Source organism: Siniperca chuatsi, linkage group LG9, assembly GCF_020085105.1.
Source record: "Siniperca chuatsi isolate FFG_IHB_CAS linkage group LG9, ASM2008510v1, whole genome shotgun sequence".
In the NCBI taxonomy this organism is placed as follows: Eukaryota; Metazoa; Chordata; class Actinopteri; order Centrarchiformes; family Sinipercidae; genus Siniperca; species Siniperca chuatsi.
The window spans coordinates 9,095,456-9,167,544 of record NC_058050.1 but is presented as its reverse complement, the minus strand read 5'-3'; the positions used below and the strand labels follow the sequence as shown (position 1 = coordinate 9,167,544).

General features: G+C 39.9%; 4 protein-coding genes across 9 annotated transcripts in view; 2 read left to right on the top strand and 2 right to left on the bottom strand.

The window, feature by feature from the left end:
• The window catches only part of stk40 (serine/threonine kinase 40), an 18,626-nt gene extending 7,488 nt beyond the window's left edge, over positions 1–11,138 (top strand). For both annotated transcript variants that reach the window (XM_044208461.1, XM_044208462.1), the window contains exons 6-11: positions 437–489; positions 4,665–4,780; positions 6,193–6,337; positions 6,772–6,891; positions 7,189–7,273; positions 7,532–11,138. In XM_044208461.1, coding sequence (XP_044064396.1) covers positions 437–489; positions 4,665–4,780; positions 6,193–6,337; positions 6,772–6,891; positions 7,189–7,273; positions 7,532–7,750 — 738 coding nt within the window. In that variant the 3' untranslated portion in view covers positions 7,751–11,138. The remainder of the gene's footprint in view (positions 1–436; positions 490–4,664; positions 4,781–6,192; positions 6,338–6,771; positions 6,892–7,188; positions 7,274–7,531) is intronic.
• A 25,927-nt stretch (positions 11,139–37,065) lies between these two features.
• On the top strand, positions 37,066–50,480 carry eva1ba (eva-1 homolog Ba (C. elegans)). Its single transcript, XM_044208460.1, has 4 exons — positions 37,066–37,362; positions 47,409–47,538; positions 49,107–49,201; positions 49,323–50,480. Exons 3-4 carry the CDS (start codon positions 49,135–49,137, stop codon positions 49,745–49,747), a joined length of 492 nt encoding a protein of 163 aa, XP_044064395.1. The 5' UTR covers positions 37,066–37,362; positions 47,409–47,538; positions 49,107–49,134; the 3' UTR covers positions 49,748–50,480.
• Positions 50,481–54,668: 4,188 nt separating this feature from the next.
• Positions 54,669–67,956, bottom strand: sh3d21 (SH3 domain containing 21). The gene is made up of 17 exons (XM_044208459.1): positions 67,759–67,956; positions 66,941–67,098; positions 66,770–66,827; positions 65,595–65,704; positions 64,955–65,045; positions 64,783–64,844; positions 64,660–64,699; positions 64,120–64,214; positions 63,629–63,730; positions 63,173–63,224; positions 60,783–60,833; positions 60,565–60,679; positions 59,451–59,610; positions 58,565–58,645; positions 58,148–58,344; positions 56,087–56,150; positions 54,669–55,943 (listed from the first exon to the last, which is right to left on the bottom strand). The coding sequence occupies exons 1-17, from the start codon at positions 67,760–67,762 to the stop codon at positions 55,911–55,913; spliced, it is 1,473 nt and encodes a 490-aa protein (XP_044064394.1). The 5' UTR covers positions 67,763–67,956; the 3' UTR covers positions 54,669–55,910.
• A 1,658-nt stretch (positions 67,957–69,614) lies between these two features.
• thrap3a (thyroid hormone receptor associated protein 3a) overlaps positions 69,615–72,089 on the bottom strand; it is a 16,427-nt gene continuing 13,952 nt past the window's right edge. For 3 of the 5 annotated variants that reach the window (XM_044208453.1, XM_044208454.1, XM_044208458.1), the window contains 4 exons: positions 72,040–72,089; positions 71,728–71,908; positions 71,433–71,579; positions 69,615–71,318 (listed from right to left, as the gene is read on the bottom strand). The exon at positions 72,040–72,089 is cut by the window's right edge and continues 132 nt beyond it. In XM_044208453.1, coding sequence (XP_044064388.1) covers positions 71,049–71,318; positions 71,433–71,579; positions 71,728–71,908; positions 72,040–72,089 — 648 coding nt within the window. In that variant the 3' untranslated portion in view covers positions 69,615–71,048. The remainder of the gene's footprint in view (positions 71,319–71,432; positions 71,580–71,727; positions 71,909–72,039) is intronic. The other 2 variants (XM_044208455.1, XM_044208456.1) reach the window with 1 other exon arrangement.

Here is a 72,089-nt window from a genome sequence, read left to right as displayed (position 1 = left end):
CGCTTGCATGTAAAAATTTATTTCTTCTAAACGCCACTGCTTTTAATGCAGAAACAAATTACTAAAATGTGCAACAAATAACTTGAATATGACGATGTGGTCATCTGCCATATCGCTCATTATATATATATTCATTGATACTCGAATATATCAGTTATTATTTATACTACAGACAGTGTGCATAAAAGAGAATATGAATGCACAGTTTTCTATTTTCATCAATGAAGAAAACTTGGATTCTACAATGTTTTTGTCAACTGTAGGGGAAAGCGCTTTGTTATTGTTAGCTAGTTGCACATCCTTTCCGATTACTCATCTCTCATGCTCGTTTGCCACTCTCAAAAACAAACTGATTGATTGCTTTGATACCAATGATTCACTAAGCACGATTTGACCACGTGTTTTTTCTTCTCTTATCCTTGTTTCCTGCATGCAGAAAAACATTGTGCACAGAGACCTCAAGCTGGGAAACATGGTGCTGAACAAACGGTAAGACGAAACTCATTTACTAATTCGGCATTGTCAATCAGTTAGCTGGCCAAAAACCTCTCCCATTATACCAGGTCAGTCATTTTAGCCTGCCAGTAAGTCATTCTGTCTCAGCTCACGTGTGTGAGAGGCCTCAGCTGGCCCCAGCAACCTGTATCCAATGTGCATTTGGCTTTAAACCCAAGCAGGGGTCACATTCTCAGACTAAGAGTGAGATCAGTTGTAGGAACGTAAAGCCTTGCTCTCTTGTGCCTGACTCTGGGTCCGTGTCTGTGTGTTGAGTAAAGGCTGATGATTCATTCCCCATGGTTGGATTTTTGGAAGCGGAGGGTGAACCGGACTCTGGTGCAAAACAGAGCAAAGAATATGCCACTGCTTTGTTCTCGGTGGGAGAGGGTTTTGGGTGGGTAGGGTGTGAGCAATGTTAAATAGCACACAGGACCCTGGTGAGTGCACCTTAGGTCACAGAGTGCTACAGTTCAGATAGGCCCTGCAGAAAACTACTCAACTGTAAAGCCCTCTCCAAATACCATACGTAAAGAGTGTATGAGAGATTGTGTGTGTGTGTGTGTGTGTGTGTGTGTGTGTGTGTGTGTGTGTGTGTGTGTATTCAGGGGGTGAAAGTCACTCTCACAGTGTGAATACTGCTATTTTAGCTGCTACTTGCTTTTTAATATGAATTTGTCCAAGTTTAGGTTGCCTCTGAACAGCAGAGATCCGCATGCACATTCTTGGAGACTGATAATCATCAAACATGACTAACACCGACACACACAAACACTCTCTGTTCCTACACTTGGCTTTCATACACCTTCACATCCAAACATCAAGCATGCTTGCATCATGCACAAGTGCAATCATAGAGTTGTTTCACACTCTACTCAGTCATTTCTCATACATGATCTGCATGTCTGAGTATGTGCATTGAGATGTCATGTTCCTGGCTTATCTTTTTACCACATACTGCGTCTCAGGCATTAGAGCCCGTTGCCCCCAGCAGCAGCAGCAGCAGCAGCAGCAGCAGTAATGGTGGTGATGAAACAGGAGAGTGTTTTGGCCAGGGGAGGAGGGTGGTGGGGCGAGGAGCAGACGAGCGGAACACTCCGTCCCAGCTGGAGACAAAGGAGAGGCCTGCCAAAGGCCCCATAGTTCAGAGCTGACTCACACCGCAACGCACATCATACACACACACATATACATACACATACACATGCACACGCACACATAGTCATCATCATTTATTTACCATCTACTCTCCTCCCCAATCCCTTTCCTGCATTCATTGTCTTTCTGTTTTATCCCCTTTGTCATATCCCTTTTTTTCACTTTTCCTGTCTCTTTTATGCATCATACATTGCTTGCTTGCATGTTTCCTCTTTCACTCCACCCTGGATGTATATGACTGTATAGTCTGTATGGGAAGGACTTTAGATGCAGACCGATCCCAAAATCCCCTTTCCTACCGTGCTGCTTGTCGTCACTCTGGGAAATGCACCAAAGCCATCAACAAGCTCAGCAGTTTATGCAAGAATGATGTGATTTCCTCTTGCAGAGCCAGCTGTTATGAAAGCAGGATGTCATAAATCAATCTGCAGGATTTATGATGTATGTCAGAGCTGTTTTTGACTTCCTAAACTTTTGTTGTATTTTATAAGGGGGCATTCATAGACATAGACACACCACAGCAAGGTGTGTTTCTGTTTTTGTTTTGTTTTTATTTCTACCAAATAGGTCCTGTTAGTTATTGTCTCAGGGATGAAGCCCTTATGACTAAACTAGAAGATTGGTGTTTGTTTGTTTTAGCTGTCTGGCACAAATTTACCCTAGAATTATCTTTGAAATTTGTTATTACATATTAAGATAGTAGATTACAAATTAGAATAAAAACATTTGCTACAGTAAAGCTTGGGTCCTAGTATAACCCTCCAACCTAACCTGTTCCTAACAGTTCTGAGAAATGAAATTTGCTGGTCTCTGTAGAAGTTGCCCTGCGTTTAACCTCCTTTCTTGTCAGATGGTGTATTTTCAGCAAAATGTTGTGGGGGAGAAATCATGGGGGCTGTTGAGGTTTCTGGTTTCCTCACTTACCCAGGGTCACATGACCAGGAAGCTGAGATGGTATGGTCTCTCTTCAGACCTCAGGGACCCTTGCCTCATGAGGCAAACATGCAATTTCATTTACCCAATCTCCGGTGCAGGAATAGAAGTCTGGGTCGTGATGCACACAGACAAAAGAACAGACTGCTCTATAAAGGAAGCTTTTATGTCGAGGGTCCCTTGAAGCATTGCACTCTGTTCCTCTGGCCTATCCTTGTGCAGATCACAAGGCCACTGTATGGTAGTCTTGGATCACAAAAGCTGTTGAATGGTTGGATCACATAAGTAGCTAGAAATGATGTGAACTGAATGTTCCAAGGGAAGATTGGTGCATTTGGTTGAAAATTGAGGGTTTGACGGGAATTGGCTCCAGACGCTGTAATGGGAGCAATGAGTTTGTGTGATGGAGCAGGGTGTGAAAGTGAGAGAGAATAGGGGAAGCTGTTGACCTCAGGCTTTTTAGAAAGCGGATGTGGGTAAGGAGCGTGATCCATAGAGGACCCAGGCTCTAGACCGTGGCTGCTTTTGTATGTGCTCATGTGCTTTTTGAGTGCATTTATGTGCGCGTGCGTGTGTATGTGGGTTCACCATGATTGTGTGAGGGCACTTGAAGTTGCGTGTTTGTGTACATATTTTAAATCTTTGTGAGCTTTATATATTCATTTGCCAACCCATCACCATACAGGCTTAGTCATCAAGACAATTATCCTAAGCCACAGGGTGACTCATATGTTTGTCAAAGTGCGACTTTTTTATTTTCATTTTCTGTGCTAAAAGAACGCAGAGATATAGAACAGTCCATAGCTTCTTGGCTTTAATACTGTTAGGTTTCACTCTACCTTGATGACTCAGGGAAAAATCTTATAGTGCCATATTGTTTCCACAGAAACCAAATTAATCAAGCATCGCTTGTAACAGCAGTGGGTCTTCTCAGATTTTGAAGTGCCAGTGTGTCTGGACTCTGGAGTGGGCTTGTTCTCAAAATGTCTCAGGCCTGATAGGAAGTAGGAAGGAAGATGGCCGTCGGCTAAAACAGTGATGTCAATGATAATAAACATACTTTATGTAGATAGAGCATTAGAGTTTACTTAAAGCTTAAAAGGAATTTACAAAAACAAGGACAAGATAAGAACATGAAGCACATGTAAGAGAAAATTTCACATTAGAGACAATTATCTACAATAAACCTCTAATGCAGGGCACTTTAGAGTTTAGACGCCCTCATGGCAAAAAACAGTCTGTAGTTGAAACTAATGGACAGTTAGAAGGACTCTGCCCACAGATGTCAGGCTGCATGAAAAGTCTATGCTTAAAGAACAATCATTCTAAAATCAGTTCTATACTTGTCATAGTATATACATATACAAAGTATGTAGGATATGTTCCAGATGACAAGTTGCAACCAGTTTTGCACAATCTACTTTATGGTTGTCTTAAAGTTTTAAAAATTCTCTCACATGTGCTTTTCCTTATCATGATCTTTTCATTTGGTATAGATTTCACTATACTTAATAATAATAAAATATAAAGACATTTTATAAGAAATTGTCAGAACATCATGTGGACAGGGATATCAACTGACACTTTAAGATCCTGGTCAGAATGTGAGATGAAGAATGTCGTGTTGAATTATTTAAGAATAAAACATCTAAACTGCAAGTACAACATAAGGACATGCGAGAGTTTCTTCTAATATGACTGGGTGTGTATACTCTGTTTTGCATCTGGCAGTCGTCAGATACTGATGTATTTTTAAGGCCCAGTGAACCGTGAGATTATTAGAACAACAAGGCATGCTACCAAGTTCTCCCTGTCTCTGTCAGCCTGTGTTTACTTCTTTATTTTGCTATGGGTGTGCAGTGTTTCCCATTCTAAACTTATATTTGTTATGATGAATAAGACTGTTTTTGCTATTAGTTTGCTAGTAAGTATTTTCCATGGTTTGAAGTTGATTATACTGGGGGGTGTTCATTAACAGTGGGAATATTTGGATCCTATTTCTGATTCAAAATGTATTCCTGATTAAAAAATCTGAAGTATAAAAGGTATTTATCAGGTGTGTTTGTGTGTGCTTACAGGACTCACAGAATCACCATCACCAACTTCTGCCTGGGAAAGCACCTGGTGAGTGAGGACGACCTGCTGAAAGACCAGAGAGGAAGTCCGGCCTACATCAGCCCTGATGTATTAAGTGGTGAGTGGAAAAACGGATATGTTGCATGCATGGTATTTTTAAAAGGACGATATGTACATCAAACATGGTTCTTTTCAGACAGTCAGAATCCCCCATGACATGGGGTCATGGGGGGTCAGCATCACCCAGTTTTTGTCACTTTTTAAAAAACGGACAATCCAACTGTTGCACCTGCTTTTGCAGCGACTGATCATGTGTGCACAGGTGTGAAAACCTTCTTCACTGCCTTAGATTTGCTGCTATACACTTTAACTTTAAGATGTGAAGTAGGGTTGTATTAACTGCAAGACCACAGGAGTGACCCTTGTTGATCCGTTTCCAGATGTGATCCTGGGATTCTTTTAAAGAGCATTGCATAACGTTAAGCAGTCAGTCTTGTGTTTGATTTTCCGGTTATTAGGCAACAATAAAGAGGTTATGTTGCAATCTCGGACTCGCAAAAGCTAGGAATAGCTTTTTTTTTTTTTTTTTTTTTTTTCTCTGTCTTTGTGTAATCACAATGATGTTGCATCTTCTCATGGTATGTGTCTGCAGAGGAAGCCACTTTCCTCTTTGTGTGAAACATTTTCTTTGTCTGAAAAAAGCAGAAATCCATTGTTATTGTTTAGCTTCACAATGCTCATTTGTCAAAGACCTGAGCACCACACACCAATCAGGTCGATGCTTGAGCATGCACTTCATGGTCGACCCAATTCCATCCATTTAAACATTGATTTCCAGAACATCGTCCTAGACAGTGTGCAAGATAGACAGACAGAAATCACTTACCTCCAACCACTCAAAAACTGTAGATAAAACCCGGGCGTGTATATCAGCATAACGTGACAGGCACACAATTAAACAGAGCTTCGGTGACTCACGCACTGATGACTCACTGGAGGGAAACTACTCCCATCTACCCCCATCCCCCGTGTGTGTGTTGTATGTGTGTCAGGCTTTAACATAATTGCCTGCTGCTGTTGCTACTGCCTGCCTGGCTGTAACAACACTGCCTATGGTTATGCACAGCCATGACGCTCCACCCTGTCCAGCTCCAGTTTATTCGTCGCCAATCCACAGCTGATTTTAATGGCTCAAGGTCGATTATAAAAACAGTTCTCCTATTTATTTTTTTTAAAGTCAACAGTGTGCTGGAAATTTCTAGGAAATATAATGGATATGGAGTCATTGCTTGTGTTTGTTTGCATCTCATTAATCATTATACCTGGTGACTTGACAGGAATTGAACTTGTTAAAGGGTTGATAACCCCTAAGTCATAGGGCAAAAACTGTCATTGCACTAAACAAATGTTGATTTCAACCTCTATGGCTCATCTGATTTTGGAGTATAGCAAAGCACTTTGATATCAACAAATGTGGCTCTTGAAATGGTGACAGCAAACACCGATCCTGATCCCCTCTCCTGTCTCCAGGTCGGCCGTACCGTGGTAAACCCAGTGACATGTGGGCTCTTGGTGTGGTCCTGTTCACCATGCTGTATGGCCAGTTCCCCTTTTATGACAGCATACCTCAAGAGCTCTTCCGTAAGATCAAGGCTGCCGAGTACTCCATCCCAGAGTGAGTACTTGTACTTGAGTGCTAGTACTTGTCCATGTGACATTTGGTCGAGATTTATTCAAAGCCATGGAATCGAACTGCTCTGACAACACTCACAGCAAGCACATAGTTGTGTAGTGTTTTTTCTCTATTTATTCTTTCAAAATTCTGCAACACAGAATTAAATTAACTGTAACTGTGGTTATATGGACAGCAGTTTTGCCCCTCAAACAAAATCATTGTTTATATGTTTTTACCAAATATTTTTGAATACTCCAGCCTGGATTAAGGTTTTTTTATGCAGAACATTTGCTGAGAATTTACCACACTTTCATATTCAGTTTGGGCCTGACGAAATTGCAGTATAATCTTTAAATAGTGCCTTTGTAGACTTGTGACTTATGGTCATAGTTTGCTAATAAAACTGTCCCTTCCTGTTCTCCACCTCGTCACAGGGATGGTCGTGTGTCTGAGAACACGGTGTGCCTGATCCGAAAGCTGCTGGTGTTGGACCCTCAGCAGAGGCTTACTGCAGGAGAGGTGCTGGAGTCTCTCAGTGCCATCATTGCCTCTTGGTAATAGCTCCCTCTGCTGGATGTTTGGAAAAAATGCATCAAATGTGTTGATTCTCAAGTAATGATTTATTGTTGAAGAGCAATAATTGAAATGAATTTGTGTAAAATGTCTACTACTAGCTGTGTAGTGAGTTTTTAAAGATTTGCACTGGTTGGCTTCACATTTGATTTATTCAGAATTGTTTGTAGTATCCTGCTGTTACACAGTATTACATACAGTCATTCCGCATAGGTCAATTCAAATTGACGACCCTACTGTTGTTAATCATCATCCTCATTGTGTTTTGCTAATCACAGGCAGTCTGTGTCATCCTTGAGTGGCCCTCTGCAGGTGGTGCCGGATATTGACGATCAGGTCCATCACCCAGAACATCTGCAAGAGGTAAATTATTGGCGATTATTGGATTATCACATATCTGAATATGGAGCCTGTTGGATGAATCCAGAGTAGCTAAAATAGAGCTACTTAAGTTAGCGAATGTACTGGATGCAATTATGTGCAACAGTGGAAATAGGTTGACTATAGTTCACCTTTTCCTGTGGTTTTGGCTCATGTTTGTTATTCCTCAGATACACTTCGGTAATATTTATCAGCTCAGATGCTGAAGCACATTGAACAGAGTACATTTTCTTCCCTCAGGCCAAGGTGATAGAAGAGTCTTCACAGTACGAGTTTGAGAACTACATGCGCCAGCAGCTGCTGTTGGCTGAAGAGAAGAACACTATCCATGAGGCCAAGAGCTTTCTCACCAAGCGCCAGTTTGGCAGCATCCCACCTGTAAGGCGCCTGGGCCACGACGCCCAGCCTGTCAGCCCGCTAGATGCTGCCATCTTGGCACAACGTTTCCTCCGGAAGTAGTCCCCAACCATCCATCTCAGCCTCTTTGACCTCCCCAGAGACCAGTGGAATCCAGAGAGGACTGAGGAGGATAAGCCCCAAAACTGAAATTGCAAACAGGAGGCCCATCCCGAACCAGGGTACAGATGGCCCCATTTGCAGGTGGGCTTTGGGCAAGCTAGGAGGAGCAGGTGTGAAGAGGGCACCAGAACAAACTGCCAGTTTAGAACTTCATGTCTGGAATCCTCCAGTGAAAACATGGAAAGCCTTGGAGGAAGATCTGAACCAAAGGTTCCTTGCCCTCAGGTCACCCACAGTCAGATCTCACTGTGCAACCAACCTGATAGTACAGTCACACATGGGCTAACACAAGGCTCTGCCTGGAGTGTTGAAGAGATGATTAACCCCATATTCCTCCCCCTCCTTTGAGATCTCCCTACTGTAACACTTTCCCCAACAACTCTGGATCCCCTGAGCAATACAGGACCAGAATCATGTAGCAACCCCTTCTCTTCCTCGTGGTTAATGGTATTGCCTCAAGTCAGATCACCTGATCACAGATGTCACTTCTCGATACCCCCATTCCACCCTCATCCTCTCACTCCTTCCTCTGTTTCCACTGTTTTCCTGTATCGAAAATGATCCAGACTGGTCCTGTCTGTAACTCTGACTTCAAATCAATCTACCTCTCTGTCTCTCTTCTCTGTTGGTAAACCATGCTCACTGTTCTGAGACTAGGGATTGTAACAATGGAGTCTTGATGCCACCAGTGACATAAAGCATTAATGTTTTCTGTCAGAGTGATAATGCTTTGAAACCTTTTCAGCGGTTTCAAAAAATCTGAATAAGCTTTTTCTCATATTTACCTTAATAAGTAGCATTTTATCCCTACCTTTGGATTGAAGATACTGAATATCAAAGTATGTCTACATGACTGCTTTGATATTTGCTGAATGCATTGTCGCTTTTACTCATCCCTGTGGAAATCTATTTTTAGCGTCTAGGCAGCTAGAGTGAGGTACCTGGAAGTCACAATGCCAAGAACTGAATAGGGGAAAAACTGTTGGATCCTCCCCTGCCAAGGCATATTAATGGTAACGCTTCCTCAGTGCCATTATAGTGAAGATCAGGCACTGTCATGTTTCTATTGCCAAAAATCATGTCTTAAAATTACTCTTAGCCAAGGAAACTGGTATCCACAGCCTCATTCAGAATCAAATGGCTTCCAGGTATTCCAACTTCCCTGTTTCTCTTCAGATCAGATCACTGATCAGCTCACGGGACAAGTGTTTTTCAGTATGAATGTGAACTGTCATTCTACGCTTTGATAACGTCTGCAGTATCCATGATTATGTACGTGTGTGTTTTGGGCCAGGCGGAATAAGAGTCGGCAGATCTGTCGAGCTGTTAACCTCTGACAGTCACAGACCCTTTAAGCTATCCTCCAATCATTGTGTTCTGTTATCTGGCCTGCCTCAGTGGCAGACACTGTGAAAACCAGAGCAGGCTTTGCTAAGACGGGGCTTGACTGAATGTTTTAGCAATTGCCATGAAAGCTGTCTTAAGATTGGAAAATATCACACATCTATTGCCATTCTCAAGCCCTCTCTCTAGCTCAACTTGTACATGCTTGTATTATCTCACCATGGAGGCTCTCTATACAGAGGGACTAGCTGGTGGCGGGTAATTGATACTGTAATATTTTATAGAGAAATGAAAATACAGACTCAGATTTTAAGTTTAGTTGCTGGGTTTTGGCTATTGATGCATTCTTCTCTTTTATCAAAGGGTTTCTTCTAACCATGGCAAAGCTACTAACCAGTGACTGTTAGGCATCTGTACACTGCAACTTGCCTTTGCACATTGGTACCTGCTTTAGGCTAACTAGACTTCTTCCTATTTATATTCAAACTGATTGCATGAACATAGGCTCTGGAATATTTTCAAATGTCTTTACTTCTTTTTTCCTTGTAATTTCATGTTGATTTATTTATTCACCCCCCCCCCCCCAAAAAAAGAAAACACTGGGGCTTGTATCACAGACATTGATCATAGTTCGTCAGAAAATGTCCTTTTGAATGGAAATATCTTCTAAGACTCGGTGCAACTTATGCCAGTGAAACAGGCCCCAAATCTCTTTGCTCTCTCAGCTTTAAGAAGCGTTGTTAATTCCAACAGTGGTCCTTTTGATCCTTTTCAGCCACATTCATTCAAGAGTAGCATCTGTTTTGTGTTGTCCTTTTGGATTCCTAAATCATTTTCTTGCCATTTTACCACAAAGTCTGTGGTCAACTTAAGCTACACTAATAACGAGACTGACTTTTGCGTAGTTATATTTTTTACAGCAAACAAAATAATACTCGCACATTATCATGATTTACGGGAGGGTTTTTTGTAATTTTTTTTTTGTTTGTTTTTGTTTTGTTTTTTTTTGTTCTATCATTAACCCCAAAAAGTCCCCACACAAGGCTGCACTCTCTGGTCAGTATGTAAATATGTACCATCGTGACTGCGCCAGTCATATTGTATGTAGTTCCACCCAGTGAGATACCAACTCTGTTTCAACACATGCCGATTGACGTGCATTATAGGCCACGTTGGCCATCAACCACCACATCCGGAGGCTAAAATAAGATGTAAAGAGAGCTGTTGGCTTTCTCCCACCTCAATGTGAATTCCATGGGTATACAGCAGTATTGTAGTAGTCTAGGTTGTTCATCAGAAAAGGGTGTTTCATGAACACTGTAGCCATTGCTGAATGCTGACATTAAGTGATCTTCTGTGGAAAGTGTCTTAAGCCATCTTCCATGATGCCCAACTACAGATTAGTAACTACAGGTTCAATAGACCGTTGATGTTATTTTCTGCTGCCCCTCCCATCAAAAAGTGTTTCACTTTCTAGCTAGTGGATTGTACCACATTCAATGTTTGTTTTACAGAGTTGTATTGGAAAACATGTGACTGTTGCATGATTTTAAACTAGCAAGGTGTGCTAGAGCAACTGATAGAGAATTTGAAGATAACTTACTCCTTCGCGTCCTATAGGAAACTATAAAGCAAAATAGATATACCCCTTAATTGGATGAGTAGTAAATTGTTATTGTTTATTTTGAAAAGTCCAATTTTTATGATGATTTTTGACCCTGCTTCTAAAGTTGTAGGTCTTCAGTATATAACCAATATAGTGTTGACTGTTTCAACTGGAAACTTGGTGTAAGATATGAGATGTGGTGTAGTTCAAACCCAATGGGATACTGTGTTGTAAGCTGCTTGGTCGGACATGGGCATCTAGATACAGAAAACTGCGTAATTGTACAGATGAAAAACACGTTTGTATAAAAAAACATATTTTTCTACTTCATCAGATCTCTACATGCATGTCAGCAATAAACTTTGATATGGAAGCATTCAACTTTGTCATGTCTTTGAATTCTGACACTTCCTTTTTATTGCCAGTAGGTGGAGCACTTTATTAAAAAATTAAAGTAAAGCCAGCAGTAGGAGCAGTATATTTAATGTTGGCACTTGTAGGATATTAAACTGAATATTCTTCAGTGTTGGCTTCCACATATTTCTCTATCAGATGTGGACAATACAATCTACTTCCAATGTTCAGTTGTACTGTGCCTGCTGTGTGCTTTTACATGATGTTGTCTCAGTCCTTTGGGGATGAGACCTGTATGAAGCATGAACAGAATATAGAATAATTGAGTCTTTGTGCGTCTATACCGCCTCAGTCTTACGATGAGTTGGGTTTTGGACCAGACCAAGGTAGACATGCTCAAACAGGAAGCCTCCTGCTGATTCTGACAGCACAGCAGGACCCTGTGGGCTGCTCTGCCGATCCCCCACCTCACCTCAGGCCTTTGAACGCACACACACTCTCTTTAGCAGGGCACTAATTCCATTAGAAATCATGTCATGCCTGCCAAAAAATACACACAGACACACATGGAAATCTCATCATACACAGGCCTGACAGACATATTGGATTAAATCGGTGATAATGGCATGTGCAAATGTTGCATGAACAGTCACTATGAAACACTGTAGAATCCCTGTTTTGGTCCTTCTTTTATACCCCACTAATAAACACCTACATGTATACTGTGACTCCACATTTTACCAGGAAGATTTTAGAGCACAAAAGTGGATCCCACTGAAGGGAATTAAATCTTAAACCCACAATCACTATGACATTGAAGGACAAATTAGGGGATCAGACCTGTGACTTGCTCATAAATCAGTTTCAGTCAATAAGTAGTTAGCAAAAGCAAAACTGCTGTGCTGACTCACTCAAAAGAAAAATAACACAGTTCTGAGTAACCTTTCCCACCCTTCTGAGATCCTCACAACAGAGTGTGTCTCAATTGGGTCTCTTTTCTGGATTATTACACCCCTCTCCCAACATGTCAAGCTGGGTGGAAAAGTCTCAAGGGTCAAAGTTCCACAGATGCTTTGTCCCCATAAACTACAACCAGCTGGCCTTGAGGAGGTCCATCCTGGATTCATGTGTGTCTCAAACAAACAATTGTTTCATTAAAGACTACGTCAGACATCTGCGATACTCTTGCTTAATTACCTTAGAGAGCATTACATATTCAGTTTCACCGGACAAGAGCAGGCTTTATCCAGCTGGACATGGATGACAAAGGATAAATGGGGATCCACATTTCCAGATGTGTGTATGTAGCAGCTTTCTCACAGCTTTGTGTGTGTGTACTTTATAGGTAGCAGTGTATTTAATTGTTAAAAATGTTTTAGAAATAATTGATTTAAGTGCACAGCTGCATCTGCTTAGTAGTTATTGCCCCTACGTGTTTATGTCTGTCAGAGTGTTTGAATGTGTTTACAGCTGTGTCCAGCATGCCGAGGCTTTATGGCTTCTCCTGACAAGACACTCCAGAAAGTACGCAAAACCCAAATTTATGGTGTATTTGAGGGGGAAAAAAGTGACTATTTATAACATTGAGTAACAGATATAATGTTCTCACGACTGCCTAAGAAGAAGCCCCATGAAATCAGAAATTAAGCCTCAAAGGGTTAAACATCAGATTTCATGCATTTGAGTGGTTAGTGGCTGGTGGAAGTTCAGCCTCTGGACATGTGCCTCTACTGGATAATGATCATACAGTGTCGAGCCTTGTCCAGTCTCTAGTGTGTATATTTTTCTTACTGCCTCAATCAAGAAAATAAGCAAAGGCAAGAGAAATGCTCTCAATGACAAAATAATTTCATTTATAAAGGCTCTTAGGGGTTGAAATGAACATTAAACCCTGTAAAATGAAAATGAAAACTGGATGTGACAAACAAAGTAGTGATACTTTATTTATTTATTAATTTTAGAGCGTTATCAAAAGTGCAGTTAATGTTTCGTCATAATCTAAATAGTTTATCCCCTAGAGAGCCTGAATTTGTTTAGAAAGTCTCATGACAGTATCGCTGTTCGATTATGAAATATCGACATTTTGGTCTGAGAGTAGTGCTAGAATGAAACTGGTTTTCCAAAGTAGAAAGAGTTGAACCTCAGAGGAGCATGAATGTACACAGTAAACAGCAATCTATCCTTTAGATTGAGATATTTCTTCTGTAAAAGTAAACATTTTGGCTGGATGGAGGATTACAGAAAAGGTTTGGGGGTCATCAAAAACTTTATGATTTATCCTTTGGGAACAATGAATATTAAGAATAAATTATATGTCAATCTGGTCAAGATATCCTGGAGTGTTGGACAGATTTGAAGAGGCAGAGCACTGAACAAGCATTTGTTTCCAGTTGATACCTTTTAAGACTCAAAAGGAGAAGAGAAGATGAGATTAGCAGCATTATGATTTGTACTTACAGACATGCTGAACTAAGTTCATTTTTGTTGGCAAGCTGTCATGGCCACAAAACAGGCCTCAAAACAGAATGCGCATATGGTCCCCATATGGGCAGCAAGGAGGGAAAACATCTGCTAAAGGTCTTATTTTAAGTTGCTTTGTCTTTAGTCTTGCTCCTCATATTTGAGTGTTGTTAAAAGAGATGATAAAACAGAAGATCTGAAAATGACAAATGCAATTACAGTATCATCAACAACACAGTAAACAATTAGTGTCACCACAAAAACATATAAATCGTCTGAAGTGTCCATGTCCTTGTTTTATCCTTGTTTTCATTTACTTTGCAGTTCAGTTGATCCCAGTCACATGTTGCCATGTTCTCTTAAACTAATACTGAGTGACTTTGAAATCAGTGCTCATGTTCCATTATACCAGTGAAGGTCTCCTAACATATACCTTCATTTAAGACAGGAAAACAAACGAGGTAACAAAACCACTAGTCCTCATATTCTTCCCACATTAAAGAGTACAGTCTAATTCAGTAACAGACAACAGAAGCAAAGACTTTGTTGTGGCACTATACACATGGTGTGCCCTATAGCAATGATCAGAGAACTGCACAGCACACTGACCACATCTAATACAGATAATAATTGTTTTCCTGTGATTAAATGGCTATTTCTCTGAGCACGTAGCTCTATAAATTATTATTTTTTTAAACTGCAAAAATATGATGCAAAATGTATCAAATTTTGAGTGAATACCATTTCATAGACCTCAATAATAACTTTAATTGCAATCGCAAAGTTTGACTTAAATTACTTAATTAGTTCAACATTTTGGTAAATATACATTTTTTAAATTTATGTTTGTGTAAGGATTAAATAAACAAGATACAATGTGTTAATTAGTGAACTGTAGTAACAGTTTTGTTAGGTGTATTTTTTAAATTCTGGACAGAGCCAGGTTTCCCCTGCTTCCAGTCCACTGCGCTCATGTGTTATTCCACGATAGTTACCCCCACTGCTAGTCTTGTAGTCACAGCATCAAACAGTGTATAGCTCCTTTTTAAATGAATAGTTCAACATTTTGGAAAATACACTTATTCACTTTCTTGCCAAGACTTAGCAGATCAACACCTGGTTGGATGTCACATTTGGACAGAGCCAGGCTAGCTTCCCCCTGTTAAGTCTTTGTGCAAAGCTAAGATAACCACCCGGTCGCGGTAGCATCATATTTATCACACAGACACGAGTGGTATCAATCTTCTCGACATGAAAGGAAATAAGTGTACTTCCCAAAATGTCAAACTATTTATTTAAATTAGCTGAACTGATTGCATTAGTGTTAATATTGGATTTTATTTAGATGTAACTTCGTTTTTTGTTTTTTTTTCAAATTTGCAGTTCTTTTCACCAAATGAGAGATATTATAGCTGCCATAAATTCCCGACATCTCCGATTTGGAATTACAACTTGGAGGCTGATGTGAACAGTTTTTCGTGGCTACTCATAATTATGGTCTGAGCAATATGATGTGAAAGCGGCCTAAGCTAAGCTAATCACCTCCTGGCTCCAGCTCTATACTTAACGCACAGGCGTCTTCTCATCTAACTCTTGGAAAAGAAAGCAAATAAGTGTATTTCCCTAAATGTAATATCACTATTGTATTGTTGTGTTCCTGACTATAGACTGAAAATGATTCTATTTTAATTATTAAATTCTGATATATAATGGACCCAGGGAATAACCCCTCTTACTCATAATCATCTGAAATCCATCAGTGTAGCAAATGATTGTTTACAGCTGCTCTGTGTCTCCTTGTGACCTTGTCCTGTTTCTGTGAGAGAATGAAACACCTCTGTTTCTTGTCTCTTTTAGGATGACATCTTGGAACATTCGTACATTGTGTAATCAGTCTTCAGTGTGTTTGCATTTGATGTTATGTATAAGGGTTGATGGTCTGTCCAGTCGTTACATGTTTCGCCTACACATGGTTTTATTCGGTGTTGAGAAATAGCATGCTCTTGCATAAATCTCAAGATGAAGACATTGAGAAGAGCCCGGCCAGCTGATGTTGGAGTATTAGGGAGTAAGAAGTGTAGTTTGCTCAAAGACTTTTTTGTCCTTCTTATAATATTTATGAACTATTGTCTTCTTCCACCACATATTCAGAAAACTTACATCTGACTGAATTCCCTCTTCTCCTTCCACTGTACCTTCCTTCGCCTCCTCAACTCATCAGGAGCAAAATGGGAAATCCAAAATGGTGCAAGAATGAGTGTGTCATTTTCAAACTGCCCACTAACTCTGAACATCTGGTCCTACAGGGAGGAGGGCGACCCTGTCAATGGGAGCCCTTGTCTCCCCTGTCAACACCATGAGAACAGCCTGCCACAAGGTGAACAAGGAGGCGTGTGTGTGTGTTTTGAATATGTGTGTATGGACCAACACTGTTCATACTGGAATGATGTTTAACAGGCATCATTAAGACTCACAAATTTGTGGAACGAGCTACTGTTTATTTGTGTATCATAGATGTTCTTTTAGATATCCACTATAAAAAACTTTGTTTATCGCTTGCAGAATATATATGCAAAAATGCTCTCATCCCTTGATAGGACTTCAAAACAGGCAAAGGCAACTGAAAATATAAAATTATTGAATGCACACTGATGTCTCAGCCCTTCTTTGGCATGCTTAATGTCAGACCACACACAGGTGGCAGCAATAAAAAGGCACTGAATTAATTAATCAACAGGGCACATCTGGTGCAATAACCAACAACAAGATCAGGGCATACATAGAAAGAAGAGTGATAGTATTCAGGGACTATAAGATAATTAATGGTGGTGGGTGGTGAGGGGGTCTGAACCTTATATTTAATTTTGTAAAAAAGCAAAACCCTCCCCAGGGTTATTAATGTTTTCTTTGAGACTGCAACAGCCTCCACACAACATGTCAAAATAATATATTGATGTTTAATTGGTACAACTTGTTTAATGGTGTACCACAATTTAGACCTTGATACCTTAATGGAACCTCTGATGTGTGCCACCATGCATTAATAATCCTCAATACAAAAAACAGAACTCTGCATATGGCAAAGTGTGATTAATTCTATCACATATTCAATCACATATTCATTTTTTGGCTACCCTATTACACGTTGGATACTGACAGACAAATAGTTGTCAATGGTTTGTTTTAAATCACCCCAAATCATGTGCAGCATGATTTAAAAGATAAACTGTACTGTGTGTGCGTCACACCTCAATTTCTTCTTCTTTGTGACTGTTAGATGTGGAGTTCGTAAAGGAAATATTTTCTTTAGCAGTCCGCTGCTGTTATAATGGTTTAAAATCTTAGATATATCACTCCCAGTGCTGCAAGATTTCCTGCTAGAGAGCAACATGAGATGATGTGATTAGTAAAACTTTGGGTCACCATTATATGAAATGGTACACTCCTCCTCCGATCTAGGCTGATGAGATAATGTATTCTTCTACATTAAAAAAACAAGAGTCAATAAATGTAAAATCAAGTGAGAATAAGAGATCCAGTCTTATATGGACTGAAGCTGTTTGGTTTTATCCAAATTCCAAAAGTTGAAATATGACAGAATCAGGTCTTGGACTCTAGGACCTTCTTGGGAAAAAAAGGAAAATTGTATTGTGCCATACAGCTTGACATCTTTGTTTGCTTCCGAATGAAAAAGACTGAACAGAAAGTGAATGTGCATAATCCCAAATACACTCACACTCACGCCAATCCCACACTGACCAGTTGTGGGTAGAGGGAGTGTTAGCTTGGGAAAAGAGCTGCTTGTCCATCGATGGTGATTACGACTCTTGCAGCTGTCCCCACTCACAGCACAGCACAGTCAGCAGAGAGAAAACTGCAGGAGCTTTACTAATGTATGGTGTGGAAAAACTCAGGAAAACTCAGCTGTGTGTCTGCACCTCTCTGTGTCTAATGATGTTTGGGCTCACACCACATTCTCTCTCAGACACAGAGACATAAACAGTAGAGACACATTACTAAATCAGATACTGTACTTGCCTGATGGCAGCTGCTGCAAGTGCAGAGAAGTTTGAGAGTGATGTTTCTATTTGGTTTGGATAGACATGAAGACTATATTAGGGAAATAAAGGTTCCATTTGACTGGAATAATTTACAGTTGCACATACAACCCATAATCTCTTTGGATTATTAAAAGATATATTTTTTTATATTGAAATCAAGTTTCTCTTGCCTCTGATGTGAATTTTTGCCGTGGCTCTAGCAATAGCAGTCTGACAGTCGGTTGGTCCTCCATGCTGGTCCAGACTAAAATAGCTCAACGACTACTGGATGGATTGCCATGAAATTTGGTACATACATTCACATTTCCCTTGGGATGAATTGTGATAACTCTTTATATATAGTGCCATCATCTGGTCAAGGGCTTAATTTGTCCAATATGTATGCAATACCTGAAAAACTAATGACATTCCCATCAGCCTCAGCTGTACTTTTTGTTTAGTGCTAATTAGCAAATGGATGCTAACACTCCCAACTAAAATGGTTAACATGGTATACATTATACCTGCATGTTAGCATTGTCATTGTGAGCATGTTAGCATGCTGATGTTAGCATTTAGCTTAAAGCACTGCTGTGTTTAAGTGCAACCTCACAGCTGCTAGCATGACTATAAACTCTTGGTCTCATACTGTCTGTGCTTTTTTTGTAGCAAATACTTGTCCTTGTGTTTTTGTTCATGCACCATCTGCAGTATAGAATCAATTGTGAAGTGTATGTCATGTTAGGACCTTCTTGAAAAGACATCTCTAGAGGCCTTTCCTGCAAAAAACAGCTGACTGCACTTTAAAAAAAAATCATTTACAGATATAGACACAGACAGCTGCTGACCAGAACATAGAGGAGCTTTCATTCTTAAAAAAAACAGTAGGTCTGTTTTTGCCTCAGGGTTTGTAGTTTGACTTTTATCCACTACTTTCATCACCTTAAAAAAGTGTAGAACAACTCTTTTCACTTCAACATCACAACGTTAGTCAGCTGAACATATTCAGGAGGCAATGAGTTTTGGCAGCAGTCGTGTGGGCGTTCAACAGCTGAATCATTTACAGAAATTAAGTGATTTTACTTGACATATGAGAATGTGGAGGAAAATAAAGCCCACCAACACTGTGCTAAGAAACCACAAGGCTTTTCGCTCATCATTGTGCCAGTAAAGATATCAGATTTACCAAAATGTTGAACAAATTCTGACTCTCACATCCTCCTCCTCTTCTTCTCGGGTACCTTCATCCTGTATCTGTTGGTGGCAAACAGCCACCAACTCGCTGCCCCTTCAAAAGCAAGCTTTGGTGTGGGCGGTTGAGACACGTCTCTTGTTTGTGCTGTAAATATTTTCTTCAATCACAGAGTCCAACTTCAGAGCTCCGTCTAATCTCTAAGACACATATCAAAGCACAGGATGAAGCAGATGGGTGAAGTGAGAGAGAGAGTGCACGTCTCTTCCATTTAGGGTTGTGTTTGTAGTAAGGACTTTATGATTTAATTCATGCAATTCACAGATAAACAAATATGGATTACACCATATTGCATAACATTTCTGTACATGTACACAATGCCTTAAAGTGAGACTGTGACTTTTGAAAGATGAAATAGCACAGCTTTTACAAATGAACAGCTAAATTCATAAGCAACCTTTCCACTTTTGGTTTTACCACTACACCATTACTTTTGGCAGGTCATCGGTTTGCCTAATGGCGATGTCTTTAAAGCAGAGAACCTTAGGAAATGAAGGGAAATACAATGTGCCATTATCCTGTAATTACCACTTGGGACCACAGTGGCCTCTGTTCAGCAAAAGTTAACAGATCCTACAGGTGATTCTTCATGTTTCAGCCCATTTACTTCATACATACATACACACACACATAAATGTACTGGATTTAACTGTAAATCACAACTGCAATCAAATTCCATGTATGTGTCAATATAGCTGTTTCAGGAAATTACTTAGACATTTAAAAAAAATTAAACTATGTATTTGTAACATGTTTAGATTTTCACCTTCAGTAGGAATGAATGGACTTGGGGCTGAGTGCCACACACACGATGGCAAAATCTAAAAGTATTTCAGAGACAGACAAACAATTGTTTTTGTCTAATTGCAACTTTATTTTTATTTTCCCGATATTCCAGGCACCTGGGACATCAATCTGCACTTACTAACATTAACTACATTATCACTCAATATCAAAATATCATTGACAAAAAATGTAAGCACTCTTGAATGAATTACATATCTGCAGCAAATTTCAAGAGTCTGCTGACTGATTATCCCACAGGAAATGTGGCTAGCAAAGAATACTTTCAAAAATCTAAAACTCTAATTTGAAAAATGGCCAGCAGTAATCGAAAGTATAGATGTATTGTTTTTAAGAAGATAAAATATGGTATAGTCCTTTAATTTAATCTTTGCAAGTGTGTCGATCTTTGATTTAGGCAACTATTTTATCCTTTGTTTGGTACTTTTATTTTCAGCTGTTGGATTACAAACTAGTGCATTTTGACCATGTGCACTGACAACTGCACCACACATTCTTTGACTTTGTTGCATGAGAAAAAAAAAAATTTGAAATTCAGGAACAGAAAACAAAAACCCACTTACAACAGTCATATAGATCTTTTTTTTTTACCTACTGTTTCTGTTTCTCTCTGAGCCATCACTCTTCCCACAGAAAGCCAAATAGAGCCAAAGGTAGTCATTAAAGGCTTCCCAGGGTAATGCTTGACTGACTGCTCAAGTCTATTCTCGCTCAGTCAGGGTGAAGTGGGTACACAGTGGTTCTTATAGTAGACACTGGGTGACAAACATTCATATAGGGTGTAATTCTTGTGGTTGTGTCTTCAATCCCAATGAGGCATGGGTGGAGTGCCACTTACTAAAACCAAACCAGGATTTCCCAAGTGGTGCCAGGCACCCACGGAGAAGAAACAAGTCTGGACCAAACTCTGGCTACATGCTGGCTCAGATGTGAATTCCCCAGGGGTTTGGTTTGGGATCAATCCCATCCTGGCTGTTGGTTTTCTTTGCAGTTCCGTATTTTTTGTGCAGGGCTGTAACAGTGGTGAGATATAACAGGACTGAGGTCTCCAGAGGTCAGCACAGATTATGTATGTTTGGAGCCACACTGTGTCTACTACCTGGTTGTTCCTACTCAGCAGACTGTTTGGGTTTTTGGGTCATGAGGTTGCTGTCAGTCATTTTGGAGGTTTGGTTAGTTAGGGATCATTCTAGCAGGTCATTTAGTCTCCAAGCAGTTAGCAGTTTATCAGTGCTGGAAGAAATATTCAGATCCCTTACTTATTTATTAATACACCAATGTAAAAACACTCCATTACAAGTAAAAGTCCTGCATTTAAAATCTAACTTAAGTAAAAGTATCATTGGCAAAATGCACTTAAAGTATTAAAAGTAAAAGTACTCTTTCTGCAGAAAAATTGCCCTTGACTGGCATATTACTATACTATATTACATAATAGATTGTTAATATGGATTCATCAATGTATAAGCATTAATTTACTGCTGTAGCTCAAGGTGGAGCTAGTTTAAACTACTACACCCAGTAAGGTAGTAAAGTCCAGTGGTTCCCAATCTAGGGGTCAGGCCTCCTCCGATGGGTCACAACATAAATCTGAGGGGTCATGAGATGATTAACGGGGCAGTAAAGAAGAAAAAACAAAGTTCTGCTACAAACCTCAGTAGTTATTATTGGGACATTTCATTAATCTGTGTGTTTTGTGAATATTGAATATTTATACCTCTCTGTGCCTCTAACAGTGATTTAAGTGAAATCATCTGAGATGTTTAGAGGGGAAATGTGTGTTTGGTAGGACTGCTAACAACTCATAGACATCTGAAATATGACAGATATGACTGTGTGGGGCCCCAACCACACAGTTTTCTGGTAAGAGATCACTAGCCAAAAAGTTTGAAAACCACTGGTTTAATCTTCAACAATGTGTTGTATTTTAAAAGCTTATAATATATGTTTTATGTAAAATATGAATCTGAAAAATAACTAGTAACTAAAGCTGTCAAATAAATGTAGTGGAGTAAAAAGTACAATATTTCCCTCCGAATTGTAGTGGAGTAGAAGTATAGAAGTACCTCGAAATTGTACTCAAGTACCATACTTGAGTAAATGTAGTTACTTTCCACCACTGGTGTTTATGTTCTGTTTGTGTTCTGCAGCTGCTTATCTGAAGATGTAATATGTCACAGTTATGTTAACACTTCCTTTACATGCATCAAGCTGTGTTACATGTATTATTCATCAGAGGCACGCACTGTCTCTGACGTTTAAAATGATTTAGCATTTTGACAGAAATAGATTATAGCAGGAATTTCAGCTCACACAGGGTGTGTATACTTTGGCTCTGTTTAGATTTAGATAATTAAGACCTGCTCTTTTTGTGCCTTTTAAAAAATGGGCTCTGCCTTTTACACATGCACAGTCTTTTTAAAGGCAGCAGTGGCTGAAATTCCTGACAGGCTATCATTTCCCCTGAGAAAATGAGTGTATGTGAAAAATGTGGCAGCAAAGCTATACCATTAAATTTTTTGTGGAAGTGACGCACAGTGTTCTGTGTGAAGTACACTGAAATAACATGGATAGGAACAGTTTCAGAAGCCTGAATATTACACAGATAACATCTCTTCCTGTGTTCATTGAATTCAGATACCAAAAGAGCCATTTCAACTCTGGGAACACTTTAAACTCTGCAGTGCCCTTTTTTGTGTGTTTGATTTGGATGCAAACACTTTTATGTTATAATTATTAATTAGACATCACCACGTGACTATAGTCCTATATGAACAAATCAGTAATTAGATGTCCACAATTTCCTCCAGTTATATTAAGATAAAACAGAAATAATTGTTTGTGGAATCAAAGAAGAACAATTAAAAGTCAGAGCTCCACCTCACTTTGCTTCCAAGCTATACATCTCGGTGTAGTCATGGAGTCAGACCTTAACCTCCACATTAAAACAATTACAAAATCATCTTAAGAATATATCAGTAATTAAAGGGCTTATGTCTCAGCAGTTGGCTTTACTACTGTAAATGTGTCTTTACAGGCCTCTCTAAAAAGCATCAGACGCTGCTGCTAGAGTTCTCACTATGAACAAGAAAGTGGATCACGTCTGTCCAGTTCCCAGTTTACACTGACTTCCTGTGTGTCAAAGTACTTTTAAACTGTTGTTTCCTAAAGCACTGAATAGTTCATGGCCAAAATTCATTTCTGATCTGCTCCTACATTATGGACTGTACAGACCTCTCAGGTCGTCTATGACAGGTCTGCTTACTGTCCTCTGAGTCAAAATTGAGCATAGAGACGCATTCAGTTTCTATGCACCACACATCTGGCACAAATCGGCCAGAAGACTTAAGGTCTGCTCAAACTCTCAGTTCTTTTAAATCAAGGCTTTTCAAAAACTTTTCCATTTGCATTGTAATTTCTATTTTCATTCAGTTTTAGCTTGTTTATAGCTTATATTCTGTTTTGCTTAAAATTTTATTTAGGTGTGTCTTCGCCTTGGTCTTCTTTTATATCTTGCCTTAATGCAATTCTTATGTAAAGCACTTTGAATGACTTGTTGAAAGGTACTGTTCTATACAAATAAACTTGCCTTTCCTTGCTTTGATTGGTTAAGAATTGAAAGGCAGTAATGAAACAGAAACTGAAATGTCTGAAGTCACTCCATACAGTCACAATGAAACTTGGACCCCCATTTTGACCACAACAGTAACTTCTCTTCCATCTGTGGAAATACTTTGCACCAAAGCCCAGATTACATTTTTGCTGCAGGGTTCTTGTTGTAAATGATCCCCTGTACTGTAAAATAGGCTTTAAGAGGGCCTGACTTTTTACTGTGACTATTTAGGCTTCCATCAATCCTACTCCTCCATCGTCTCTACACTCACCACCTCAGCAGCAGCAGGTTAAGAGGCCTTTATTCCAAACACCTGGACCATCAGGAGGAGCAGCAGGGATTCAGACAGCAGACGGGACCAGGAGAGATTAATATCCAGGGAAAGTGGTGAAGGTTCAGTTACAGAGAGAGGAGAAAAGGAATGACTCAAATGGCAAGTGTGAACCAGCAGCATCTCCAGCCTCTTTCTGAAGATCAGATGAATAGGTTTTGTATTGGTGTACAAATTTAGGCATACAAATTTGCACGATAACATTGTATTTTATCTGCTTAACTGGTGCTTCCCTTAATCAGCATGTTTCTATTCACAGAGTGAATGGTGTGCTGGCAAATTAGTAGATTTTTTTTTCAACTTTGACAAGGTGTCAGCTCTGTTTATGCTCCAATATGTATTAAAACTGGCATAACAGCCTGTGGTTTAGAGTTCAAGGCTTCAAGCTGTGTTTATTGTCCCCACTACACACTTGCATGCATCATCTCTCGCACACACGCACACACACACACACACACACACACAGACACACACACACACAAAAACTGCCCTATTGCTCCCAGTGAATACTTTGTGAGCCTGTAATAGTTTATTTTCTCCACTCATACGTCCTGGGATGAACTCAGCAGTCGAGCTCTTCAGATTGCACGTCTGGCATCGCTGAGCCTCCAGGCTAAACATTACCGCCTGTACTGTACTGTCCAACCGAACAGAGTCATTAATTCTATTTGTGGATGCTGAAAATGACGCGATGATGAGTCAACCTGAGCTAAGAATGCTGAAAATACTAACTGGTGTTGACCAAGAACACCCCTTTGATTTTAAGTTTGTGTAAGAAATATGTTTTGAGCCCATAAGGAGAATATTTGGAAGCTGAAAAGGCAACTGGAGTTTGAACAAATTCTAGCTGTGTTAAATGAAAGGTCTTTTTTTATGTAATTAACATTTAATGCAGAAACCTAATCAGAGGAAACTGTTTGGTTTGGAATCCATATAGAGGCATGTTCAAGGTATAGTCATTATTCTTGGACGCTGAAGGCACATTTCACTCCATCCATTTAATTTCCTGTTAATAGACCGGCTTCATCCTCATATTACAGCTAATGCTGCAGCTCCACCGATTGGATCCAGGAGAAGTCTGGTCTGAAAGCAAGCGGAGTAGACTACGTGCTGTGAGAGAGGTGAACTTGCTTGCTTTGTAGTCGGACGCCACAGCTGCAGCGCTGGAATTTCATTCTCTCAGAGGAGATGTTTATTACGTTTCAACCAATAAAGCAAAAAACGAGATATACTTGGATTAAGTTTGGACTCTAAACATTAACATACTAACAAATAGATAACATTTGGAGGCTCACCAGCTTATTCCTATCTACAAACATCCGGAAGATGCAACAGCACTTTAAAGAACCAGTGAAATGAGTAGCTTTTGCATGTGGGCAAAGCATTTTGGCTGTTTCCCAGATTGCAGGTCAATGACAAGCATCGTACGATGCTGTAGCTGCATAAACTCTGGGGGCTTGAACAGGAAACTGATTTATGAAGTTTTGTTTTCTTCCAAGCATGCAGCCTCAATGTAAACACCCTGACACCACAAAAGCTGACTAAAAGTGAGGCAGATGGTTTCCACTCCAAGGGAGTCATGTTTTTGCATTCCCCTGTCATGGGAGAGCTGAAAAATGCAATGCAGAACACACGCATGCACACGCAGTGCATTCACAAGTATGTAAGCACACATATATTCGCACACACACACACGCTTTCATACAGGCAGGGTTCACTTACTACACTCCATGAACTCTCAGGTGTTGATATATTCAATGGGCTTGGGGGGAGTCTCTATCATAAAATAATGGCTGTGAAAAGCATTCAGCAGAGATTGTCAGGGTGGATTTTTTGGCTGTTGGTGCAGTGCTGCTTCTGCAGAGATTGGAATCCCCAGAGCTTTACCCTGAAAAAATTGCAGATTTCAAATATCACTGAGGTTCAAATTTGAGCCTTGAAGATGAGTCTCTACATTGAATACCCCCATAAATATATCATATTTTACTCTGACCTTTCTGTGCTATATACAAGCTACCGTGCTAAGAACAAATTCAGGTTCATGAACTCAGTAGCTTTACATTTTGAATGACAGTCATATATTCTCGGCTGCGCCTGAAGGACACGATGGCTTACAGTAAGAGGGTGCTTTGATATGGCCTGACTGTGCACAAAAAGATGAGATTTGTCCTGTACATGTCAGCTCTTGCTCCAGCTCCTCATAGGGAGGAGCAAATCGTTAAGTACTAGATGCTAACTCGAAAGGTGTGAATGCATGCACCGAAGATCAAGACTAGATGCTGACAGATGAACATTTTTGAGAGCTCCTTCGCTCTGACATGCAGCCAATGGCTTGCAACCAAACAAATGTCCTGCTGTTCTTTTTTATGTGTTCAAAGAAAGGAAGGTCACACTTATCTGCAGGCTAAAGAAACTCCTGAGAGCAGAGCATGGAAGGACATCTGCTTCCCAAAACCCTCGGGTCTTGAAAACAGAACTTGTGACAAAACTTGTTCTGGCACAATTACAAGCTGCTCATTCACTTTTTGACACCATTTTGCTCCACCGACTGTGTGATGGTGTCAAAGTGCTTGTTTTCCAATGAAAAGCTGTTCAACTTGTTATCACAAGTGTCAGTGTGTGTTGACTATAACTGCAGGGGTGTGTTCTGGTATGGAGGTAAATGACCAGCAGGCCACAGCGGTGACCACAATCCAGATGGATGCCTCTAACCCGAAACTGTTTAGTCAACCATGAGTCAACAGTTCCCCGCAGAGGGGGATGGCAGGATGGAGGGACAGAGGAAAGGAAGTGCAATGGTGTTGAACGATTACATGGGGCTTAAGCTTCTGGGGTGGGGGCAAACAGGAAGCGGATGCCAGAGTGATTCAGAGGCCAAAAAGTGAGCGGTGTGTACTAACTGATGTGGGTGTGGACTGCTGTAATTATGATGTTGGTGGGTGTTTGTGTGCGTCTGCAAGATTGTGATGTTGATGTGAATGAGTGCATGTGCACATAAGCCTGCTCCTTCCAATTTACACTAAAAGGAATATTCAAAATGTTGAGTGTCAAATATGTAGCCTGTAGGCTTGAAAGGTGACTCATTTATAGCTTGCTCTTTGGTAATGGACAGCAGCTGTCACTGTAAAGTTTCTTAAGGTCAGTTAAATTAATTTGGTGATTTTCACATTAGAACAACTAATGAACAAACGGAACAAAATATTTAGATAACTTTAAATTTTACGATAGTCTGATCACTCATAATTTTATGTTGTACCAGCTCAATATGTTTTACAGCATAATCATCTTCCATTGAAACTTCTTAAACGCCTTCTGCAGCATAATCCACTTCTCCGCTGTTGACCGAAATGTTCAGTAGCTTCCAAATAAGCCTTTGCATCGCCGATTAATTGAGCTCTGAATCTATGAAGAGGTGATTGTGTGACACCGAAGTAGTGTATTTAGCTATATTGTGTTAGAACATAATGGAAGATATGGATGAATGGCAGAGAAGAGGCACCACTTCATCCTCCTTTCACATCTACTCTCTCTCTCCTGTCTCCTCGCCTGTTGGGTCCAGTCTACAAAATGTGCTGTAAAGTGAACCTGCACTCTGACTTTCAGCAGTGTTGACTTCCAACCTGGCTGTGCAGTCCCCATCAGCAGCTGTGTGTGCAACCGTGTTATTATCTCAATTACACTCCTCCTGCACACTCCTCCAGGCTCCACCTTAATGAGAGGGAGAGAAAAAAAGACAGCATCTAATGGCTCTGGCCTGCATCATTGGACACACACTGTACATACGCATTCAAGCACACACACACACACACACACACATATATATATACTGTATATGTAAATGGTATACACTAGCCACGCTAAAGGGTTGCTGAAATACTCTCCACACACAAACACACACTCATATTTGTCTTTTTTTACCCATCTTCATTTTGCAAAGCTTATGTGAACTGTACAGCCCAGTGGCTTGTGGTATCTTCATATTCATAGCAGCCCAGTCAATGTTAGACCCTTCACCGTGGGAAAAGCATGGATGAATGGAAACAGATTGTTTGTTGGCACATTATTAATGCCAGTTTCTATGTCGTTATGTGCAGGCCAGTGATGACTCCTGAGGCTGTACAATTGCTTGTGGTTTACAGCAAAAAAAGCTGGCCTACCTCACATTTCTGCTTGATGCTTCACTTCAACTTGTTCTCAGCAGTCATAAATACCAGTGAGGGCTTATATTTTTAGTTCATGTCTGTGGGATAGTTCAAGCTCAATTCTTAAAAGTCTATCTATCACTGTGTGTGTGTGTGTGTGTGTGTGTGTGTGTGTGTGTGTGTGTGAACATACAAGGGTAGGAGTGGCTGTTTTTTTAAAGGGGAGGCTGGGCATCCTTTGGGAAACTTGTGGTTCCTGGATGTATATTATGTAGGCTCAGGCTTACAGGGGAAGGGGCTGAGTGGATTTATTTGGCACCTGATTGGCAAGTTGAGTCCCAGGAGGGTGACTACTGGCCAGAGAGAGAGACTGGCAGGGTGAATGAGGGTAGAAATATTGTCTGTTTTCATAGGCAGACATTTTAAAATCTCACTGTCATCATTTTTTTTCCTTCTGTGATAGTTTGCTTCAAAATGAACTGATTGACCTCTTTATGCACATAGCTATGCAAAAGAAAGAAAATCAATGTCCCTCTCTTTCTGCAAGAAAAACAGAATCATTCATTAGAAATCTGTGCCATTAGCTCTGCATCATCATGAGACCTTCACAACTAAAAAGACTTTTGCCAGAATGAATTGATAACACGCTTACATGATTTTAGGCTAGAGCCGCGAGGAGAGTCATTGCGCTTAAACAAGTGACTCTTTAATTGTGACAAGTATTAGTAATATTAACAAGTATTATTTTCTTTTTCAGAGAACTTGTTAACTGGGAGGCACTGCTCTTCCAATGGGCACTGGTTCCATCGTGAAAGTCAGGATGACAGCACAAGATCTGATGTAGCTGAATGAGTTTAATGAGTGAATAAACAAGTTAAATGAAATAATGTTCCTCACAAAAACACCTTTCTATACATCATATTATATGTACTAAAAAGCTACATGAGTTTTATACTGTATAATATTGTATCATATTATAGGACAATATGATACTGTAGTGTAGCAGTGACTGGCCTCATGTTGCAAATGTTTACTGCTAATTTGGTTGGGTCTAATTAATGGGAACTGAACAAGAAGTTTTGTTTTATCTACCTAATACTGTCAAAGAAGTACTTATCTATGAAGCATACTGTCAGTAATACTAAAACAACAGGTAAATAATGCAGTCAATAAATTTGAATTTTAAGTGGTTTAGAGATGTTTATATTATGTACAGTATGAGGTTATTTGCAGACTTATGTTGCAAAATGTACAACTACAATCCATTAAAAAATATCATAAAGACAAGTTATAAATGGATAAGAAAACCGTTTTATTGGTGCAACATGCAGCTGCAACCTTTGGATTAGCTGCTTTATTGGTACAAATGTTTAGCAGATGTGTAACAAATGTGTTAACACCTCATTTATAATAAATTGGTGAAACATGTGTAGGGCGCTCCAATGCAATAGTTTAACATTCATAAACGATTTTTGAAGCATTTAAGTATTATGTGCTACCATCAACAAATCATTTCCATATTCATAAAGACACAAGAGGCTTATGCTCTGACTCATTTTTTCTTCTTTTATTTTTCAAAAGTGTTACCAGTCTCCTTGTCCATTGTGGACCAGAAACAGATAAGTATTCGAAACAGGCTGCAATTGAAGTCTTGTAAGTTAGCCCAAATTGTTTATGTGTAAACCAAATTGGTACCTCTGAAAAGCCCTGCGGCACCTACACTGCAGTTTAGAGCTTCTACTCGCAACATGTGTGGTATTCAAAAGTGTGCTGGTGCCTGGACATCAGTGGGGACAGGAGGGTGAGGGGCTTGTAGAAAGTGAAAATGTAATATTTTGTGTAAAGCTGTATCTAAAATCTATAGTAGATTCTGATGTCTCAGATGTCTTGATTTTCCATGTGGGAGAGTTGGGGTCACCTCACTGACCTGAGAATTCAGTCAACAATGTTGACATATTGTTAATGTTACACTTAGAAGGAGAATTTGCATGTGTGTCAGGCTAATGATGAACTCCCTGTGTGAGCTGATGTGACATGAAGTTATTTAATTTAAGACAGAGAGATATCTGAGCTTGTCCATTTTTCTTTTTGTCCCTGTTTATCTTGCCTGGCCAATTGTTACACCGTTAGATTTGTCATTGTGGTTCTGTTTTTCTAAAGAATCCATCCGTCAAAGTGTTTGGAAAGTGTCTGTTTTGTAATGCTGGAGCTAACAAAGGCAATCCAGGACTGGAGGCCAGGTCATGGGTGGTGGCAGGGTTACGGATGGTAGGCTGGGGCCAAAGAAGCAGAATATTCTGAATATGGTGACCAAACAATGACACTGTCATTTTGACATCAACAGCTGCTCTCTCTTTTCCTCTATATCACTGTGTCTCTATGTATCGCTGTATGTGTGTGTGTGTATGTGTGTGTGTGTGTGTCTGCAGGAGAGACAAGCAAACTGGCTCCAGCTTGCTCTGGGACTGATGCCTTTATCAAACCATAATCACTACTCTTGCTGTTTTTAGTGTCAGCCTCAAATTTGATACTGTGTAAGTGTTAGTGGCCGTGGTTATGCCCCAAAATTTTCTCTGCCGTTCTGTAAAAACAGCTTTAATCTTCGAAACATACTGGCTGCAACTTTTCATTTCAGTGACCTCCGAAAGAGCCAAAAGTTAGAGAAGTCAGAGGTCGCTAGAGAAGTATTTTATACCATTACCTCTAGTAATTTTCTAAGCCATTATAAGGGGGACATACGTCAACCTGGATGACCACTAGACATACACAAAAACTCTCCTTTTGAAATAATGGTCCATTGTTATAATGTGTATACAATGTTTTATATTTGTGATGTTTTTTATTTATAATTGGAAAAGTATAACTAATGGAATTTGAACAACTCCAGTGTTTTTGCTCGACATCAGAAACTAGTTTCAGTGACCGAGCGTCACCAATCGAGATTCAGAAATTTCATGAAGGAAGCCATAAACACAGTGCAGCATTGTTCATGCTTATTTTGGGGTATATACTTAGTATCTTTTACAGTTCCCTGTAAAAGAAAGCCCGTCATTATGCCTCATGTGTAAACAGAAAGGGATTTTTGTTGTTGCTAGGAGTGGTGCTGCTGGCAGAAGTGGCCAGAGGTGGAAATAATTATTCATTATCTCAAACTACAGCTGACTGTTTTTCTCTCCGCTGGATGGGACTGTGTTCTAGGCAGACTGACAGTGAATTAATGTGACTGGCTGCTAATAAACCTATATGGGACTTAATCCGAGTTTATAGAGGAATCCACTGCAGGGCTTTACCATTATATCCTCTATATCCAACACTTCAAGGCTGGCGGGGGGAAGTTGGTCAGTCACATAGTTTCCATGTACGTACTTGCATGCACACAAAGAACTATTCTTAAATATGCGAAGGAAGACAGGTTTGTAAAAGAGCTGTTTCAGATGTGGTCTTCTGCACGGCCTTTGTAATGTTGTTCAGATGTGCACAGCTTCAGCAATAGAAACATGATTTAAGTGGAACGCTAGTCCTCTTTTGAATCAACATATGCACTTATGTTTTCAAGTTGCATATATGCTTCACTACATTTAACAAGACTAAGCCGTAAGTCAGACCAACAACAGCCGTGTGTCAAAATAGTGCAAAGAGCTGTGTTGGTGGGGGCATGTACCGGCAAGACAATGAAATATGATCCAGGAAGTCCAGTTTGAGTAACAGATTTTGCTTTAAAGGCTTATCAGAAACCAAAACACTGCTAAATGGTTTTTAATACTCACAGACGGGACTGTACACCTTTGGAAAGTTATAAGGGTGGCAACTATTTTATCTTTCGTCATGACAATTGTGAGGTAAACAGTAGAAATATGGCATTCTGTTACAAAATCCACCAGAAATGTGCTGGCATGTATGTGATTGACCAAAGCAGAACCTTGCTGGATGAAGGGGTGTTGTGTTGCAGAAAAAGTTAAGCCTGGTTCAACTTTTTTGCCAGATGACCCAGTGTTGTTTTTCTGGAGCTGAATAACTCTTCAAAGATATACCATTTTATTTATTTTTTCTCAAAATACAGTCCTTGATGTTAATAGTGATCCCTAATAGTGATTGTGTTCAGTCATTTCCTTATTTTGAAATAGTCTCCTTTCCTCATGTGTCTTTTAGTTTTGCTTCCTATCTTTGACTGCTTTGATTGTTTTCACTTGTCTCCTTGTCTCCCCTAGCTGTAAGTGTTTAAGTATGTGTCTTCCTTGGTTTTCTGTCAAATTGTCGTTATACTGTGTGTGTTTGGATGCATGAAATGTCAACCTGCTGGTGGCACTAAGTCAGTAGGAGCCATCCTCGGGGGACCATGAACGTATGTACAAAATTTCATGACAATCCATCCAAAGATTTCAGTAGGGGCCAAGTGGTGGCACAACAAAACCAACCAACACTGCTATCCCTAGAGCCATGCTGCGAGCAAAGCTAAGAATTGGCGGACAGTGCTACAAGAAAATAAGAGCATAAGACTGCAGACTTTCAGAAATTATTCATCTTCATACACACTGCAGCATTCTCTCATTACAATGAAAGCCTGACTGTCTCCTATTTTACAAGGAATGTTCACCATTTAAAAATAAATGAAACCTCACTCTTAATAGCACCAAACTTGACATCAAGATCATCATGATAAGCTGAGTAGGAAGAATGTGAGAGGTTCAGCTAAAGTACTTGGATCCTCATGGCTTTTGGCACCTCACTGTCATGAACTGAGGTGAAAAAGTTGGAGAGGAGGTAGGGAGAGCCACGGTGTTGAGGTGTTTATATAATTTAACCCCTCAGCTAATAGACTAATCTCTGTCAACTCCTCTGTGTCGAGTGACAGAGAGTGGGGTGGAGACGAGGGTGAACACTAAAGCCTTATCCTAGCCCTCATGGTGGTCGGACCACTGCCTGCTCTGTGGATAGACCGCCTCTGCCTGGCCCATTTCCTGTCCTAGGCTTCCCGCCTAATACCAAACAGACCTCTCCCTCAATCTCCTTTCTGTTCAGCACCCTGCATGGGTGTGCCGGAAGTGAGGTATTAAACCCTTTTTCTTCACATGTTTCCAAAAGTTTAGATATTAGACAATATAAGTCAACAGCAAAAAGTAAATCCAGACAATGTTTCTCATGTGAAGTTCACTTTTGATAAAATTTGACCCTCACGTAGTTGACCAATAGCAAGTTTTGAAAATGAAGGACGCCACAGAGATTATTAGCTGTAATGCACCATCCACTTTTATTTAACCTAATGAGTCGCTGGTATAAACGCATCAGAATAAACTGCGTGAACCTTTGTCCTGTTGGCAACCAAGCTCATGAACCTAAGCAGTTAGCAAGCTTTTTAGCTCGAAAAGCTTTTTTTACCTTCTCAATAAAAATCTTATTCAATGAAACAATTTTCAACCCCAAGAACAAAATGTCAGGATGGAGTAAATGGCACCGTTCAGAAAAGTAGAAGCTCAAGGAGATATTGTGACTGACTAGCGCAAGCACGTTCCAGCTCACTAGCATTTTAGCAGTTAGCCCGCCAGCTACAGTAGTTCACCAATTAGCCCTATGAGTAGTCCCTACGTCACCATGCTTCAACTATTTCACATGGATGCGTGGATGAATTTCCCTGTGCCATTCCTGGTGTGACCAGGTCTTTATGAGGATATTGTTTCAAGAAATGCTGCTGCGGAATTTAATGCTTTGAACACCGCAATCAAAATTTGATTAATCTCCATAGTATAGGGGTGACAGCAGAATACTAAGAGAGCAATATCTCCAATCCTGAGCAAATAGACCAAAACTATTTGCATGGCCATTAGGTAAGTAAGAAAATGTGTTTGTAATTTGTTGAACTGACCCTTTAAGCTTGTTATTAAAGAGGATAGGGGTGTATCGAACACTAAACACTGAAGTAAAGATCACACTGAGTCAGTCGGTATGTTCAGTATACAATATGTGCTTATATGTCTCTATAAATGTGTGTTTCTACGATTATTATTTATGCATGCAGAGGGAGTGGAAAATCACAGCAGGAAGGAGATCACAACACAAGCCCCGTGCACAGGAGCTCCCTGCTCTGGGATCCCATCTGTCCCATAAAGAAGCTACTGCTGGCAGATGCCTCTAGTATGCTTTTTTGGGGGGGGGGGGAGGGGCAAAGACAGAGGCATGTGTTTTCATGCACTGGAAAGAAGGTGTGGAGAGTACCTAAAGGTAAAGACCTAGACAACATCCATCTACAGGTTTGCCAAGGAAGTTTTAATGAGCAGTTTGTGAATGCCAAAGTGTTTGTACCTTGACAAGCTTGATGATAACCTACATTAGAAAATGAAGAAAAAAGTTTTCCCCCATTTGTCTTCACTCATTCAGTCTTTTTTTCCAAGTTATTTTTTCACCAACACTGTCACTTGACGTAAGTTCTTAGCAACCTATGTTTGCAGTTTGAAATCTGAGTATGTTTTTGATGTAAGAAAAAAACAATTATAATTGTCTCAGGGCGGCCTCCTAGGAGATTAATTTCAGTTTTCAGTGTACAGATGAGTCATCTATGGGTAGTGTTTTTTTCCCTCCGAGGTAGTACAAGGAAGACAAAGCTTTAATTATTCTTCCATGTCAATTATCAGATTATTGGCTTTCTTGAATTAAAAAAATAATGACTGCTTTCATCTAAGTTATGTTTGCACTTTGACAATGTTGTCTAAAGTGCAAACAACGTAAGTGTTTCTTTTCTTGATTTTCTTTGCTTTGTGATCTGCCCAGCCAAACTCAGCCTTACATTAGAGGTTTCCATGCGCCGTTCATTCACACAGCCTCCCTAGTGTGCAGATCACCAACAAAGGCTCTGTGTGGCAACCTTTGGAAAATGAGTGGGTGAGGCGACTCTCATGAAACATAAATATTAATCTAAGTTAAAGATGGTAATTAGCTTTTGTTCCTATGAAATCTGGTTGGAGCGTATCACCTCGCTTCACCCCAGCAGTGAGCTTTATGAACAAGTGCTATCTTGTTTAAATCCTCCCCCCCAACCACACACTGCTTGTTTCATCCTCTCCCACCTGCAGACAGACTCTCCCCGGTAATCAGCCACACATCCCTCCCTGTCTTTGCCTCCACAACAGCTTATCATAATATACTGTGTATTTACATTGAACACCACACTGGGCATGCTCAGGTTTGTCTGACAAGATCCAGGAAAAGTCTGCCTTGAAAGCCATATGTGCCCTGTAATTAGACCGCTCTCATTTCTCTTTAAGCCTCATTTTCACCTCCACTCTCTTGCTTGCATCTTCTTTCTTCTTCTTTTCTTCCTTCCTCTGTCTCTTTCCATTCTCCTACCCCTAACTTATCCACCCTCCTCTGACCAACCCAGTGCTGGAGTATAAATCAGCCCCAGGGACAGGTGGACATCTGCCAGCCATGAGGAGATCCAGGCAGGAATGTGATCACTGATGCAGCTTAGAGAAACATTTAAATCCTGGCACTAAAGGGACTCAGCTTTTCCCGAAACCCCTGCTCCAGCTTCTACACCTCCTCTTCATTGATTGAGTTGACAGGGAGGGATATTGGAGCGATGCCGTCTGCCGTCGTTTTGCTTTGTTTGCATCCAGGATTTTTTTAATGAGGGGATAGGAAAAAGCAGAAATTTGAGAAAGAGGCAGTGGGAGGATGTTTGATTCGGAGTGATGAGCCTGAAAGCCCAATGAGTGTGCAATATGCAATGCAATTTCAACTGAAGTGAGTCTATCACAAGATTTTGTTGCTGCTCATATGCAGGCTGCTCAGGTTAGCAAGCGGGTTAATGAGTGAAATATGTGGGCTAGAGACCAGGATGTTCTTTCGAGCCCCAGCAGGGTGTAGTACAATAACAGCTCTGCTCTAACATTGACCCTTTGGAAGAATAAAATGAACTCTTGATTCCACTGCTCTCAGCTTTTCTTCCCTATTTTTCCATGAAGAGTACGGGTAAAGCTAATAATAAAAATATCACCATGCCCTCTTGAGCGTATGGCTCTAATAAAATTTGGTCAAGACGGAGCTTGGTGGCCACGAAGATTTACAACTGAACCCACTGAGATGGTATACGGCTCTTACATTTGAGGAAATGTTGGTAGTAAAACTGGTTGCAAAATATGACAAGTGCGAGTTCAGAGTTTGTGCTGTGAATTCAGATGTATGTGACATATTTATCGACATTATTGTCAGTGTTGCCTCAGTTGTGTGGTCGATCATTGATGCAATCTACCAGAAGAGATTTTTTCATGTAGTTCGCAGCTGTTAGCAATTAGTATGTCAACTCCTTCAGCATGGGAGTTGACATATTATTGTGATTACATGTTTACCATGTTTTGTGTGAAGCTGCTTTCATCAAAACCATATAGTCTTCTCATTATAGCTGCACACTGCAGTTCTGGGAGGAACGTGACTCCAGTAATAAGTTGCAAATGCTTATAACATTTCTGAATTGACATTCAAAATATAAAGCAACATAAAACGTAGGAGATTCTTCATTGTAAGCATCATGGCAGCATAAGACCACTATTGGGACATATGGCAGTACATTTGTGACTTCAGACATTCTGGGGAAGCTCTTATGACACTTTCTGTCAGAACATTGTAGTTTATATTGCATGAACACACTTAGAGACTTGATAAGTGGAATGTATAGTCTCTTGAATAATATCACCAGGAAGATGTTTCCTTACTTTAAAGGACTCTGATTGTATTTTTCATCCACGACCAACAGAACCAGAATTAATGAACTTCTAAATGTAGTATAGTTTGACATTTTGGGAAATACGCTTATTCTCTTTCTTGCCAAGAGTTATATGAGTAGATCAATAAGACTGGAAAGTGGCTAACCAGCTGCTGGCGCTAGCTTCATATTTAGCAAACTGACGTGAGACTGGTATTGATCTTGTCATCTAACTCTCCATAAGGAAGCGAATAAGCGTATTTCCAAAAATGATTAACTATTCCTTTAAGACTTACAAAGCAACTTGTTGTTGTAAAAACATACACAGCTACACATCAGCTATACATACACTATTGATTCTTTGTTGTTGTTTTCCTGTCACACTGGACTGTGCAAGGAAAAAACTTGCAACAGAACTTGCTAATTTGCCTGGAGTTGCTTTCTCCCTGTTTCCTTAACAACAGAGGGCAAGCCCCCACACCACACCACACACACACACACACATGCACTGCTTTCTACTGCTTTCCTCCCTCCCCTCTCCCCGAACTTGCCCTTTTTAGGCTGTTCCTCTTTTTTTTCCATCTGAAAAGGGGGATAGTGTGACAGCTTTTCCTGCTTCTTGTGGATTGGAGCCGGGAGAGAGAAAACTCTGTTACTCGCTCCGTCTCCAACTTTGAGAGGAAGTTACCACCTCTTCCCCGGACTGCACACACACGCTCTGGCAGACACACACGCTCTTCAGGACCTGACCACAGCAGCAACAGGGAATCAACTGAAACAGTCAGGACTGCTTGTAATGCTGTGTTTTTTGCTAAATTTGGAGGGAAAGAAGGGTGAAATTTTCAGTTTGCCTCAAGCTTTCTGTGTGGCCTGAAACGTTTTAGAGGGACATTTCTTGTCATCACAGACCGGTGAGTTTGACAGTTTATTTCTGTTTATGTACAGTACCATAGAAACCCCAGTGAACCACAGCTTTTCTGTCACTGTACTTTTACATTGGATGAACCTTTTCTGTACTACAGTGTCTACAGTTTTAATGCTCTGCATCTTTTGAACATTAGTTTGGCAGGCTTGTTTAGAGGTGCGTGTGTTTGATAAAACTTCCATGTGCTATGAAGTTTGATATCTGGTTTCCATCACAGCAGCTCTAGTAAGTTTTTAATTCACATGAAATATGAGTTCTTTGTGTGATTGTTTATATTTTAGTAAAGTGTGGTTAAATAGGACAGAGAAGTGAATGAGTTTTGGAAACAGAGTAAACACCTCAATAAGGCCCTTTTATGCATGAAGTTGACTTATCTTTACAGTAATAACGTAATATCTTATTACAGTATACCGCTATGTTTTTGTCATTATCAGTCCTGGACTAAGCTAAATATCCATATCCATTCAAGCAGTGTCAGCGCATCATAGAGAAGTCCTGCTAAATGTGTGTTTTCAGTATGTATTTGATGAACCGCTGCCAAAGAGGAGCTGATGTAGCACTTATGGTTGAGACAGGACAGGCAAGCTTTCCTGTGCAGCTGCACATTATTGGCCAACCTTGTGGTGATTAACTAGTTGTCACCTTGCTACAATCAAAGCAAACATCCTGTCACTTTTTGTATTGTTTGTGAGGCCAGATAGAGCAGGCCAGATATCATCAGAGACAACTGAGGTGAGAGATGTCACAAGATCTTGAAATTAGGCATTAAAAGTGGTGCATATGGCTCTATTTCTTTTCAGCTGTTCCACTTTTTTTTTTACATGAGCTCATAGAAACATTCATGCAGAACAGCAGTTAACCATATGCTTCAACTCCCATAGCTCTGTATCTCCACTGGACACTTGTGGTGAGCACCTATTATCAGGGAGAAAGTGAGGTGAGGGAGGAGAGATGTGATGGGTGGAAGCTGGATAGAGTTGGGTCGCTCTCAGGGGTCTCCTTTTAATATACACTATCTGAGTGGGCTGGCAGCACTTTAGCTGTGCCTCCTCAAGTCAGTCAGATAACCTTCCATAGGAGTGTGAATGCTTAGTTAAGTAACCCTTTCAAGGCTTACTAGGAAGCGTTGACTTCTGTATGACCTCTCCAAGCTATTCATGCCAGCAGATTTTCCTCTTTCCAAAACCCCACTGACTCACTTATCTGTCTGCCTGTCTTATATGTCCTGAGGATGGTTGTTAACTTACTCTATTTAACCAGAGGTCAGAGGTCAGACTCTGATTTGAACTGCTTGTCCAAACTACCAGGGTACCAAGTCAAGAGACAAGAATCCCACGTAGAAAGCTTTACATAGTGACAAGAAACACAACCCCTTGCAAGAAAAGGGGTAAAATGTGCTGTTATTCGTAATTGTTTCTCACAATAATGATGAATAATAAATATATATTTAAAGCCAGAAACTAGAGACTAAAAGATGCATTGTTATCTCAAAATAGTCCCAGTGGATGTTCTCCCCCTCACATCCTTTAATTTTAAAGTTTCTCATTTAGTGTATGGCTTAAGGAGAGCACTATTATATTAAAAATTTTATTATCTTGGACTGTTGTAGACCACACTAATAACAATGAGGTAATTTGCAATTATAGTGTCAGTTCAGCGATTTAGGTCTCAATGTATATTCTGTACATACAGTATAATGTGTCTCTTATGTCCCAGTATTACTTGGACACACAGAAAATTCTGCATCAAGAGTTCACTGTTGGTTGGTCAGGTTCTGTATTGTAGCTATTGTGCAGAAGGCTAGTGTAGCAGGAAATGTCAAACAGAGTAAATGGAGAAGCTTCAAAATAAATAAATGAAAATGAGTTATGATTTCATGACACAGCTCTGCTATCATGTTTACTCATTTTCCCCAAACTCTTCAAGGTTAGCTGAACATGTTTCGACTTAAAGTTTAGCTCAACCACTGTAGCACACCAGTGGCTCACTTGCACAGCTATCTGTGCTTTGACAGAAAATACATTTTTACCTAAATCACATTGACCTTAACTGACCTATGACTTTGATTGGACTCTACTGTTGACCAAGGACTGTCATATCGTCACAATAGAGATGAGTAAGCAAGCTAAAAGAAAGAACAAATATCCATCACACTGTGAGGAATTAATGTAAGAAAAGTTAAAATATTGAGATAATAGATTTCATGGCACATATTTTGGCAATGAAGCCATTAATGTCACCCAAATCAGCTGATCATCAGCTGATCATCAACTGTCAACTGATCATCATCTCTTTAAAGGACTCCTTCTCATAACAGAGTGGTTCATTCAAACACATGGCTCTTTACGTCTAATTGTTACTGGTGCTGGTTTACTATTAATGCTGCTAACTGTTATTTTTCAGCCAATGCGGGCTATGCACTGCAAACTGAAAATGCAACGTTATATTTTTTGATTAAGGTGATTTTTTGATTTCAATAATACTCTTGGCATGAACATATAATAAAAAGGAGAATGTTTTTCACTGAAAAAAATATCTTGTTTTTGCTTTAGAATAAAGTGTCTAAGTTATTTGCTCATTGCACCATCTTCTATGATGCAGCATTTGGGCTTGATTAATGCCTTTTTCAAACCCTCATAAATATACAGTGTTATGGTCATCAGATGGGAGAGTTTATATATAGCTAAAGGTTTCCTCAGTGCACTTTAACAGTGGTTCTCTTTCATGATGTGGTCCTGTTAATAAACTCATTGTTCAAATATGAATGGTGACATTATGAATAGATCTACATGAGGATATAAATAACAAGAACTTATGTTCTGCCTACTGCAATACTCATCTCACTACCATCAAGTAACCAAAAGGATATTTTAGAGTAATAGAGAAAAGGGAGTTGATGAATGATGTGTCTCAGAAACTGTGTTTAGCAAAGCGCCCATCAACCTCTGATGTCTTACAGGGCTCAGGGCTTATTGCTTTCTAGTAGGAGCTTCACTGGTCCAGACACTCCCCTGTTTAGGCTCGGGAAGATGTTTGACATGCTAAGTCCAATGGGTTTGCTTAAGCTTACGCTCCCATCTCACTTACACACACACGCATGTTTTTTACTATCCCCGTGGGGGACAATCATTGACATAATGTTTTCCCTAGCCCCTTACCCTAACCTTAACCATCACAACTAAATGCCTAACCTTAACCCTTACCCTAACCCTAACCTTAACCTAATTGTAACCTGTACCCTATAACCAAGTCTTAACCCTCAAAAAGCAGTCTCTACCCATGGGGACCTCAGTTTTTGTCCCTACAGTGACACAAGTCCAAGTAGTGTACATTCAGGTTAAAGTCCCCACTGGGATATAAGAACATGAAACACACACACACACACACACACACACACACACACACACACACACACACACACACACACTGAAACTAGACACACACATACAAAAAGGGGCACACAGAAACCAAAACACACACAAAAATGCACTTGAACATGCACAGAAGTGGCGGCCTTTAATTTTGTTTATATTGTATGTGGACATTTGGTCAAACACATTGCGACAGACTAGAATCCCCATGTATATGGTACATTTGTTGTTTAAAGCAATATTAGCAAAAGAGAGTTGAGCAAAGATTAGTCACAATCTTGAAGTGTTTTTAAATAGACAATCATAAAAAAAAATGTATAGGATGATCTAATGTCGTATAGGATCAGAATCAATGACAAAACAGCGCAGAGATTTTTTTTTTTTTGCTAGGTGGTACTCTTGTTTCGGAACATCTCTCAAATCTTCCAGCCCTACAAGTTAACAACCGTCACATGACATTTTCATTAATTTTATCTCTACATCATCTTTCTATGTGATAAGGAACTTTTCAGTAGACATTTCCATTGGATCTGCTCTGCGGGCCATAATTACTCATCTGTATAGTAAAAAATATGATGCCACTGTAATTCAAGGGGCACCATGACAGATGACAATATTGTTGATGTTTTTGTATTTACTATTGGTTGCTAATAGAGGTCAGTACAAGTCATATATGTTTCTCAAAGGCCCTTTAAATAGCTGAAAACAGGCACCAGCCTTCACTTTCTCTACACAAACGCAGTTCCTGTCACAACATTTCTGAGCCTCTTAAATCTCATGCAGCCGCACCATGCTCATGAGCAGTATAGAGTGCTACGGACCCAATTACATAAAGGGCAAACACGTGTTTTGTGTCACAGAGTAATCCACAGGGTCCATGTAATTGATACAGTATGTGGTGTTGGCGTGCTGCTGGATGGTGGCCCAGATCAATGAAAAGGGTGAGATCATGGCTCGTTTTTTGGAGCTCTGAATTTAGGATGATCTAAAGCTCGCTGCGCTTTAGAGAATCATAGAGGAATGTTCATATGAATCAATCTCAACATACAGGAACATACACAGACAACGAGTTACTGTCAACACGCAGACACATACTGCACAAACAAACAAACCCTGTCAGCAAACACACACAGCTGTGGCTTCCTACTGCCATGAGCGCTGCTTGATTTGCCTGATTGGGACCATGATAACGTCAGTACGAAGATGGTACATGGGATATCTCCTCTTGATTTACATAGTAAAGCATTCTGCCTCACATCAGGAACACATCTGGGTGTTATTAACCACTTGCCCTAACCCCCATCTCAGTCCCATATCTCCATTACCCTCCCATTACCTGCCATAGCCCACAAAATATGCTCTTCGCAGAACAAGCAGTGCACTGCTGTTCACTCTTTATGACATGAGGATACACAGAGATTCATTGGGGCAAGGGTTGCAGTTACTCTGAGCCAAGCTGGTGTCACGTTGGCATACTGAGTCATGTTGAATTTACAACACTGACCTTGTTGAAAAGTGCAGTGTCTAAATTCAAATAATAACTGGCCAACAATGCCTGACTGGTTTGATTCTGTGTTTACTCCTGGAAAAGTTTTTGTCCTTGAAAGCAAAGCTGTTCTTCATTGAGTCTATGTCAAATAAAATACATGCCCAAAGCCAAATACATCAACACATGAAAAAACAAAGCTTTCTTTCAGCTCTATATCAAACATTAAACCATATCCAAGAAGTTTGGATAAGATCGAATCGTCTAATGGAACAAAAATGTCAAGGTTTGAATGCTGCACAAACAACAAAGGTTTAGATCTAAATTTATTTCCAGTTAAGACCCACTCAAGAGAAAACTTAATAAAAGTTGGGCAAGTTCTAACTTCACTGGAGCTGTTTGTCTCTGCAGCTGGCAGCACAATGTAGTTCAGACTAGGGTCAAATATGATTTAAAATGTGTATGTATGTTTTTACCTACAGACAGTGTAAAATGGGTGGGTTTTTCACATCAAGATAATTTTGCCTCCTAAACTAAAGGCCAATATATGCTGTCTCCAAAGTGCCTTTTGAGCAGTCTGAAAGTGATGAAAAGCTTCTTTCAGATGTTGACGAAAAACAATCTTCTCAAGGTCCAGCCACTCAATTGTTGTGGAGCTTTCAACCGTATCACACAATCTTCATCAGCAGATGTAGTTTGCTCAGTTTTCATGAAAGTTTTCATGATTCTAAATATCTCTAGGACAGTGTGTCCTTGTTATACAGTTGAGGCTGACAGTTCATTGTTCACCTTGGAAACAGCAGCTGACGATGATATGTGTCTTCATTAGCAGAAGTCCCAGAGTTCCATGACATGAATAGAGGGGAGAATGCAAACAAAATTGGCCAGAATCAAACCTGGGCATCACAGTGAGTATGGTATGCGCCTTAACAACAAAGCCACCAAGACGCCCCAAACGAATATTACAGTGGCACAGCTGATATTCAAGACACACCAGGAAAAGTGCTACCTGTGTGTTAATTATTAGTACAATATTTTATTTTCTGTTTAACTTTCCAGGAACAATCTCCCTCTAGCTTGTAGATATTCAGCTTCTCATAGAGTGTAGTCACTCTAACTTGGGTCTTTTTACATGGTGTCCGAGGCGCCATCAGACCCATTTGTGGTTGTTTCAAAATGTTTTAGTTCATCATATTCTCAGTGGCATACTGTGTCTCATTGATCCAGCAGATAAACAGAATAAAACAAACAATAAAAGCATTTGCAAATACTCTCTGACCCAGGTCTGTTCAAGGTCATCCTCACATGGTGCTCCACATCTCTGTCCTGATGGTAACCAGGCCTGTCAAGGACAAGGGGGAAGCAGCATTAACAGTTCGCACAGCTGGAAACCCAAGATCTTCATGTCAAGAGGAACTGGGAAGAAATGCACTCATACTTTCTCCAGAAATGTCCTTTGCAACCTTCTTGGTATGAAGAAAGCTGCGGCTTCCACAAAAAATTACCTTCATCCTGTGGACTTTCATGAATGCTTTCACAGACACTGTGAACAGCGATCTTGGTTTGGACAATGTTTCTGTTTACCGGGTAGAAAGTAATTGCCTGCACCTCTGCTGTTTTGGGGAGAGCTTGGAGTTCCATTATGTTTCAGTACTTGGAGACCATTTTCTGGCTTGATTACAGGTGTGTGATAAATGGCTTGCAGAGACATCCAGCAGATACTTTTGTGATACAGTTTCAGATTCTTTGGCAGTTTGAAGGTTGCTGTTAACCTTTCATCAGCTACAGAAATGATTTTTTTGTGAGTGAGAGAATAACTGTGCCAAGACTAAGCTTTGTTTCAGTATATTTATTTAAGGGGAACACGCAGAATTTCAGAATGTGCTCCACAAGCTGAAAATAGTGAATAAATTACCCAGACTGGTTTGTTTGATGCTGTGCATCATTAAGTTCAGACTGGATTTTTTTTCAGTAGCAGCCGCAGAATCAAAGCAGGAACATTTTAATGAACACAATCAAGAGCAAAGACACTATGTAAGATGCTGTAACTTCTAATGGCAGCTTCTGTGATCTCACTCAGACAGCCTGTGTGTGGACTCGAGTTTAAAAACAATGAAATGTGATTCAATTCAAATCTGGCCATTTTCATTCTGTGAAGCTTCGTCCCATGCGAACCACAGATAGACCAGTGCGCCAGGAATTGTTGCAGCTGCACAGAAATTTGAGGTATTAAAAATATTTCTTTCCCTCTGCAGTTCGGTGTGTGTCATTACAATGAGGAAATAACACAGACTCGCTCCCTTGTGAAATATGACCTTTTCATCTTCTGTGTATAAATCAAATGTGGCATGACTCCCTGCATAAATTCCAATGAAGGGTTATGACTTTGATTTCTTCATTGTGGAAGAGGAGTGTTGTGGTTGGATGGTTTATGAAACAAGTATTACTGGTGAAGTATCTAGGGAAAAGTGCTTCTATTCTGTGACAAACTTTTGCTTTGGAGGTCTGCCCCTGTTAGGAGGCAGCTGATAAATCACCCTGTTGACATCAGTGTACAGTAGACAGCTCAGTCATTCTGTCTTAATATACTTATCTTAGACAATAGTGATGATGCTGGAGGAAGGCTTTGACCTGGATGTTGTCCCTGCGGAAAGGGACAAACCTTGTGGGAAGGAAGGGCCATTGTGGTTATCGCCAAGTGGATGACAACAAAAATATCACACTACATGATAGTTTGGAGTTTTTCTTCCACTCAGCTCCTCCATCCAAACCAAAGCAAACAATGCTCAGTCAGAAATAGTGTTTGACCTCTTCTCAGGCCACAACACCACACCATACTGTGTTTATGCTGGCTTCAGTCTGAGGACATTTTCTTCTGTGACCTTACATAAATAACTCATTGCTGACTGACAGATTTTAGGAGGAATTAGCTTAGCTAGCTGCAACCTTTAGCATTTGTTACTGGGGTTATATTTTGATTTAACATGAGATAAAGAGATGTAGACATGCGTTTCCCACACAGCCATATCAGGATGGGTTAAGTGATTATTTAATAGTAAGCAGCGTGCAAAGGACTCAGGAAGGGGATGCCTGAGTGTTTGACCTCAGGATATGAGGCCAGGAAAGAGCAAATAATAAGCTAGCACGGACAAAAAATAGAACTAAACATTAATGTCGCAGGAGGTCAGACATGGCACAAAGACACGTGGTGCCACAGGTTTGGCCAGATCATTGGAAAATTACAATTTAGCTAACAATAACACCATATGGTGTCCTGATTCTTGAGATATTCTCACTTCTATAGCAGAGCAGTTGGTGTGAATGCTCCCACCAGTCAGCACTCCCCAAAAAGTTTGCAGTTTAGAGTGTGAGAAGTGCAAAGCTTTGTTTGTTTGTTTATTTGATTTTTGCCAAAGTGCATGGCTATCCCGGTCCTAGCCAATCATTTGGAGTTTGGTTTGTTCTGTTGTAATTGCTTTTTTGAATTAAGCTGTCATGGTTAGTGTCAATATTTGATTACGTCAGGAGCCATAATTTAAGGACTGTTGTTTTCATTCATAATATTTACCAGGCATTTTATAATGCAATGCATGTTTGAGTAAAACATGATGAGACAAAATGATACATCAAATCACTAACGCATGACTCTTTTGTTATAATGAAGGTCTCATTTTCAAGGCTGTAGGGTAGGGTAACATCTGCAATAGAAAAGCAAATTGGGTCACTTGGAGAAAATGACTGAAAGTTGAGTCATGGGTTAGTACATAGCTGGTGAGGAGGAGGTCTGTTAATAATTTCCTTCTTGGGGTAAAACAAAAACACAACAAAACAACAGGGCAGGATAATTAGTGTTTAGGTAGGTTTTAAACAGGTCTCCAGTTGTCATTAACCAACAGTAACAGATGCCTGGGTCCTGATGAAGCTCAGATTTGCTGCATTCCAGTGTGAGAAGAGGCCAGTTACTGTACTGTCCTAACATTAGCTTTGACCTTGGCTTGAAGAACGGCTGTAGTCATTGGAGCCATTCGCTTTATTACCCTTGAGACAAAAACAAAATATCTCATTGAAAGCCCATGTTCTTAAGCTCTGCTTGGATAATGATGATTAGATTCCATTAGTAGGGAGGGATTAGGCTCTGCAGGAGAGAGAAGATGAACTTGTTCATAATTAAAAAGAAAGGAAGGAAGCTCAACAGGAAGACAGCGCGTATAGGTCCATCCCTACAGTGCACTGTAGAAACAAAAGGCCCTTCGTCTGGCTCCCATGGGGACCGAGGGGGTGTCCTGGAAAGCATGTTGCCATAGTGATTGCTTTGTCACTTAGCCCCCGAGCGCTGTCTCAGTCGGGTGCTCTGTAGTGTACATAGGATCTGCCAAGAGTCAGCAAGCTCAAAATCTGCCATGAAAAGCACAGAGGCTTTTTGCTAAACCAACTATAGCTGGCAGAGGAGCTTTTTCCTAAACAGGTCTACAAGTTAGAAAACTTCACAGCTCAGCATTTCTCATAGCCCTCGATCCCCTACTTTGCATGTAAAGCACTTATCCCCAGCAGGGTAAATGAAAGTGATTCTAGGGCTCTTGTTGTAGGATTTTAGAAATATTGTTGTGGTCTGAGTTGCTAGAGACATGAAGGGACTTTGGTGTTGCAGGGAAACTCCATATTTTGTCACATTAAACTATGTGTTTGAATGTTTTCATCCCCATATCCTGCCTTCCTCCTGAAAAGGTTGTATTGTTTTACAGGCAAACAGAAATTTGAATTCTCCTCACATTTTGTATGAGAGAATATTAACTATAATGATACGTGCAGCTACTGTATTTGGACATGTTGAAACAGCTTCTAAGCCAGCTTTACAGCTTTTTGAGGATACAGTCTGTCAAAGTCAGCAAAAATAAATTTGAACTTCAGTTTGACTTTTAAGATATCATTTGCTTTTCAAACTGCAATATATAGCCTGGACATTCCTGTGTTTTTGCAGTCTCTGTGCATTTTACCCTGTGTGGGCACAAGACAGCACAGTTGGACCACTGAAAACTGAAAAGCCTGCCTCTATTCTCTTGCTGGACTGTGTATCCTGCAATAGGCCTGTCGTTGTTTGCATTGCAGACGCCTCAGTGACTTTGGATCTAATGTAGCTTGACATCTGTGTGTGTGTGTTTGCTCTTGTCTGTTTAGCCTGAGGACCAAAGATCACAGCCCCTGATCCAACAGCAAGGGAGAGAAGAGAGAAGCGTGATCATTTTGCATCCATTCTCATTACACTATGAGCTGGGACTGAGGACGTGCTCCAAAGTTTAATTTTGTGGTAAGTTTTATACTTTATCTGTACTCCACTTTATGTGTACTTCTGCTTTTACAGGAAAATGTTTGCTGTGTTTTAAAGTCTATTAGTGGGCCACATTACATATGGTTTACACATGTGTGGTTTTATGCTTGAATTTTACTGAAAGCTGCATCAACAAATAAGCACAAATGCTGCATAAATCATTGAGGTATTCACATCAGGTACTGAGGTTATCAGTGAGTGCAATTTAGAGGTAAATGCAAACACAAACATGTGGTTTGTGCAATTTGAGGACATCCATATGATCCATGTGTAGGCACAGTGGCATGTGGTTCGACTTAGAGAGCAGTGTACACAGGTTAGAGTGGGGCGGCTTCAAAGTTCGTCATCATTTCACATGAACAGAATGTTTTTTCCACAGCCAACCACAACACAAAGCACATGTTAAAGGGGAATGGCGCTAACATTAGTTGGAAGGCTTAAAGGCTCCTCCTTTTATTTTGAACTGGTCTCTCCTCTGTTGCTATCAACACTCTTATGTGTCAACACTATGATGTCATCAAGCCAGGGAGGTGGAAATTGTTCACAAAGTGGAGGAGAAAAGCCAGAGTCAGCAGGAAAGGGCAGCAGGATGGAGGAGGAGGGGAGCTGGGTATGGTTAACGGAGGAAATGCAGAAAGACCCAGAAGCACAACATGACCCTGGTTCGGTGTTCCATGCAGGCAAATCCAATAAATGTTTTTTTTCAGATGAGAAACAGGCTTGTTTCACCTGAAGACAAAAGCTACTGAGTGAGGAGGTAAACATGAAGGTAACACAGAGGGCATAGAGGATATAGATAATTGCTGAAAACAAATACCAGACTGCAAAGGAGAATGAACATGAAGTGTTATTGTATGTCATCTGGTGCACGGCTCTACTTTAAGAAAGACTTCCTTGGGAGTGTAAGAGTCACGACTGCACACAGGAATGGTTAAAAACACAATAGAGCTCCTCAGACTGACAGGATGCCAGGAGGACAGACAGCTTAAATGTCAGGGACACAATGTGCAAACAATACAAATAAGTTAACAACACACTATTCTTTTCCTCTGAGTTTCACAAATTGATCTGGGAGTCCCATTAGGCAGGAAGGAGTCCTTTGTGGCTACTTGGAAAATTGACTCTTGACCTATTTTAAAAAGGGCTGTCATGGTTCAGAGGGAATGGCAGAGGCAGTGTCATGTGCCAAATGCGTTATGATGATCCCAGATGAAGCCAGTACTTTAGGAGAACACAGAGGAGCTTTTGTTTGACACTTGGAGGCCTCATCCCACCCACCCGAAGGCATATGAAGAAGTTCCGTGGTCAGTGGGTTTGACTTCCAGGCACTGCACAGAATGTGACACTGGAGGAAGGCTGCTTGGGAAATATTTCAGAGACTTTTAGCACCTGTAAGAGCATTAATATGGTGTCTAGTTGCATTATACACCATATTAATATTATAAAGAGTACGGTCTAGACCTGCTCTATAGGAAAAGTGCTAGGTGCTATATAAATAAAATTGAAATGAATTGAATATGGTGCATCATATGTTTGTTGTTTTTCAGGTGTACAGAAAGCAAAGTCAAGATCACCATGGATGTGAAGAAAAAGGAAATGGACCTCCTGAGCAACAGCATAGCTGCATATGCACACATCAAAGGTAAGTCACACCGCAGCCCCGCACAATACCTACATCCACCTTTTGTTAGTGATCTCTATCCAAAAAACAAGTAATAACATTTTACTCTATCTGATGTTGTTCATTTTTGTCCTTTCCTTAGCAAACCCAGAGAGCTTCGGCCTTTACTTTGTGCTTGGAGTGTGTTTCGGCTTGGTGCTGACACTCTGCCTGCTGGTCATCCGCATATCCTGCAAGACAAGGACCAACATCGTCCCCTCCACACCTGAGAAAAAAAATTTAAAGGACATCAGTGAAGAGGACGAGGAGAGTGAGGAAGACGAAGATGAAGATGGCGATGATGTAGAGGCACCTGTCCCTTTGCCCAGCACAGAAATCCCTGTTGGTAATCATACCAGCCAATCAGATGGGACACTGAGTGTAAACGTATTTACTTCAGCTGAGGAGCTGGAACGGGCACAGCGACTGGAGGAGAGAGAACGTATCATACGTGAGATCTGGAGGAATGGCCAGCCTGATATCCTGGGGTCGGGAACAGGGACTATTGGAAGAGTGCATTACTACTAAGACACATGAGGCTTCAAGGGAAACACTGTGAGCTCTGTGAAGGACAGATATAGACCTTTGGGTGGGCCTGATGTCCCTGAAAGCCTGTGAGACTTGAGAGCCTGTGTTAAATACAATGCAAACAGGACAACAGTGATGTGACATGTTGATATGCCAATACTTGGCTCTGACAGAGCTAAACTAAGTGATATTGCACTTCCTATGTAGCAATGTTATTTTCAACTGACTACATGAAATTAAACCAAGAAGTGTCTTAAAGACAGATTAATCTGTATGGAAAAGATGCAGTATGAATGTGGGAGCTGATGGACACTTTAAGTAATCGGTCTATTAAAATGTATGGCGCTTAATGACAAAAATGCACACAACTAGGTTTATGTATGTAATAAGTGAACAATGAAAGCATATGTAAGGAACATATATGTACTGTATATTGCAATGAAATAATTTGTTTGCAGTGAGGACAATTATCCTGTATACTGGTGAGTTTTTGGGGAAAATTCAAAACAGCGTTTGAAATTTCTCCAAGAAAACACTCATGAGTACTGTTAAAGGAAATTACATTGTTTGAACAAGCACATATCAATCAATTTGGGGGTTCAGAATACACAGACAATGTAAAGACAATTAAAATTGGAGTCTTTAATTTAGGAGTACATTCAATCCGTGTCTGTGTTTTCAGGGATAATTCCACCAAAGGAAATGGCAGAATTAAAGAATTAGGCTGAAATAATTTACTGTTGTTTCTCTTCATAATGCTCAGATGTCAGACAAATATACAACAGAGCTCATTCTCTGCAGTAGCTTTGGGCCATGGATTTATAATCAAGATAAAAAGAGAGAGAGAGCCTAAATTTGCTAATAAGATTAATGGAAAGGTCATTCTTTGTCATTTGTTATTTCTGCTCAATGTCTATTCTAAAAGGTTAGATATACAGTTTTTTTTTTTAAATAAAATTTCTGGGAACTCCAAAACAGTCACCTTTGACAATGTTTTTACAAGGCTCTGGTCAGACATTAGAGTTGTAAAAGTCAGATGTTCTGATAACAAACAGAATGGGATAATTTAGAATTAAATTAATTTCCTTTCCTCTTTAAAGGGAAAAAAACTTGAAAATGGAGGAAAGTCTGAACGCTAGTTCAGGTAGACGACTCTGTACCGGATGTAACGTTGCCTATATCAAGCGCACCCTTTGGACCGCAAAGGCGGTCCATTTAACCTGTCAACGCCTGCTCACTCGTTTACTGCATCTATTGCTGTACTCCTGTAGTATTTCTTACACAAACTCAAAGTCCAGCCAAGTTAGGTTAAAGGGCGCTTTTATGGATTAAAAATTCGCATTTGCGTCGCTCGCCCCCGCTGCTGGTCATATCAGATGTCCACACACACCACTTCAAGCCTGACGAGTTTCCTTCACCTGCTGTTGACACCTTGGGACCGCAGCGCCTCACTGCTCCCCTCACCAAGTTAAGTAGCCTGCTAGCTGCTAATTCTACCAGGTGTATTGTGAAGGATGTCTTTGCTGTTTATGTGCTTGGCAATGTTTTTAGCCACGCTAGCTGCGAGGCTCTGCATAGGGATGGCCAGTTGGTCCACTTTGATCCTCATTGAAATATCTCAACAACTATTTGATGGATTGCCATGAAATATTGTACAGACATTCATGGTCTCTAAAGGGTTAACGCAATCCTGCAGGCTTTGGTGTCCCCCCTGACTTTTTCTCCTGCACCACCATGAGGTTGACATTTTTGCTTTTGAGTAAAATATGTTGACATCTGATGGGTTGTCATGAAATCTGGTATATATATTCAAGGTTCCCAGAGAAAACATTTTAATGGCTTACTTGACTCCCTGAGTTTTCATCTAGCGCCACCAGCAGGTCAAATTCTTCATCATCTACTAGATTGATTGGCACATACATTCCTGGTTCCCAGAGGATGTATCCCAATGATTCCAGTGATCCCCTGACTTGTCCTCTCGTGCAACAAGCAGTTTGACGTTTTTGGTTTTGAGTGAAATATTTCAACAACTTTTAGACTGACTGGCACAAAATCTGGTGCAGGCGTGTGGTTCACAGACAGTGTAGCCTAATTATTTAGTGCCACCAGCATGTTGAAATATTTGGCTCTAAGTGAAATGTCTTGACATTTATTGGATGAATTTTCTTAAAATTTGGCACAGACATTCATGTTCCCCACAGGATGAATTGCAATAACTTTAGTGAACCCCTGACCTTTCACCTAACGCTGCCATCAGGTCAAAATTTAGATTTTCCAGTGCTTTTAGTTTAAATACCTGCAAAACTAATGACAGTCCCATCAGCCTCAGCTATACTTTGAGTATAGTGCTAAATAGAAAATGTTAGCATACGTGCTAAACTAAGATAGTGAACATAGTAAATATTGCAAAACATCAGGATTGACATTGACATTGTGAGGACGTTAGCTTGCTGGCATTAGCATTTAGCTCAATGCTCAAACAAAGTATAGAGTTGCTAGCGTGGCTATAAACTTTAAGCCTTGTTAAGTTGTCTCTCTGTTGACCCTGCTGTCTCTTTGGCATGTCTTGGAGTCTGTTGGCTACTAATTTCTGCTGCCATGCTGTTGATATTTGTCTGCTGGCTGAATTTGCTCATGCTGTTAATACGCTGGCTGCTAATTTCTTCCTCTCTTACGCTGCTGAAATTTGTTGGCTTTTAATTTCTGCTCTCATGCTTTTCCTCTTGGTTGTTTGGCATGTGTGTTACGATGGTTTGATGCTTTTGATTGGGGTTTAATTGGTTTTGTGGCATATTTCCCTCTGTGTTGTTGACATTGGTTTGCAGTTGGGCTTGTGGCATGTTAACATGACTGTTGTCCTGCACACAGCATAATTACATAATTATTTCACTGTAATGTTGTAATGTTGGCTTCAGGAGAATCACAGCACGGCTTTTGTCACGCGCAAGACAGATTTTCACATTTTCTTCACGCACTTTATGTTTGGCTGAGTTAGATAAATGATTCGACTGGGTTTATATCACAGCTTGCTTTACTGTTATTCTGTACTGCTGCTGCTTCTACAGTTACGTTGCAGCTTGTCACTGCTACATAGCATTTCATAAGAAAAGCCATCTCAGTTTACAAGATAGTATATTCCCTGATTGGAGGTGCTTTGTTTAGGAATATTCCCTTTGTTGTCTGTGGTGCCTTGTAGGAGAATGACACATAGTAGATTCCACATAATAGCTGGTGTCAGGCTCTGTATCTAACGTGGTTTTAGGGGAGGGTGTGTATTAATGTCACTCCCAAAACTCTGCAGTTCTGACTGTGGTGTATGCTCGCAGGGAGTGACGAGGTCAGAGCTTAGATGGCCAATATCAACTCTGTATTCACTTAATAAATCTGTTCCACGTGAGTTGGCTGACTGAAATATTGTTTGGCTGCCAGTAAAGACTTACAGAACATTGATGAATTGCCCACACTGGGCGAATGTTTGTACTGGACATTATTACAAGTCAATCTTATTAGTTTGGTGATTTATAGATTATGAAAGTATGAATTCTTGGCATGTCAATAAAGCCATACAAAAGGGAAAATATACAAAATTCGTATCTGTTTATGGTACGTGTCCACATTCTTTCTGTTGGCCAACCTGGAGCCAGAAACTTTAGCCTTACGTTCTTGTGCTCTGAGGCTGGTGTAGCATTGCTTGGAGGTTGTATTGGTTGGAGATGGAGGCAGGCCAAGAATGTCCGCTAGAGTCGTCCTCAAAGTACAAACTGTGCTGGAGGAGCAGACTGGCTTCAGGTTTGCCTTGTGGCCCGCTCTGTTTTCAGATGGAGCCCACACTGAAGTCTCTGTTGAGGTCTTGGAAAAGCCTCTCATGTGGTCACAGGCTTTCAGAAATCAGTGGCGTTGATGGTGTGGACTCTTTGAAGTAGTTGTGTAATTATATTTGTATAAACCTCTTGTGAATGGCGCCTACTTCCAAGTATAGGACCCAAAATATGTTTTACTAGACGCACGATTCAATATTTTGAATACCGTCTTTTTCATTTTACAGGATGTAATCAAGACACACATGTAATTAGAGGCAACATATTTTAGCCTTGTGGTAATTATGCAGTTATGAAACAATACATCAATAAAATTAAATGAACATCAACATGAGGAAAATCCAGTTAGGGAAAGCCATAAATCTGAACCACAACACAGCGTGGGAAAGATCTCTACAAAGACGGACATAGTACGCACTGTCTTTTGTGGTTGTTTGGCTGATTCCAGAAACAGCCTTTACAGATAATAATTTTAAACTTTTTTGAGTCTACAATTGCACTAACAATATAATTCTAAGAGTATATGTAGGACTGTCTTATGACTCTCCTCAGTAAAAGGCTCACATATTAAAACAGAATTTTTAATATGTGAGAGATTTATTGCCCATGATGTCATGCATATGATTTGTTTCTGCATCTGTCCAGCTCCTTTCTTTGACAGAGGCGAACTGTTCTTTGTCAGTTCAGCTCCTCTTTCTCTATTTCTAATTTTAACTCGGAAGGTTTTTTTGTGTTTGACCTCTGGGCTCCAAAATGCTTCAGTTTTCAACACTCAGTTTTCAGTACTCCCAGCAGTTCCATCTTAATTGTCTTAAATTCCTCCTATATTAATGTGCACTGTGCTGTGTTGTTGTCTGAGAGCTACAGTACTGTATGTCTTCCTAGTGAGTTAAATATTCCTACAAGCTGTGTATTATAATTTATAGGAGTGATAGTGTAGTGTAAGCAGCACCCATCATCACTGACATTATTGAATATTTTAGATGTCCCTCAGTGAAAAAAGTAAAATCTTCACTTGTGTTTGTAGGGCTTTACAGAAAGGGCATTCACTTTTCATATCTTTCAAAAAATCAGAAATGTCTGCAATATCCACTGACCCTTTGTTTGTTTAGTTTAATTTATTTCACTCCTTGTCCAAGGGGCAATGTGCCCTTAATGACCATTATTCAACACAGTTTATAAAAATAGTATGTTCCCATGGCAGTTTCAGAAGCACCCGGTCCCTTATGGGCTCCAGATGTCATCCAGATGTGCTCTACAGCGGGCAACACTAGTAGGCTTAGACAGGAGCACACCACCAGTACCACCACCGCCGTCACCATTTGGAGCCAAAACCAAATCAGTACGCCTTACTCTGAAGATACCGTGGACCAAATATAGTCAAGTTAAATAGCTCTCCCTGTGGCGGGTGCAAAGTATTTCTCATTAATTCTCTTCCCACGTTCGCTACATCCATCGCCATGAGTCACAAAGTTCATTGTTTCAGAGTGAGTCAGTTTTTCTCTGAGTGACACAGGATGCCTTTTCCACTTAACTACAAAAAATACAGTTGACCACAAACTCCATTAACATCAGCCATTTTCTTGAATCTTGAATCTTGACACATTTACTCTTCTGAATTAAATATGTTTTGTTTTCTAATGTGAGGTCACTAGTGCCCGGTCTTTTCCACCAATCCAGCATTCACTGACAAGTTTAGCGCTTCTCTTTATGTAGAATAGTCATACAGTGCCCCCCAGTGGATTGTTGCAGCATTACATTCTGGTGTAAAAAAAAAAAAAAAAAAAAACACCTGCATGTCAAGCCATATTTTTGACTAGTATTTCAGGTATTAACATTCAGGTAACAATGCCACTTAGGATGACTTAAAATTATATTTTATCACAGTATTTCCTGCTATGTACAGCTGCATATATTACACACTCTGTTGAGGCATTAATTATGTAAATGTTAATTATTGTAAATGTAAAGTAAAACCTATGATAAAAATAATAATGGTGACAGTTGAAACAGAACAATGTAAAACATTAATTTGCAACCAAATGTAACCCACATAGGACCAATATTTGTGTTTTCCAGCATTCAAATATGTAAAAAATTTAACAGTACATCATTTAAAAATGTTGAGAAGGATCAAGTTTCTCCGGTCCAGTGCAGGATTAGCTTGGTCCTATGTCCAACTCTACTTTCTGATTTAGCCCTCACTTGTCTGCAGTGGGAGAGCTTGCTTGTCTTCTCCATCCCCATTCCGTGTCAGAAAAATGTTCATCTTGTTTAAATTTGCAGTACGAGAGCCTGCATTGCACAGTGTCAGACAGACAGCACAGTCGCAGTCTGTGTTGGGATTAATTCTTTCTCTTTAAACCGTGTACTTCTTCCTGTATGGAAAAGACATTTTTTAACAATTAATTGTACTACAGTCATGATCTTGGGAAGCACGACTTCTGTATTCTTTCTTGTGCCAATATGCAGCAGTAAGCAAGTATGAATGCGTGCAAAACTCGAGGCATGCCTCACTGACCTGCAGTACCAGTCGTTTGTTTCTCTCCTCCCTCAGTTCTTCTTTCACTTCCTGCATGTCTTGCCTGATCAAAAGAGACAGAAACAAAAAGGGGAGTTTGCAGACATGGGTATGTCAAAATAGGTCAAGATGTATACTCCAAGTTAAATGAAGGTATATGAATTTATAATGTTACTTTTGTAGTGGGGATTAATTATATCCACAGAACCCCTACCCCCCTACAGATAATTATCATCTGCAGCTCCCCTCTGCTTTACGGAGCTTTATAGTGAGTTTCAGCTCATTGTTTGTTTTGGCCATTACTTTTCTCTTTTCAGACAGACACAGTTAGCAACTAGCTTGTAAACATATTGAAGCATTTAGCAGAAAAAGAGCCAGATATTTCCCTCGGGAGTTGGTAGAGACAAAAAAAACCCCCCAGAGTTAAACAAGAGTTAATAGTAGACTTTACATTCATCAGGTGGCCAGACTCCAAAAGAATGACAATGTTGTTCGGTAACTGGGCCTTGATTGAAAGCATTACCATATAATTACCATTCATTACCATTACCATATAAAAGTCAACGTCCTTCAACAGTGCAGACAGTACTTCAGGAGAATTGTATTATGGGTCATGTAGTGTATCGGAAAGCTTTGTTAAGGCATCAAGGGTAAAGAGGCTAAGAACTGGTGATTTTTTTTTTCATTCAAATAAAATTACAATTTATATCCAAAATGCGAAATTATGTTTGAAAATGGGACACCTACAACATGACAACAGGCATGAATGAATTTCATTAAGGACCACTGATTTGAGCAAGTAGCTATGTTCACAACAATTTATGTAAAAACCTTTTGAATGCCACCACAGGTGTGTTTGGTACTCTTGATTAGAGTAACTGATTAGACCTCTTGCTAGGTTAAAGCTACGGTAGGTAATGTATTTCAGAAGCATTTTTTGTTACATTTGTTGAAATTCTCTTTACTTTCTGACAGCAATCAATAAATCAAATGCTTTGGGTGGGGAGAAAAAAAATCCGGTATCTGTGGCTGTCGCAGGCATGTAATAAGGCTATCCAATCATTTAATTCAGCCTGAAGGAAATGATTGGCTGGCCTATCTGCCTGTCTACCTATCTGCCTGCCTCCCTGCGCGCACTCTGCCCATGCATTCATTACCATGAAAATGTGTTTTGTGGGAGTGGCTTTAAAGGGAGGCCTGAAGGGAGGGGGTGGGATTCATTTGGTTGGATACTTTCAAATTCTAGCTGTCTCTTGCTAGTTTCTCCAACATTACCTACCCAAGCTTTAAAGCAGGGTGGGGCTATACAGGGAATTACATGATGTCACAAAACGCTATGGACAAATAAGAATGATTACAGGGTAAGTTGCGACACTTTAACAGGTGCAACGAACTAACAGGAGAGCGAGGGAGATGTCAGTCAAGCCCAGTTTGTACACATCTACGCAGTCCTTAGGAGAGGCCTAATCAGGCAACATAAGTGAAAGAAACTGTGTGGGTGGACTATGGGAGTGTAGGCTGATGTTTTTGTTTTTTCTACTTAACATGCTGTTAAAATGGAAAAATGTTTTTTCAAAATACATTCATTTTCAAAACCCTGTAGAGTCTCCTTCAAAGCTACAACTGAATAACATGTTGAGGGCTTAAGAAGATGACTGGCCAGGAAATCATGTGTCTACAACTGCACACAGCATGTTGTGTGTCTGGGATGTTTCATATTAAAAAGCAAATCAAAGAGACAAGAGATGCAAAAGATCTAACATTGTTCAATGTCTTTTTTTTTTTCTAAATGGAGCACATGTTTAGTACACAGTTTGTATTTGATTAGTCACTTCCTGCGTGGGCTAGTGTCCACAAACAACACCAGAAATTAATTTGGGCTAGGAGGGTCTGTCTATGCCTTCTCAGTTAGGGAAGATGGGGAACTTGAATGTTATGATGTCCCTCTATGTGATTCAAGGCGACAAGATTTTTTAATACAGTAGCTTTACTTAAGTTCTAAACACCTCTTAAATCAGTTGCTCAGGTTTTAAACAAACATTACAAATGAGCAGTACTCACTCATGTCGTGCCTGTAGCAGCTCCAGAGTCATCCTCAGCTCTTTGATTTCAGTCTGCAGGCTTTCCACAGTTGGTTCTTCTTTATGAGTCACTGTTCTGCCATCCACAACTACTTTCGGTGGTACTGGTCGAACTGGAGGTGGCGTCCTGGGTCGATGATCAGGCTTTGCAGGTGGTGGCAGGACATTTTCTGAACCCTGCAATGAATTAGGTGGCTTTGCATGACATTGCACAGACCACTGAACTTCATTGGCTTTATGCTTAAATATTTACTCATCCAAATGAAGTGTAAAATACACAGTGCACACAATATGTTAAATGTTTGATTCTTTACTGAATTAGAGCTAATCTCAGACGAGATAACGAGAAATAATGCATGTGCTGTATTGTATCCGGAAAGCAATCAATGTCACAAACCTTTTGCAAGCCAGGTAATTTTTCCGTCTGGAACTTTTTTGCAGATATTTCTGGTTCTGTCTGGTCAGTGGCATTCTGAGCCTGCAAAGGAGCATAAGCCACGCCTTAATGGAAATCATTGCCTATAATCATTCGTCACAACCTGCCTTAAGAACTCTCATTCTCCAACTATGCCAACGTGACACGTAGGTATGCAGCCAAGTAAAAACCATAAAAGGATACTTTAGGGAATTTTAGATCAGGCCCAAGCTTGTTGCTGTCAGTGTAAAGTGTGCATGTAGGCACGTGTCTATCAGTAGGGCCTTTTCTCTTGCTCAAACACATCTTGTGGCTACATTGCATTCTGATCTATTGAGAGTGCAAGTGCAGAAATTGTTATCTCTTCCTCTCTTACAATGAGTTCTCTTCTGAACCGCTGAACTGTAGTGCAAAATGGGTGAGTCTAGGAAATGAGTAGAGCCTAGAAAAGCCTTTTCTCTTAACATTTACCACTCATGGCATAGTTTTTCTACATTTTCTGTTATTGAATTGCAAGTTGTGTTGGAAATAACTTGACATGGAAATATGTCACTGCATAAAAGCATACCACCAAAGAACAAAATGGGCCTAGAAATGCAAGGTACCACTAAATGTGTTCAGTTCCATTTTGTCTGCCATCTAAATACCTTTACCTGACAAGTATGCACAAGATAAAGGAGGGCGTTGCCTCATTGTTGCAGTGATAATCTCAAGCTGCAAAGGTCAATACAGAAATGGTGGTTAGCACTACCTATGGTTTAGCAGGTTGTCAGTGGCTCTTGCCTCAGTTAAGTCCATTATCTAACTCTTCTCTCTATTGTTCACACTTCCGGCAAAAGTGAGAAATCAATATGAGTCTGTCACTAACGTGGACTATTGCTGCTGATGGTGGTCTCCTCTGCGGGGGTTTGGCTCTGTTTGCTGTAGGATGGCTCAGCTTTTCAGTCTGCAAATCCACTCCATCAAACTGGTCGGTCTCTTTCTCCTCCGGTTGTTTTGGTGAAACAGGAGCCACATCACCATTGATTCTGTTGAAAATAAGAGCAGAATTTTATAAGATTTGAATTTATTTCAACCTATGAAAGAAGTAAATGAAAAGTGTGGAACATAAAGGGGAAAACGAATCAGAATCTCTCAACAATTCTCTCATAACATTTTTGGTGAAAGTAAACTGGTGCATGGGTTGTAGTTCATATTTTCAAAAGACAAAATAAACAGAATGTGGTTTTCAGTTTCCTAAGCTCTGATGGGTGCAGGTGCAGAGCATGGCAGCTGCAGTCTTGAAGACTCTCTGAATGTCTTATTTTGTCCTGGCATCTGTTTCACTTTCACAGCCCATATGCAATGATCGCAAATCTCCAGAGTCACAACTTCAATAACGTCATGCAGTTAGATCTGATATGAGGTTTATAAATAATCAGCCTTGAGGTAAAGGCCTGCAAGACTGAGCTTTTTAAACATTGAGAAGGATTCTTAAGGAAGCTGGAAAGATATTCCTTCCAAACACATTTGCTTGGAAACAATTTTCAGAAAAAAAGCTTCTCCATTAGCAGCCCCCTCAAGACAGGGACATTTTTGTTTTCTCAGTTGTGTGTGTGTGTGTGTGTGTGTGTGCCTGCTTGTGTGAATTTTGCTCAGGAAACAGGAAATGGGCTGCTCTCGTCTGTTTAGGCCCGATCTGACTCATCCCAGAGTTTCCACTGAGCCACTAAAGGTCGGGCATCCTGGCATTCTTCTTAAAGGACACCATGGCAACCGGTGGCAGCAGCTAAAACCTTTAACATCTAAAGGCTCCACTCCCGGTGACCAAAGAGGAGAAAGTGTTCCTGACATTTCCTAAAGGCCTTTTGCTTTAGAAAGGTTGCAAATGAATCACTATTCATGTCCCTGAGTTGGACGACATATTCTCTTGTAAGTCTTTAGTGGATTGCATGGAGATTAGTCGTGAGACACAACATCAGAGATGCTTTGGCATCACTCACTTGGGTAAAACCTTGTTGGGTTTGTCTTTGACTGGAGGCGGGCTGGGCTTGATGGATGGCAGCTTGACTTTGGTTGGAGGATTGCTTCTCAGGTCCTTAGCCTCTGGTTTATCATCTGTAAAGCAAATTCATCACATTACTCCACAACATTATTTATCTTTGAAAAAAATGTGTCACAATAATGTTATAATTATAATAAAAGCCATCACCATATATACCTTTTGTCTTGCCTGAACCGCCTTTCTCCATCGCTGAGGTCTCTGTCTTCACTGAAAAAGTAGTAGAGAATGAACCATTACCACAAAGTTGTATTTATGTAAATAGCATGGCTGCACTTTAGATTAAATATTAAAAGTATTTTATCTGGTAATCCTAAAATTTTAGAAATTGACACCTACATTGGGATTTCGTCAGACAAATATTGTTGCTTTGAGGCTATTGGCCAGCATTAAAATGTTTCTCTTTAAGCAACTGCTTTAAAGGTGCTCTCAATCTGCAGGGCCTTTCCCAGGCATCATTGTGTGTACAATATGAATATAGAGCAGGTTGTTGCTAAAAAGAGCATGCATGCTCAGCAAATCTGCCTCAGATAGTTAAAAGTTAGCTTTCAGACCTCGTGCAGGTGTGGCTTCTCCTGTAATAAATGAAAGTACTGATACACTCCATTATGCTTATGTTGACATCACCACTATTAATATGTTACTGTATTATTGTTTTCATTGACATGACTTAGGCAAACTATATATCACTGCCAGTGAAAAAACTGCTGTTTTATTTTATTAGTCAAAGAGAAGAATTTGCATTTGTTTACCCCAGAAAGCATTATGGTTTAATGTGGTGGAGAAAAAAATGCTACTGGTCTTTTAATTAAACCGTAATCGAGTTTATGAGCAGTTGCATGGGAAGGCAAAGATGTGCACATCACTGGAGCAGACGAGGTCACAGCTGTATCCAATAGCACTGCAGTAACAGTTCCTATGGCTCTCAACAAGTTCATCAGGGACAGTCACTCTGGCTCAGCTCATAGAAAAAATACAGCCCATGAGAGACAATAGATGCTTGAATTAGGAAGCCTCAGTGAACTGAAGGTAATGTGAGAGATTCCTGTTTGCAAGTCAAGTGCTTAATTCATACAGAAGAGGTTGAGGAGCCTGGTTACAGCTCTGCTAAAGAAATATATAAGAAATAAAACTGCTCTAATGCTCCTAAAAAAAGAGCATAATACATAACGCTTAGGACTCTTAGACCGAATGAGAACACAGGAAGCCTACCTTGAGTGTTCAAAGCATTGTGCAACATTCCCTCTCAAGCAAACCATCCACACAGCAGTAGTAGCACAAGTGCTGCTTCTTGTGCTGGTTGTGAAAATCTCTGTGACAGAGCGCTCGTCGGTCCCCCCACCCCCTCGTTTCCTCCAAGACTCCTGAACTGTGTCATGTGACCACTCTAACCATCCCCCATCAAACTATAGTCTGAGACTTCCTTTGAAATTCTTGTGAGTAATACTGTGTGGAAAAGCGGATATATTTGAATAATAAAGTGTTGTGTTGTATCCACAGAACAAAACAAAGACACAAGACAATGATGACAGTGGCCAACAGTCACTCTGTTTCTGTGTGGCATCGGAGTCTTAAAAGAAGAAATGAAAAAGAAAAACTGATGTAATGAGTTTAATGTGGCAATGCAAATTATATGACCTGTGCTGATATTCAGTTAGTTCTGTTGACATCTTTGACTAGCAGAGCACTTTGTATGGAACTGTTTCACCTGCCTGTTTAACCACAAATGTTTTTGATGAGTATGCATTTTGAATTTCCATCCATGGGAAGAGTTGGCAGTCTAAAGTTGAAATTTTTGTGGATTTGTTGATTGTTGTTGATGTGCTAAATCTGCAACTTGCACCACTGACAGCACTCCTCAGCTGAAACTTGACAAGAAGCCACATCCTGCTCTGTTTGGCTCGCAGATTTGATTTCTACATCTTCTTGTTTCAAAGGCTGTTAATGTTCATTCACTCTTTTTTTAAATCACCAAACTAAAAAACTAAAACTTTGGCTGCAATTACTGTGAGAATATGTCAACAATTTAGAAAATTGAAAGTAATCAAAACTTTTACAAAGAAAATCTACCACCCAGAAATACCATTACATTGATTAATAGTTGGTAACAAACCTAGCAAAACTCAAGTAATGTACAAGGTATAAAATCGTATGTAGTACGATACTTGAGTAAATGTACTTAGTTACTTTCCACCACTGAGTAGGTGAGCATAGATGGAAATGGAAGAAACGGAAGTATGATTAACCAATGTAGTGAATTAATATGTATAACCATACAAGGGCTTCAAGTTGCTTCAGCTGCACATTGAAATAATAACATTGATCAGGGGACCATTTTGGCTGCTTTTATACCACATGCTGAAAATCACCCAACCTTTCCGATTTCTCCATCTACTAAAACAACGATCCATCACAGTCAGCACACTGCCAGGCTCAACACCACTGCAGCCAGAAGTCATGAGTCAGAAGAGAACCTCTAAAACATGAAGCCTAGCTCCCCACTCTAGTGTCAAACAGTGTTTGATCAATGAAACATGCTGTTCTCTTACCTGAGAGTTTCTTGTTTAAGTTGCGTGCAGGCGGTTGGCTTGTGGTCACAGACTAGAGGAGGAGAAATGGGAAAACTCAACAGGTTGGCAAGTACGTCCCCTTGTGAATTAAAGGCATCTCTATTTTACAAACTGTTTCCACTAAGGGAATTTTCAGTGAGTAATTCCAAAACAGAGGATGTTAAAGACAACCCTGACTCAACTCCATACTGGCTGCAGAGTTGCTAAAGTAAGACAAATACCAGCCAGCTGCAAAATAAACTGGCATTGTGTACTTTGCATTTTGAGCCATTTCAAAATGAAAAAAAAAAAAATAAAGTATAGCAGATATGAATTATTTCAAAGAATGTCCATGGCTTCATGGTAGCACAATGCAATCAAATCTTGAATATCTTGAATATTGGAAAGGTCCAGTCCAGCAAGGATATTCTTGAGATTGTGTTTTAATCCACTCACTTGCTGATTGTCCACTGGTGGTATCACCATGACAAAGTTATCAGGAAAGAAGCCACAGCGTCCGTTTAGCTCTCCCTCCCACCAGCCTTCATCTTCTGTTTCCTTCAGATGGAGATTAAAGGGTCACATTAGAAGCGCAAACGCGGCTGTGTCCTTTGGGACGTGAAATTGCTGCACAAGAGGTTACCAAACGGTCAAGCAAGACATGGCAGCCTTATTATCAATTTATCATAGAAGGTATCTCAAAAATCTTTTTCTATGGTACCATATGATTTGGGTGACGAATGTGCATCACCTTGTGCACTGTGGCACATGAGTTCCTTAAAAGTGACACAACTGGTTTGGCTGGATGAACTATATGATATACCTGCAACTACTTTGTAAGAAAAGAAATTGCACCCGAAGGAGTTTATGAGTCTGTTAAAAGCATGACATCATGGGAAGACACGTTAGAAACAATGCCTGAAAATAACAATACAATGTGCTCAAACCTTTCTCAGTATCACTACAACGTCTCCTTTTTTCAGTTCCAACTCATCCTCCGCTTTGGCCTTGTAGTCAAACATGACTTGGCAACACTCCACCGCTGAGGAGACGAGAGAGATAACATGGAACCTGCGCATTTATAGTACATGTGTGACAGGAATAAAAGGTTTCAACCATGATGACTAATCCTGTCATCCTTGTATACAACCTTAACATTACTAACTCACAGAATAACTGGAAAGAGGTTGTGACAAACTGATAAAAGATAAAAAGTTAAACCTTGATCCCAGAAGGATATTGCACTCTGATGCAAGTGATTAATCAAGCCATGTTACTGTAAGTATTTACACTTGACCCCACCCGTAAACCATTCAGATAAAAGTACAGGAATTACTATTTGTCACAAGCTGTTCAAAAGTAGAAACAGTGTCTAAAATGAGGGTATCCCCTTAGCCTTTAGTCCATTATTGTGCAAACGGTTTATGAACTAGTAAATGCTTTATAGCAGCTTATGATATGACTTTAAAAAAAACATGTGAACATACCATTTTTTGCTTTGTTCCTCACACTTGCTCTTTGAGATATCTGTATGAGGACAAAAACAAAGTACATTAAGTCAAAGGTAAACCGTTCATACGTTTCAGAAACGCAATTTCTGCATTACATACCTCCTTATTGAACACTGCATCAGTGAGCTTGGGTCTTGCCTTGCTCTCATTGTGCTTGCCGTCTGTAAAAAGAATATCACCTATAATGAGTTCTGGTAGGGTTTTTTTTGTTTAGTTTAAATGTACAGAAAAAAGAACAAAAAAAGTCAACAGAAGTTTTGGCTTTACCAACCTTTAGGGGAAACAAAAATTTCTTTGACAAAATTTGACGGAAATGCTCCCACTTTGCCATTTTTCAAACCCATCCACCATCCATCTTCAATCTGTTGTGTTATGTCAAGGAGACACAGCAAGAAAGAATGTGAGAAAACATTTTAAAGACAAAATAAGTATTGTATGGCTGCACTAACACTTTGCTAAAACACTTAACATTCTCATCCAGTATACATTCCAGAGATTACAATCAGCCTGTTTTTAGGATCTCTGATTAATTGATGGCATGAACTCTCAGAATTAGTCCTGATCAGTTCACGTGTATTTCCGTAAAGCTGTAATTTGTCGGGGAAACATGCTTTGTCAGCCTGGTGGCCAAATATAAAGGGAATGTCATACCCAAACAATTAATGAATACCTTTTGTAAAACACTCTTCATTTACCCAGGGAAGATTGGCTGAGCACATTTAACCGACGCACTGATTTATATTCAATGCTAAGGGTTTGGTTAATAAGTAGCTTCAGCAAGCATGAGGTAAATGCCTTGCTTACAGGCAGCTTAACAGTAGGCTACCACAGCTCATTTGCAGAGCATCACTGACTTCATCATCACATTGAGTTCAAATGTGAGTGTTTGAGTAGCGATAAGAAGACTCTACCTCTTTGATGATCTCTACAGTCTCCCCAACAACCAGTTGCAGCTCATCTTCATTCATGGGGCTGTAGGCAAACGCTACCTCGCATTTCCTCATCTGTTTCATCATCTTCGCTGGAAAGACAAAGAATCACCAGCCACATCAATGGACCGATGTAAAGTTTATAATGTACTTGGTAATACTGGTGGAGAAAGAAGAGCTCAATAATGGTGTGTTTAGTTTGATAGGAGGCAGAGTAGTCAATTCTCAACAGGACAGCTAGACTGCAAAGCTCACACATACGTTTCTAACATGTCTAATCACTCAAAGGCACTGTTTTTTTTTTGTCTGCTCCATTTTCACATATTAAACTTTGTTAGCTTTGTGTTGCGAGGATGTGGTAAACATATATTTACAGTCAGGTTGCTTGCTGCACTGTCTTGCTGAATGCATGCACCACACTAACCACAATTTTAAACACTTTTAAGACCATAAAAGTTACAATAGAAAAATCAACCTGTTTTGAATAGCATTGTCAAATATTTAATGGTTTATTTTGAGTTGACTCGTGTGCAAGCTGAGATGAAGTGTTCATACTGCAATGTGTGCAGATTTTTTAACAGGATAATTACTAAGAGTACATTAAATGTAATATAATCATCTCTAATTGACTGACAATGACATAATGTGCCTGACGGTGCAATGCCAAAAGACAATTAACTCTGGATATTGCACACATATAAGTTTTAAACAGATTTAATTGTTTGCAAATGCAGAGTTTCATTCCAAATGGAGATGTGGACCATTTGAAGTAACTGATACCATCTGCCAACCAAATGATATCAGAATTCACTCCATTGTGGGTAAATATTAGAGCAGATGGTTGCTTACAAATTATGTGGCTTTTTTTTAAAGATAAAACTATTTTGTATTGCAAAAAAAAGTATTTTCCTGATAAAGGTCTTGGGTCCAAAATATCACATAAAAATTAAAAAATATGGATATTGGCAGGAGTCTGATCACATAAAATATTGTTCGGTGAAACTTAGCAAGCAAAATAACCCCAGAATGAATATGAAGGCTTTAAAATGAAAACCCTTCACATGCTTTTTGGACAAAGTGTGAATAGCTACTTGCTTTCTAAGCTGATAGCAGTGAAGAAAGTAAAGAGTGCTGAGAATTTAGACTTAGCATTGTACTTTTTCTAAGACTTCGTGGTTCCCTCTTGCTGTCACCTATCAAATAGACTGGCACCTCCTGTAATGAAAAACCAAAACGGGGCATATTTTAACACGTGGATAAACATGAGCATACATAAAGACACAGTACGGTGACAGTACAATGTTGTGGGCTGTATAGCGTTAACAGACCTTGACAAAGGTGGCAGGGAAGATGCCTCTCTTTCCTCTCAGCTCCCCCTCCAGCCATCCCTCCTCGCTGGCCTTGGTGACGTTTTTGACCACATCCCCCATCCTCACTGTGATCTCGTCTCCCATGGTGCCCTCGAAGTCGATCAGCACCAGCACCTCTACAGTGGAACCGTAAATGGGGCAGAAAATTTGATTCTTTGCACAAAGGCTGGTGTACTTGCTTCACAAGTGATGTGTCCTGACATTTCAAAACCAGCACAACCTTCTAAGCAGTGGAGGCTAACCAAGGATATGGGCTTTGAACAAATGTAAATTGTTAGAGAGAAACTGTACACTCTTCTGTCACTAATCACTCCTTACAAGTAGATAAACATATTTTCCATGTCCGTATTTTCCTGCAGCAATTTACTTACTTAACAGAGCTGAAAACTCAACAAATTACAGAAAAGTCAGACAGCATTAGTAGGTTTTTCAGCACTCACTGACACAAAACAAATCTCATACAAAACATAAGATTACCCTAATTTTCCCGCAAACACAAATACATACAGTCAGGCTATGCAATGGTATCCGTATACCACTGCTTTAGTTTTATTTCCATGCCAAATTAAAATACTTTAACAGCAATAATCAATAATAATAATAATAATAATAAAGAGCATTTTCTGAAGACACAAAACAACTCAATTTTTTCATTGCTTTGCACTTACTATGTTTTACCATCGAATCTTCAGAATCTAAGCAAACAGATGGCTGAGAGGATTAAAACATCGAGAAATTCCACCAGTGTATAAGAAAAAGCCATAATGCTGACTCACCCATGGTGTCTTTCTTTCTTTCTCCTTTGGATCTGAATATGTAATTCCTTCGCAAAACAGTGAACAAACTCTTGAGTAGAAGGAGAACTGAAAGAGTGTGGTTGTGTTTAAGACAGAGATATGGTAGCCTAGGCCCTTCTTCCTACTTGTTAAACATTAACATTGAGCAACTTTTCCTGAGGCTTGTCATGGCAAGTCAACAGTAAGAAGTAGGATGGGTCATACAGTACTGAGAGAGGGGGGAGAGCAACAGAGAGAGGAGGAGGAGAAAGGGAGGAAACGGGAGAGAAGAACAGGTAAGACAGGTTTATACTGAAAGAACAAAGCTCATAATAAGTGAGACTTAAAATGGAGCATGGCAACATAGTTCATCTGCAACAATGATAATATTAGAAGACAAAAGTCAGCATTCACAAGCAGCTCAATTACACTTTAAACCAGGTCTGTTGGCTCATTCATATATCGCCATACAAATTGAAAAGAAATTCAAACTCAATACCTTGTTTATGCTTCTTGGTATGAGTTTGTTTGTTTTATGAAGTGTGTCTCCATAATGTTGTTGTTGTTTTTGTGCATCCCTTGAGGCAAAGTGGCTGGCCATTTACAGAAAGTAGAACAAGGCTACGCAACACTGAATTTCACACACCAAATAATACACAGCAAAGAAAAGTAACCAAATACATTTTATAGGAAGATAAAAATGTACTTTAATAGTTACATATAGGCTGTAGTTGTAGTAACTCAGCCTAATGACTTAACATATTAACTTGAGCAAAGGAAAGGGAGATATGAAGACCTGCTTCACTCAAGTACTTCCTCATCTTCCTTGTTGGATGTTAGTAAGTGTGTCCTCCCAGTCTATTTATATATATACAGTAATTTGCAGAAAAACGTCAATGTACTCAGTGCACACAATAAAATTGTACAATATCATAAAAATACCATTACAGAATTAGACATTGTCTACTAGAGTCTTGGTGAACAGAGTAAGAAAGTGTTTTTATACGACTTGTGTTTACACTGGTTATGACAGAAATGTCAGAGGGCAGAAGCTGCTAGTCAGGGTGGAGGACATGCACTGGTTCTGAGATGATCTGTCTAATTGTTTAATCAAAGACTACCTGGAGACTCCAATGACTTTCATGGCTCTGAGTGAAGCAGGTCATCTTGGCCTTCTTCTGTTGAACAGAGAGGTAATCAAATCAGGATGAGTCGCCACACCCCAAGATGCTCTGAACTACAGCATGATAAAAGAGGAGCTGCGTAGTGTGTTGACACAAAATACCCTGATAACACACAGGAAAGGTAGCCTCTTGAAGGATCTACACAGACATTTAGCATTTCTCATTATTGTCATATGCACAAGTATGTACATGAATCAACCTAAGTTGTAATATGTTTTAATATAGCCATGGGGAGTGGTCCTACAGGGCTAAGGAACAAAAACATGGTTGCATATGCTAATTTCTGAATTGAAACACAAGGTGACAGTGTCATCAGAAGACTTAACCATGTAGGCTAGTTGTTTGCTCTGCAGCTGGTGCATTCATTTAGAATTAAACAATCAGTGAGCTGCCCCCCAGGGGTCTCAAGAAAACAAGGCTGTTAACTGAAATTTTAAAAATTTAGCACTGCTGGCTTTTGGTTCTCAAGATGATTATTCACTCAATGAACTATACTGTTGACTGTCACTGTGCAAATGGTGGGAGTCTAGCTGTGGACTACAGTACATCAAGCTGCAGCTGGCTTCCCATGAGAAAACTACAATAATCGCCATAAGTGGCTTTTCAAATAATACACCTGAATTGCTCTCATACCTGAGAGAAATTACAATAAAAGACAAATCAAGGCGAACATTAAAGTAATCAGTGTCTCTTTTAATTTACAGAAAAGAACAGTAACAACACCTGTTTAAAAAAGCAATATTCCCTAAGCAGGTAACCTTTTTAAACAATAAAATGTGAATCTCAATCTGTTGGCCTGTATTGTACAAATAAGACCAGTGCACCCACAGCAAGGCACAATAATGTGTAATTCACTTGTATGGGCAGTTTTCCGGAAAGCCAAATCCTAGCTTTAAGGAAAAAAAAAACATTGGAGATATGCAAACATTCTTATTGTAGGATTAGACATACTGTACTCCTTGTCCTACAAACTACCCTGTATTTCTGTTTCTTACAAACTACGGACTACACAAATGCTAATTTTGAGCCTCTTCTATCACAATGTTGATACAGTTGCACACGGTTTACATAATTGATTAAATCAGCATTGGCTGGAGAGAAGTTTGCAAACAGCAAATGAAAAACACATCAAAATCTATGGCATTAAGAACAAATTCTCCTTTAAAGACAAAGTCAAAATCCTGCCTAGCCAGGTACAAAAACTACAATGAGCATCTTTGGAGGAAAACATATAATCACTATCAATATTATATTATACATTGATAAGTGGTATACAAGATCAAATAGCTACTCTAAAGTATAGAAATCTTTGACAGCAAAATGTTATTATAAGGATAACTACCTGTACATTTAATAACTATACTGCTAGTATTGTAGATCTGTTGCAGAGTATAACCTTTGACCCCATACAGTTTGGTCCCATTGTCAGATCAGGGTCATTTGTAGAGTGCCCAATTGGCTAAACAGTGATGTTTTTACGTCAACATGAACTACAGTGTACTTATTGCTGTCATTTTAATCCAGTCAAGACACAGCTCAAAACAACAAGCCTGCTTTGTAAAAAAAACAAAAAAAAAACTCATAGTTGGATAATTGGAGTAGATTTTAATGCATTTACCAGTATAGAACTATTTATCTTGTAGCCCGCTCACAAAACATTTCTTCATTTCCACAAGTATAAGGCACAAGCTGATTTGATCTACAATGTGATTTTCTCTTGCTACTTAAAAATACACAAATACAAGTTAACGAGTCATTTTTTAATCATTCCTGCGAGAAAAGTGTAAATATTACCAAAATGCTGCATTGAAAGTTTCACTTTACCATATAAAGCAAAAAACATGTAACATAAATCCAAATTCTTATGAGAAACAGCAATTCAGCCTTAAACAGTGCTTCTACTAGTTATAAGTTGCATCCTGATGTTGAAAATCAGAGTTTGTAGCCTACGCTGAAATTAAAGCATAAAAGTTTTCCTAGCGATAGCTGAGTCTTAAACCATTTTAATCTGTATTTATGAATCCATTTTGGTGGATAAATTTACTGAGTCAGATCCCATAACAACACAGAAGAAAATTTAAGATTTTCAGCCCATTGCTTCACTGCTCAAGTATTCTCTCCATCAATTTCTCCTTCTTTATGGTCCTGTTCTGGCTCCTCTCCCTGTGCGCCACCTTGCTCCCCATTGACTTGGAACTTGTCGTGGGCCCATTTGGGGCTATTGGTGTTGGGACCCCCACTGGCTTTGCGGATGATGAATCGTGCCCTTCCACGCGAGAATCCTCCCCGTCCTCGCCCTCGGTTGTCCACCCACTTGCCCTCTGTCTCCATGTCTCGGTCATCGTGCTGAGAGAAAGATGGAAAAAGGATGGAGGTCTGTCAAGAAAACAATTGCAAAAGTGCAAACTTGAGCTAGATTAGACTAAAGGACACCATGTGGTTAATTTAAACAGAGATGGGAGGCATGAATGGGAAAGAGATTGACTCTACCAAGTAGTATTTTCTGCTCTTGGGCGTGTACTCTGGGTCCCAGTCTTCATTTTTTGGGTGTACTGCCATGTTTGCCATGTTGTTACTATATGAACAGTTTCCCTGATAATTTCCTCTGTTCCAGCCCCTTCCACGAATTCGGACTTGCTGCAATCAGAGAAAAAGACAAGGAGTTGAAAAGCAGCAAAAATCAGTGCTACACAGCAAACTGTGAAAGTCAAATGTACAGTGGAACTTGACACAGCCAATGCTCCAAACTATGCTCCTCCATTAACCCATCATTCATCAAACTTACAAATCCTCCACGTGGCCTGCCTCTTTCAACTGATTCTGGTGACTCCTTTTGATCCAGTCGGGTCCTGTTAAAGCCTTTATCTTTGGGATCAGACTTGCCATGGGGCAAATCTTCTTTTTGGGACTTAGAGGACGAGGAAGATGAGGACGAACTCGAGCGAGAGCGTTTCTTTTTACTTTTCCTAGAAGAAGAAATGGTATATGCAAAATCCTTCATGCCCAACTGTTTATCATGCAGGGTAAATGAACAGCAGGATTCAACATATTTGTAGATAGTTTGTATTGTTTCAAAGTACAGGGCAGTTGCACATACTTTGATCTCTCGTGGCATTTGGAGAACTTTTCCACAGATCTCTCTCTACT

What these genes read in the sequence shown, in the direction of transcription:
- eva1ba (XM_044208460.1), top strand. Translation starts at nt 49,135, where the DNA reads ATGGATGTGAAGAAAAAGGAAATGGACCTCCTGAGCAACAGCATAGCT. An exon ending in TGCATATGCACACATCAAAG is followed by an intron (nt 49,202 to 49,322) that starts GTAAGTCACACC and finishes TCCTTTCCTTAG; the next exon opens with CAAACCCAGAGAGCTTCGGC.
- sh3d21 (XM_044208459.1), bottom strand. An exon ending in ATGCAGTGTTCAATAAGGAG is followed by an intron (nt 64,700 to 64,782) that starts GTATGTAATGCA and finishes GTCCTCATACAG; the next exon opens with ATATCTCAAAGAGCAAGTGT. An exon ending in CATCAGCAGCAATAGTCCAC is followed by an intron (nt 58,646 to 59,450) that starts GTTAGTGACAGA and finishes GCTCCTTTGCAG; the next exon opens with GCTCAGAATGCCACTGACCA.